Below are 72089 nucleotides of genomic sequence, written 5' to 3'. Positions count from 1 at the left end.
GAGTAACCCTTTCTTGGAATCCTGCATGCTAAAATGGGCAAGAATCATACTGACATAAGTAGCTTGTGATAAGCCCAAAATCCTTTACTTACAATCTCGCAAAAGCTTGATCCCAAGGATGTGATTATCTTCTCCCAAGTCCTTCATGTCGAACTGTCCGAATAACCATACCTTAATCGAAGATAATACCCCCCACATCGTTTCCGACGAGTAAGATATCATCCATATATAACACCAAGAATACCACCACATTTCCGACGTGCTTTTTATATACACATGACTCATTAGGCATTTATCAAAACCATAAAATTTAATGGTTTGATCAAAACGGATGTTTCAGGACCTAGATGCATGTTTAAGTCCATAAATGGACTTCTTAAGCTTGCACAATATGTGTTGTTGGCCTACTGCTGCAAAACCATCTGGTTGCACAATATAGATGCATTCATCAAGACTTCCATTAAGGAAAGCTATCTTGACATCCATTTGTCAAATTTCATAATTGAAATGAGCTACAATGGATAAAAGAATCTAGATAGACTTTAGCATGTCTATCGGTAAGAAAGTTTCCTTATAGTCGATTCCTTATTTTTGAGTAAACCCTTTAGCAACAAGCCAAGCCTTGAAGGTTTCCAGCCTCCCATCTACTCCTCTCTTCTTCTTATAGATCCACCTACATCTGATGGGTTTTAACCCTTTAGGTGGCTCTACAAGATTCTAGACTTGATTAAAGTACATGGACTCCATCTCCGATTTCATAGCCTTCTACTAGAGTTTTGCATCTTTATCTTGAAGTGCTTCATAGTAGTTACTTGGTTCGGTATCTAGTTCATCAAGGATCCTATCATAATACTCTCGTAATAACATATGTCGATCAGGCTGGTGTACAATCCTTCCACTACAATGAGGCACATTTTGTTATGTTGATTCTAATCCTTGTGCACCATTATTCTACCCTAGTTGTACAACCACCGTATTGATGGTAGCTGCACATGATGCTCGAGTTATAACTTTCCTCCCACTACGATGAGGCAATGGGATGTCAATAACTCTGTCTTGTGGTGGTTCTTCTTACACTATTGGTATAGCTAGTATATTTCCTCTCAACTCTTCTAAAACAATCCTACTTATGGGTTTGTGGTTTATTACATAGTCCTCTTCTAAGAATCAAGCATTGATGCTAACAATGACCTTTTGATCCTTAGGACAATAAAACAAGCCACCTTTCATTCCTCTAGGGTAGCCAACAAATAAACAGACATTTGTCCATGATTCCAACTTATCTGTTTTTCCTTTTAGCGCATGTGCTAGACTATCCCATATCCGAACATGCCATAGACTAGGTCTGCGCCCAGTCCACAATTCTGTGGGTGTAGTAGGTACTGACTTAGATGGGACCAAGTTCAAAATATAGGCTATTGTTTCTAGTGTGTGCCCCCAAAACAAATTAGGCAAACGGAATAACTCATCATAGATCTAACCATGTCCATAAGAGTCATATTCCTTCTTTCTGCTACACCAATATGTTGTGGCATACCAAGTGCAGACAACTGGGATTCAATTCCCTCCTGTGATAAGTAATCCAAAATTCTCCTAAGAGGTACTTGCCACCATGATCTGATCGTAGTGTCTTGATACATTTACCTTAATGTTTCTTTGTTTCTGTCTTAAATACCTTGAATTTCTCAAAGCATTCTGACTTACAGCGCATCAAATAAATATACCCATACCTTGAGTAATCATCTAATGTATTTTTTGCTCTATAGCCATTGGCCGAAAAGGGGCGCTTGGTCATCTTACCTTCTAAGTAGGATTCACAGACTAGTAGTGTCTCCACTTCTAATGAACCTAATGGTCCATTCTAAATCAGCCTTCAAAATCGTCTCAGATTTATATGACCTAGGCGTAAGTGCCAAAGATAAGTTTGGTTCAATTCAGAAGGTTTCTTTCTCTTACTTGGCAGTTTATCAGTGTTATTCAATTCATTTAGTTGCACTGTAAGAGAAACATGATTAATAATATAAAGATCATTAACCAATGTATCAGAACAATAAATGTTTATTTAACTTAATAAAAACTAACTTATTAAAATAAATGGAATATTTGTGATCAACCAACTTGGAAACTGAGATCAAATTCCTTCTACTGGAAGATACATAAAGAGAGTGTTTCAATATTAAAATCCTATCTTTACCAAAAGAAATTTGAATATCTCCTACTGCAACTACTAACACTCTTGTGCTATCTCCCAGAAATACGTAAATCTCCCCATCACTTAGCTAGCGAGTTTGTTGGAACCCGTGCAAAGAATTGTAGATATGATTAGTGGCTCCCATATCTACACACCAGGTACTGGTAGATATCACCACTAAAAACGTTTCAACTTCTAGTGAATGAGATATACCTTTGTTGTTCTGTTTGACGAGATAAATTGGATATTGTGATTTCCAGTGCCCTGACTACTTGTAGTGAAAACACTTTCCTTTAGGCTTTTTCACTCCATCCTATGGCCCACACACTACTAGAGAAGCTTCCTGTGGTTTCTAAACCTTTTTCTACTTCTTTCAGTCTTTTGGCCTAGAAGAAGAATCTTTCTCAGTCACAAAAGCAATAGTTGGCTTCCTGATGAGGCCCTCAGCTACTTTGAACTCTTTAAGTAGTTCTGGCAATGAGTAAAAGAGCTTATTCATGTTGTAGTTCAGGAAAAACTGCTTGAAAGAATCAGGTAGCGACTGGAGAACAATATCAACTTGGGTTTCGCCATCGATTTCAGCTCTAAGGATCTATAGCTCATTGAGAAGACCAATCATCTTCAGAACATGATCCTTTACTGGGGTCCCTTCTGCCATAGTAGTATTCATAAGTTCCTTCATAGTAATCTTCCTAGCAGCATGATTTTGATCCCCAAACATTTCTTTGAGGTTCTACATTACATTATAGGCAGAAGGTATAGACTGATGTTGATGTTGTAGAACATTCGATATAGATGCCAAAATGTAACATTACGTTATCTCATCAGCCTTAATCCACTTTTGGAAAGCCTGGGTTTCCTTATTGGTTGCCCCTTCACCGAGTTTCTATGGACATACCTCTACAAGCACATACTTGTACTCCTCTACAGTCGATACAATATCCAAGTTCCTTTTTCAGTCAATATAATTAGGTCCAACTAGCTTGTTTTCTTTGAGAATAACAACCAAGGGATTGAAAGCCATTTTAATCCTAAGAATCATATATTATAACAAAATATGATGAGTAATAATAAATTTTTAATTCAATTAAAAGAATATGGTTCCCTTTACCAATATTTTCTTTTAAAGAATCTGTCAGCAACCTAGCACACCGTGAGTAGTATACCTTGATGGGAGGTCGTCTACTATTCAACATTTGTGTAGATAGGTGAGGACCTATTAATTTTACTATCTAGGCAAGTAACTATGCCAAGAAAAATTAAACTTCAAACTTAGCTTTGGTCTTATAAACAATAGCAGTGACTCAAATGGTGTGGATACTATTATTCATAGCTAAGTGTATACCATCATATAATACTAGACCTATTATTCCGTAGTGAATCCCTAGATGGAGAGGTGACCCAATACTAACAATTACTAGAGTTTATACTTGGTGAGTCTATAATTAATTCCATCCAATGGGGAGGAAGATACTGATATCATCACATAAAATTAATTACTTCAACTATTAACTAGTGATGGAGACCATGGGATTTATATGTAATAAATTCTGTCACCCGCTTAGTAATTTAATTCATGAGGGATACAAACACGTGTTTAATACTCAAATAAATTTAATATTCCAATATTGGTAACAAAATTACATGCAATAAATAAAATTCCAAATTAACTTAATATTTTTTTTTTTTATAAAAACAAAATTGTATTATAACTTGGGAATTAATTTTATTCTCTAGTTGCACATGCATAAACCAACATTGAAATTTTAAATTTTACATGCTAATGACATAACACAAGAAAAAAAAAAACACGCCAAGCAAGCATATATAAACAAGAAATATGATATAATAAATATCCAGCTGTTGTGGTCAAATAGCTTGCATCATAACACCATGAATCCTTTTGCCATTGCGCAGTGTCGGGGTTTGGCGTGGCCCCAGGGGCAGCGCCCCCGGCAGGGTTTGACCTACCCATTCAAGTTGCAGGGGTCCAAGTAAATTTAAATTCAAATTCAAATTCAAATTCAAATTCAAATTCAAATTCAAAAAAGGAACAAAAAACTGCATCACTATTCTAGGGTTTTTCCTATTTTTCCCTACTGCTATGCCCACACCACAACTGTGCCTCCTTCTCTGATGAAGCTACATTAGATTACAAAATCCTATGCCTCCATAACCGGAGTTCACATGCTACAAATCTTGTAATAAACAATTGCAATCCCAAAATATACATTTGTGTGATGAAGCTACATCAGATTACAAAATCCTATGCCTCCATAACTGGAGTCCACATACTAAAAATCTTGTAATAAACAATCACAATCAAAAAACATGCATTTATGTGACCATAATTGCCAGACAGAATGCTGCAAAACAGAGGTTAGTGCATACACACATTTTACCCTAAGCATGCATTGATTCGATTTTCAAAGAACGCAGTATTATTATCTATTTACAGTATCAATCGAGGCTCTGATACTAATTGAAGCGACTTGTAGAATAGCCCTATGATCCGGTTTTGGTGCATATAGATAACAAAAAAAAAAAATCAGAACACGCAATCCCTAACTACGTGATTATGATTATACCTGCGAGATCTGTCTGGTTTGATCCCTAATCTACAAGTATGAAAACGAGCTCTTGAAGATGACCAGGAATATTCTAATGTATTCCTTGAACACGCCTTACTCCTAAGAGAGTGGGCTCCTAAGCGGCTGATAGGGTTTTCTTATTTCACAAAAATGTCTACTTCTATGAGAGTTTGCTCGTCTCCCTTAGCGGTTGAATGGAACGCGTGTATATATAGGCTATAGTAGGGACCTCTGGGCAAATATGACTAGGGCTTCCCATGTAATTAAGAATTCTTAATCTGACCTAAATTCATGCTTAATTACATTAATTATAATTCATACCACTAAAGAATTAAAATTGCACTCCCTGTCATATTTGAAATTAAATTTCAAGCTCCTATTATTAAATGATTATTTATCTCACCAAGCAAAGATTACCGATACTCATCTATTAAATTAAATTACTGACAATTTAATTAATTGACATATTAATTCCCTGAGACCTTCGACTTAACTTATTTGATGTCCAGATTCATAATCCACCTACAGGGTTTGATACAATCAAAACTTATAAGCTTCCTCAAGGGGATATCATCAACCACGATATCATGACATGAATTCCATCAATAATTAATGTTTTCCATACACATAATGTCATCACCCAACTCGTTAAGTATTTTGACCCATAAAGAATCTCACTCTTCTATGAATCAAAGTAATAAACACATATGCAAGTGTCCAATAATCATATCAGGATTAAGAGCATAAGCACTCATAGTAACCATGAGGTAGTAATTATTTTATATAGTCAGTATAAAAACAATTACCCCAAGACGGTCCTATTCAATACACACACAGTGTACTAGCACAAGGAGTTGAAACTATGCCATTCCCAATAGTCAAGACGGACCTATTAAAACCTTGTGCTATAGTCCTACCAATGGTGTGTCCAATTTCATTTAATACTATCAACAATAAAATTATATTCTATAAGAACTAATGATCTAATCTTCTGTGTATAAGTCATACTCTACACACTAGATCACCTACTATATAGAATAAAAGACACATATGCATAATCATTAAATAAATAATGTTAGGCAAACATTTCTCACGAAGATTCTCATTAAAATGGAATAACTGAGGTTATTAATAAATACTAAAACCTATTACATAAAGCATGTCTTTGAGTATAAATCCCTAATAGTCGGATTTTTAAAAAGGTGTATGTTTTGTCCAGAAAATAAGTCCCAAGAGTTACTGATCAAGGAATCAAGCTTTATGCATAAAGATGTTAATTTCAGAGTCAAGATTACAAGTTCTAAATTAACAAATTAATATTCATACAATTGATTTTAGCTAGCAAGTGACAATATTGGTTCAAATGTGCTATTCAAGTATGGAATTTCAGGCTTCAAGAAAAGGCTTACATAATATTAAGTAAGGGTTCAAACAAGTACTGCATTTACCATGAGATTTGTTGGATTACTTGATGTTGTTCAAAACGAGTTAGACCATGTCGTAAGTCCTTCGAACATGCTTTGAATCACCAAGACGAATGCATCAATGGAGTGTAGGGATGGTGGTTGTGTGGGTGTATAAGAAGAAGTGCTCATGTGGTGTTTAGATATGGATGGTCGTGCGGGTTAGAGGGAGGAGATAGTGATGGTGTTACTGGATAGAGTGGTCTCTCACCACTTGATCTCTAGAGAGAACGTTGTAGCCTCACACTACACAAACAATAGATTAGAAAAAGTTAAACAAGCTTCAGCAATGGAAATTCATTCAACATTCAAACATAAGCTGCTATAAGAGTTCTTACAATGAAAGATATATAGCTAGCATGGGGAACAAAAAATTAACTAGCTTACACTTCCCACACAAGCATGGGAGACAAACACAATAAATACTAACATTAACTACTAACACCATAAACACTCTCACAACTTACTAAGCACACATGCATCTTAATTGTCTTACATTATTACAAATTAAATATGAGATATATACCAAAAGGGAGGCCCAAAATCGTGTAGGGCCAATGGGGCTGTGTGGAGCCCACATGGGTGTGTGGGGCCCACATGGGTCTTGAAGTGGATCTTGCTTCTGTACTTCACTTGTTCTTCAAGCACCTAATAATCTTGAAATAAAATATCCAAGCAAATACAAATCCAAAATAATAACGTCTTCAACAAATATCTTCCATCAAAAGTCTATGGTCTTTAAGAAATCTCACGTGTACCTACAAAAGAGTTATAAACAATATTCGACATCAGGAGGTCGTCCATGTGTCACCATATCTGTAAAGGAGTGGACATCGGGAGGTCATCCATGTGTCATCATATCTGCAAAGGAAATAGGTAAGGCATGTTGATCCCCATCACACTAATCCTACAAGAATTTTTTTTATTTTATTTTTTCCCAAATTGTTTCTCCAAAATTTGAATTTTCAATTGGAACACACACACTTGCATAGGGTAAGTGTTGTAACCAACCTTGAAATGGGTTCTTTAAGGTGTGAAGCCTTTTAAATATCAACCTTCCCTATTTACTACGATACTCCCAAACTAGATCTTTGAAAAGAGAATGTTTTTCCTTTATTTACCTTTTTAAAAAAAATAAAATTAAGTACCAAATCCATTTTAAATAAAATAAGTAAGTAAGACAACCTAAGGATGGTTATTTTACTTACTTTGTGATGAGTCCCTAAAATACATGATTTTAGACCCTCATCCACCTTTTTTTATCCTTGCTTTATCATGTATTTACCCTTTGTTATCATTGTTTGGAGCTATGCAAGGTTTGTTGGTATTTTTAGGAAAAACAAGTTAAAACTAAGGAGTTAGACATATGATAAGCTAAAGGAGTATTTGGAGTACACAAAGCTCATATTAGACATTCAACCAAGTTCCTAAAGCCTCGGATCATCAAAGGAAAAGAAGGTTATGCTTGACCAAGTGGTGCAACTAGAAACACAAGGGGGGACCAAGTCATCATCCGCAAATTCCAAGGTTCAAACTGAGGAAGAATTGCTACAAGGATCAACCAAGTCTATGACCAAGTGATTCTCAAGGGCAACCACGTCGAGATACTGAAGCATATTAAAGCCAAAACTACTGACAGTATCGACAAAGTGTTCGACCAAGAGATTATAAGGAGCGACTATGTCAAGTTCCTGAGATTTACTGAAGTTTAAGATCCTACAAGTCTCAACTATCAACTCAACTAGAAATACCTTATGGTGCGACCTAGTCAAAGATGCTAAAGATTCAAATCCCCGATTTCATGCGAGTTTCAATTAAGGCACGATCAGGGGAAGCATTGGAGCGACTTGGTCGATAGCAACAATCTTTTGTGCAAGATTTCCTATGAGCTTTCCTTATTTTGAATTCCAACCTTGTAAACCCTAGGGTTTATAAATATTCACTATGAACATGAGCTTTGGGTTCGTCTTTGGCCAATTTTGGGTTAGTGGCAAACCTAAAATGCCATTGAAAACCAACCTTAGTGTAGATTTTACTTGCTTTCCTTTACATTCTTGTTGTGGTTCTCTTTTGTATTTCTGATCATTAGTGACAGATGAATCCGTTTGCAATAAGAAATCATTTTTCCTACTTCAATCTTTACATGCTTTCATTTAATCGCTTTCCTTTACTACTTTCTTTTACTGCTTTGATTATGATGAAGTCTTGCATGATAGGATAAGCACTACTACAGACTCAACCAGTTAGAAGTTGTTGGCTACGGATACTACGGAGGTGCTCGTGTGATCGTTGAGACATGGTATACTCTGGTTCCCAACCATGCTTCAGACGGTTGGTGCACCCTTGCTACCCTGTGCCCTTGAATGACCCTCTCTAGTTTAGCCTGATTTTCAACTTAGTACTTCTACCTATAACTGATTAAACATAGTTTGAGGCATGACGTCCTAAGTCTGATTCATGTCTAAGCACTGCTTTGTAGGAGTAGAGTTAACTTAGATTTTACATGTTTTCATTAGGACTGTTAGAAAAACCTAACTTTTACACCACAAAAATATCATCTTTACACTTCTTTTTATACAAGGCATTAATAAACTAATTTAGAAGTGGTTGATAATTGCACTCTAATCCTCGTTGATCGATACCCGACTTTCCCACTTTCTATTGAACTTGGGATTAAGTTAGGTTTATAAATATTATTTTTGGTAGTTAAAGACCCAAGCCTTGGCAAGCGTAACACTTTGATTTATACTTTTCACCAAATGATGGTAATAGAAACAAGTCCTTTATACCTAGTGTCGACATTAAGGAGTGGTGACTGGAGGATATATGAGAGAAGCATAAGTGAAAACCTATCTCCCCTGCTCAAGGTGACCACTACCATGTATAGCACTTGAGCTAGAGGCCTTCTTCTCTTCAACTTCAAGCCACCCTTGCTCATTCTCATGAACCTCTTACGATCAACATTTTGCTCTATCTCTATAGAAAGAAAAAAAAAATAAATTTCAAATTGATATGAAGATGAATTTTACATTAGTACAAATCCCACCAGTAGGGGTTAGCCTATAGGGATTCAACTCATACGGAACTAAGACGTCCTCTTGAAAAAGATCCTTGTGGTAAAATATGCCAAGCTTATGAGACATGTCAAGTTGATGTTTATAGGCAACCACCACATATGAGGATATACCAAGGAGTTCGTTCCAAAATAAGGTAAGGTCAGGATTTTTTCCATCGTGTATCACTTCGCTAGCCAAGCACCCCAAAGGCATAAAAAAAAAAAAAAAAAACTTGCTCTTTTATCCCTAGATTTAGGAGGGGCTAGTGAAGACCAAGCCTACTGCTAGACGGTATGTGAAACAACACCACCCAAGCTTATAAGAATAAGCTTTAAGCTGAAAGAAAGCCCTAACCAAGTTCAAGCTTGGTTCATGTCTTTCTAAGTTCAGTAGTGCAACAAAACTCACCCAACTCAAATTAAAGTTAAGGGCAAGCTAATCAAAGTCAACTTCATAGAACTTGAAAACCTCCATCAATAAAGGCCTCAATGGAAGCTTCAACCTATGTTTAAAATAATCCTTATATAAACTCAACCTCCAACTCAGTGTCAATGAGCTCAGTTTTAGGAGTTAAGGAGTCGGAGATGCACCGAGGCAAGTATGTGGAACATCTTCCTTATCCAATAAGTGATTCTTTTTATAGGGTGCAAACCTCCATATATGCTCCATAAGAAGATAAGGTAGGCAAGTCAATAAAACCCGAGTCACCTCAAATATCCACCTCGAAAAAGCTCAGTGCACCTCGGGGAAGCTTGGTAGAACCCTACCTAGATCAAACTTTAGCCTAGTCCTCCATTCCATTAACCAAAGCCCAACCCTCTTATACAAAGACCTCAAAAGAAAAAGAAAGAGCACCTATCAAATAAAAGGGCAACGGCAAGAAAATAGAAGAAACTAGGAACAAAGGATGACTTTAGCGAGAAAGATCTTAAGGAACTAAGAAGATCTAGCAAGTGGAAAGCAACAAATAAGGAATGGAACATAGGCAAATTTTTAAAAGGTTTTTGTCATTTTGGTGGGAAAATTGGCGACAAAATCATGCAATAAGAAGGGAACATGCATCAACTAATACGCAGCCAAAAAAAGGAGCTTTAACAACCTGAAATACATCCCATCAAAATTCACACCAATAGGAAATGAACCTTTTTTCCAAAAGAGGTCCAAGAATAAGGAAAACATTAATGACACCTCGGTTAAGGAGAGCATCTGAGGAGATTTATCATTCCTCTATTGAATTGGTTCGATTAAATAGGTAAAGGAAGAGGGAGGATCATCTGTTAGGGAGAGGACTACATAAATAAGGACAAGAACATGACGTGCATATGAGTTGACTGAACTACAGAGATGACAAGCACGTGATGTACAAGAAGTCAAACTGTGCTGCCAAGGTGATGAGCACATGATGTGTATGTAGCCAAACCAAGCTACCAAGGTGCTAAGCACATGATACTTTAGTGACATAACTAAGCTACTGAGGTGCTAAGCACGTGTGCGCATGGCATGAAAAAACTATCAAGTGTAACGACCCAAAATTCCTATCAATTATTTTTTTTATTCATTATCTGTCATGCTATAGAATATAATCTCTAATATCCTGTAAATAAACATCTATCATCATCACAGCCTGGAGTGGGTACCGTAGTAACCTGTGCATTCTATATATAATACCTATGCAGCGAGAAAACATAAATATCCAAAATACACAATACCAGAGTTCTATAGACCCACCAGTATATACATACACACGTATACCTCCCTTCCTCAAAACTCCCCAAAAATACAATGGGCGCTACTACACAGCCCAAAACTCACCCCAAAACTATGCCGACTCAGCTGCCTCTTCTATCTTTGAGCCGACCCTACATGCCCCTCTGCGTTACCTGAAATATTTATAATGCTGAGGTAAGACACCTTTCAGTAAGGAGAAACATGTTATTACTAGTGTGTGGCATATGAGTCTGAACATAAAACATAACATTTAATTAAAGTTGTAAATAGAATATTATGTAAAAAGCGTTTGTATAATAATCCACATTTATGTCGTTTAAAATGCATAATTTTCTGATTTATGTATTCAATCATAGTTCTATCTATAATAAGTTATCTCTGTTTCTCGTGAATGTTATAAATACATATATATAACTATGAAAACTTACCTGGATGGTTGTATGTCATGATTTAACCATTCATGACAGGGTTGTGCGGCTTGTAGGTGGGGTTAGACACTAGTTGCCCCTCCAATGTCAGTCTAATTATATGCATATCTGGATGCCTATAGCACGAAAGGACCGCTCCACCTGGCCTGGACACCAGGGAGCTCTCAACTCTACCTGTGGGCACAATCGGCAATACCATACTCTATCTAAGACGTATGGGTGCACTTTGTATAGCAACAGTATCGTGCTCTATATTCTATTATGTATACTGCTCTATTCTATTAGGGTCTGATACTATATAATAATATCTCTATATAACATCTATCTGTTTAACCATGATTCTATATAAAATGTATTAACCATGATTCTATAATTTTCTGTATAACCATAATGTTGTAATAACAGTATATTTGTATATTTTATAATTTTGTATGTCATGGCTCTATAGTCTGTATAATCATGGTTTTGCATAATTATGTACAATCATGGTTCTGCATAATTCTGTATAATCATGGTTATAAAAACACTATATAATCTTGTTCTGTAATACATTGTGTAATCATGATTCTGTTACAAACTGTATAAACATGATTCTGTAAAATACTGTATATTTCAATTTTGTACAACCATATAAACTGTAATTCTGTAATATTCTGCATAGTTGTAGCTCTATAAATAAAACTATATAAGCTATATATCATAATTCTGTAAAAGCTATATAACCATGTTTCTGTAAATCTGTGTAACATATTTCTGTAGAAACTATATAGACCTGATTCTGAAACTCTGTATGAATTTTCTATAATAATTCAGTATTTCTCATGCAGCACAACTATATGAAAACTCTATAAACATACTCTGTAAAACTGTATAATTTTCAAGCTTTGATATGTTCAAAAATCATATTCTAATACTCATGATCAAATACCATATTTTACTGGTAAAGTTTCTAATAAAGGTGGCATAACATGTATTCCCCTTACCTGACTATTTGAGCACTAATTATTATTTTACAATCTCGCGCATGCGACGTTCATAATTTCGACACCCTGAAATAACACACATGAATATATTCTTGTCAATCAACTGAATATCCAGAACAACTATCGTACTCACGTTTTCCCCAAACACATATATTCAAAATTTCCTAAACTATAAATTATTCATTATTCTACTTGGGTTCCTAAGAAAATACCCGCTAAAATCCTTAGCTTGTTTGTGATATTCTCACCAAACCCTGCATTTCACAAGTTCCCAATTCCTCAGTTCAACTCCAAAACTATATTTGTATTCACATTTCTCAATCTATATATCCTACAATTCAGATAAACAACCCATAAATGTTTGGATAACACCCTTACCTCAGTTTTGGGATGGTGCCCCAAAACCCCAAATCAAAATTCCGCTCCGCCTATGATGTAGAGAATCTTCCCAGGAACCCTGTGGTGGTTCTTGATCGTCAAAATAAGGCTTAACAGAGTTGGAATCAGAGGTGGAAGCTTGGAGGGTCGTAGGGTTTGGGAGAAGAGAGAGAGAGTTTAATTTTTTATATTTACAAATGATCCTCGACTTCCCTTTATACTTTCAGCTCTGCAGCCAAAAATTGTCGATGGTTTTCTTAGACTCTTAGAAAACCGTCGCCGGTTTTTAATTTAACCGGCCAGATTTTACCGTTTTACCTTTACCATCCCATAGTTAAAACCCAAATTCATCGCTAGTTTCCTACCTCCTTCAAAAACCGTCGCCGATTTTCTCCCCACTTTGCCAAAATCTATTTTTCTCATTTTCTTTTTATTATTTTATTTCCCAAGTCTCTACATTCTCCCTTCCTTATAAAATTTCATCCTCGAAATTTGTTGTATGCACTATTCACCATACTCTAAGGAAAATACTACCTATCCTATAACCTAAAATACCATTTATACATGCATCATCCTACTTTGTATAAAATAAAACCAAACTCTATCTACTTTACCTTAATTATCACTTCTGACTACTACTAATCCCCACCAAACAGCTATGGATACTTCTGTCGTATCTCCTCTTCTAACTCCCATGAGGCCTCCTCCATTGCATGATTCCTCCACAAGACTTTTACTAATGGAATTTTCTTGGTGCGCAACTCCTGTTCTTTTCTATCTAAGATCTGCACTGGCATCTCCTTATATGCTAGTGTATCTCTGAGCTCTATCTCCTTGTAACTGAATACATGGGAGGGATCTGGAACATATTTCCTCACCATGGAAACATGAAATACGTCATGTATTCTAGATGGATTTGATGGTAAAGCTAGCTTATAAGCGACTGGACCCACTCTTTCAAATATCTTGAATGGGCCAATAAACCTAAGGCTCAACTTCCCCTTCTTTCCAAATCTCATCACTTCTCTCAGTGGTGCTACTTTTAGAAATACTTGATGTAGTGACCCAAAGAAATTATAGTATTTAAATAATAAAAGAAAAGGAAAATGAAACAAGGTCTCATCGACGAACATAAGGGATTTGTCGATGAGAGCACATGAGGGTCTCGTCAATGGGGACGTGTCTCGTTGACGAGAAAATACCGAGAGGATGTTTTGGTAATTATGAATTTCATCGACGATGGGAGAGTCCATCAACAAATTGCCTTCTTGACCTCGTTGACGAGGTGACGTGGCTCATTGACGAAGACCAGTGTATTAATAGGCCTAAACTTCATTTTTGGTTGAAATTTCATGCGCAGAAACCCTTCTCTCTCTCCTCTTTGGTTTCCCATCCTTCTCTCTTAATTTCTGGGTCCGTTCTTCACCAGATCTATGATCCAAGGCCACCACAACACTCCTAGGGAAGTTCTATACATATCTGCTAGAGTGGATCATCGGTAGGACGAGCTTGAAATTCATCCCAAATTCAAGGTAAGGCTTTTTATTTGGAATTTGGCTTTACCATAGTTATAGGAAATGTTATATACGAAGAAATACTGAAGTTTAGTTTTGGGAGATGTTATTTTCAGGGTGTTGAATGGGGAACCCAGCGGGTGTTGGATTGATTGTTTAAGGGCCTTTTTCAAGAATCGAGTAAGGCAATAAACTAAGTTAGTTGTTTTTACGAAAATGTATGTATAATCTTACAACATTTAATTTCAATAAAATGAATATATATATATATATATGCATTATATTTGGGAAATATTTTTGTAAATGACGATATGTTATAAATATGTGTAATACCTTTGTGTGGCATAAGTAGTAATTATTATGAATTACTGTTTCTGGGAAAATGCTAAAATGATACAAAGAATTTTGAAATGATATAATGGTGTACGGGCCGAGGATTTTAAAAGCTATATCGGCATACGGGCCGAGAGCTTTGATATGATATACTAGTGTACGGGCCGAGGGTTTTATGTGATATGCCGGCATATAGGCCAAGCTATGAATATGATATGACGGCGTACATGCCGTGAATGGTAAAATATGAAATGCCGACGTACGAGCCAATGATTTTCATGTTATATATGCAAAATGTTATGATGTTATTAACTTGTTAATTATTATTACAAAATAGCATGAATCACTGTTTGAATATATGTTATATGTTATCAGAACCTGATTGGTTTGGTTTAGGCTTACATGTACATGATACCGTTGCTATGTGATCATAATCATCATGATATTAGTGTTATCGCTGTCGTATGGGGTAGCGTGAGGATGGATAGTCGATGTGGTTATTGAAGTGTTGGCGCCCTAAGTGTACGGACTAGGTCTGTCTGACCCATCGTACTTACAGACTATACTTTTGACTTGGCAGTGGTCGGCCAGTCATTGTCAAGTCCTGCCTTCAAGCCACACAAACCAATCATGTGAGGTAATACATGACACCAGCCAGCTAACCTTCCAGGTTATTTTCATATTATTGATACATGAGATGAATTATGTTTGTAGAAATCTAGTATGTTCTACCATGTGATGATTATGTATGTTTTCCCAGATATAATATAGACAGTTTACTAAATATGTTCATGTATGATTTATGTATAACACGAAAAAACTCATGTTGCCACACATTGGTATTAGTTTATTTTCCCTTACTGAGAGATGTCTCACCCAGAATTATATGAACATTTGAAGAGCCCCTAATAGGAGAGCAAATAAAGCTCCACTGAGGTAGTTACAACTGGTCTACCCTTTCTGAAGGGTCAATGTTTTGGTAGGGTCGGATGGATTTTGTGGGAAATGACCCTAGGACTTCTTTTGGGTTGTAAATATAAATACAATGGATGTAGTAACTCTAGTATTTTGATGAAGGGTGTTGTGTATATGGTATTATGAGATGTTTATAATTTTATGTTTCCTACTGCTTAGGCTTCCGTACTGTATTTCTGATGTATCCCTAGTACCCACAGGTCTAGGTTGATTATGATCTGCTGAGTGTGTTATATTGGTTTTTATTATATTATGGTGTGGAAAAAAATATATAAGAATTAAGTAGGTCATTACACCTAATCTCCTATATCAAACTCCAGCTGCTGGCGGCGAGTATCTGCGTAGTTTTTTTACCGACTCTAAGCTGCACTGATTCTATTTTTAATAAATCATACTTTATCGTACGCCTGCTGAACTAATTCCAATCCCAAAACTCACCTCTCACCCATATCATGCTAGTATAGTGGAGAACGGCACCTTCTCCATATAACGCCTCGTATGGTGCCATGTCAATGTTGACGTGATAGCTATTATTATACATAAACTCTACCAGTGATATATACTAGGTCCAACTACCCCCGAAATCCAACACACACGCTCGAAGCATATCCTCAAGTACCTAAATCATCCTCTCTATCTATCCATCAGTCTGAGGATGAAAAGTTGTGTTGAATGATAACTGAGACCCCAAAACCACCTATAAGCTTCTCCAAAACCGTGATGTGAAACGCGAGTCTTGGTCTGAAACTATAGATACTAGCACTCCATGAGATCAAACTATATCCTAAATGTATATCTCTACCAGTATGTTCATAGGGTAGTTAACTTTAATAGGTAGAAAGTGGGCAGTCTTCATCAATCGATCTACAATCACCTTGATAGCGTTCTAGTCATGCAGCGCTGCCAGCAAACCTATGACAAAATCCATAAATATATGATCCCACTTCCACTTAGGTATGTGGAGTGGCTATAACTATCATGTTGGCCTCTCGTGCTTAACCTTTACCTGCTAGCACGTCAAACAATGCCCTATAAATTCCGCTATCTCTCTCTTCATGCTGCTCCACCAAAAAGATTCCCAAAGATCCCGATACATTTTAGTACTGCCAGGATAAACTATGTATAGGGATCTGTGTGCTTCCTCTAAGATATCTCTTATAATCTCAGCATCTGTAGGAACGCATAGTCTGGTACGAAACCTTAGAGCTCCATCATCTGATATACTAAACTCCTCTCCTTATCCATCTTGCACCTTCTCTATCAAGTATACCAACTCTGCGTCATTTCTCTAAGCAACTTTAGTTCCTTTTTTGAAAAGTTGGTTGTAACACTAGGTTGGTAATGAATGTCTGGTGATCACCCTCTATCAACTCCACACCTAGCCTCTCCAAATCCATCTAAATCGGATGCTGAATCTCCACTGCTGATAACGTTGTACTCACTAACTTTCGGCTCAACGCATCAGCCACCACGTTTGCTTTCCCTAGATGGTAGCTGATCGTACAATCATAATCTTTAATGAGCTCCATCCATCTTCTTTTCCTCATATTCAATTCTTTCTGGGCGAAGAAATACTTCAAATTTTTATGGTCTATGAAGATTTCGTATTTCCCACCATAAAGATAGTGCCTCCAGATTTTTAGAGCATACACTGCGGCAGCTAACTCCAAATCATGTACTAGGTAGTTCTTTTCATACTCTTTAGGTTGTTGAGAAGCATAGGCAAAAACCTCTCCATGCTGCATCAACACGTGCCCAAGTCCCTTCTGGGACACATCACTATAAATAACAAGCCCATCCTCACCCGATGGTATAGATAACACCGGTGCCATGATCAACCGCCGCTTTAAATCCTATAAGCTCTACTCACAATCTTTGGCCCATTCAAACCTCACATTCTTCCTCATGAGTCATGTCAGTGGACCTGATAATATGGAAAAAGCATCTACAAAGTGTCGGTGGTACCTTACCAGACCCTAGAAAACTCCAAACCTCCTGAACATTTACCGATCTCCACCAATGCACCATTTTCTCTATTTTACCTGGATCAATTGATATACCATCCCTAGAGACCACATGCCTGAGGAAAGTAACCTGTCTCAACTAGAATTCACATTTCTTGAATTTTGCATATAATTTCTTTTCCCTTAACACCTATAAGACCAGTATCAGATGTTCCTCGTGCTCCTCAAAACTCTTCGAGTGGACCAGTATATCATCAATAAATACCATAACAAACTAGTCTAGGTACTGATCGAACACCCGATTCATTAGGTCCATAAACATTGTCGATGCATTAGTTAATCTAAACGGCATTACTAAGAACTCATAGTGCTTGTACCTAGTTTAGAAAGCTATCGTTGAGACATCCTCTGCTTAAACTTTCACTTAGTGGTATCCTGACCAAAAGTCAATCTTAGAATAGACTTGGGTCCCCTTGAGCTAATCAAATAAATCATCAATTATGGGAAGAGGATATTTTTTCTTCACTGTCACTTTATTTATTTCTCTATAATCTATACACATCCTCATAGTCTCATATTTCTTCTTTAAAAACAGTATTGACACTCACCAGGGTGATACACTAGGCCTAATAAACCCTTTGTCCAACAGGTCTTGCAACTAGTCTTTCAATTCTTTTAATTTAGCTGGCGCCAATTGATGGGGTGCTTTGGATATCGACGCCATACCTAGGAATAAATCTACAGAAAATTCAATCTCTCGATTTGGTGGTAAACCAGACAATTCCTCTAAAAAATTCCTGACTATTGGAATATCAGACTGTTTCAGTTCTTCCCTTGGCAACTCCTTTATGTAAGCAATATACCCCTAGAAACCATCCTAAAGCAGTCTCCTCGCTTGAATAGCTGACACCAACTGTGGCAGGGCGTGCACACGTGAACCCATAAATCTGAATTCTTGCTCGTCTGGGGGTCGAAAAATCACTTCTTTTCGATGAAAATCTATGCTGGCGTGATTGGCTGCCAACCAATCCATACCTAATATCACATCAAACCCTTACATGTCTAGTACCACAAGATTGGCTAGTAGTACTTTCTCCTGAATGCCTAGTGGAAAATTTTTAAGTACCCTCCCACATCTCATTACTGATCCAGTCAGCATGGCTACAATCAACATCTAACTGTTGTGCCTAAATCCTAGATAACTTAGCATACCCCAACGACACAAAAGAATGGTTAGCACCTGTATTAAACAAAACAACAACTTTATAAGCTAAAGTAGTAAGGATACCTATCAAGACGTGTGCTGTCTCCTGGCGTCAAAGCATAAACCCTCACCGGGGTTGCATTCCTCAACTGGCAGCCACCCTTAGATGCCTAATTATGTCTCTAGATCTGTCTAGGGGTTGGTGCCCTGTTTGGTGGCCAGTGACACTTCCATGCTACGTGTCCGGGTCTACCACAATTGTATCAAATAGTGCTCTCCAACTGGTATGCTCCTATATGTCTCCTACCACAGATAGGGAAAATAAGGTATGCCCGCTCACCCCGATACCCATGATCTCCTCTCTCTCCTAACTCTAAGCTCTACCAAATCTATCTCCGCTCCAATGGCCTCGTCTAGAACTCGCCTAAAAGCCTGGAGGCGCAGGCCTCTTTCTCTAACTCAGGGTCCCCACATCCCTCTGACTTAGTGCTCCTACATCTTTCTGCTCGCTCTCCTCCGCCACTATGGCCCTGTCAAAAAGTTCAAAGAAGTACTTCAGCTTCAGAACTGCAACTTGTTTATGAATTTCCTCCCTCAAACCCCTATCAAACATCCTTGCCTTCTTATTCTCATTTGGGACAACACAGGGGGCGAAGCACGACAATTTAATGAACTTTACTGCATATTGTTGTACTGTGAGATTTCCCTGGGTTTAATTCAGAAATTCTACAACTTTAGCCTTTCTAACGGTGGCAGAAAAATATCTGTCAAAGAATACTTTCTCTGAACCAGCTCCAGGTCATAGCCACCAGCACACATCTCTTTTCCTCTAATAATTTAGTAGCCATCCACCACCTCTTAGTCTCGCCTCTTAACTTGTACATGGCATTGAGGACTTTCTGCTTGTCGGTATAGTGGAGTACCATCAGAATTTTCTCAATCTCCTATATCTAGTTTTCAGCCACTGCAGGATCTACTCCTCCTAAGAATGTCAGAGGATTCATTTTTGTGAACTTCTCTAGCGTATACTCTTGAACTGCAAATGAGTCTCCCTGCTCCCTGGAGCTCCATGCAATCTCAACCATAACCTGCTAAGCCATACTACACAAAATTGCGTATGAATCCCCACCATCTACACTAGAAGGGCCTGCTCCATCATCCCCACTGGCATGAGTGCTACTTCCTCCAGGGTCCATTCTAAGAAGGAAAATAAACATAACCTGAGGACCTTGTCTGTATAACATAACTAACATATTTATCTAATTGAAATCTCATATCACCAATTAATCTATCGTTCTTACTCTCAATTTAAGGTTCAGTCCAGCAATTGAGAAACACAACCCAACAATAGTTTACTATGACTTTTCTACAATCATCACCCCAGAAAAAATACAGAAACTACTACGAAAATCCTGCTTCCTAATCAACGAACAAAACCCTAAATATTCATCTTAATTTCCCTAACATTGACTCACTAAATCCCTGATCCATTCCTATACTCTGGTATTGTTTCTACTGCACACTATAGTCTACAGAATCTAGCAACTTGGGTTCTGATACCAAATGGTAACGACCCAAAATTCCTAGCCATCTTTTTTATTCATTATCTGTCATGCTATAAAACATAATCTCTGATATCCTGTAAATAAACATTTATCATCATCATGGCCCAGAGTGGGTACCGTGGTAACCTGTGCATTCTATATATAATACCTATGTAGCGAGAAAACATAAATATCCAAAATACACAATACTAGAGTTCTACATACCCACCTATATATACATACACACATATAAATCCCTTCCTCAAAATTCCCCAAAAATACAGTGGGCTATACTACACAGCCCAAAACTCACCCCGAAACTATGCCAACTTAGCTGCCTCTTCTATCTCTAAGTCGGCCCTGCACGCCCCTTCGGGTTACCTGAAATATTTATAATGCTGGGGTGAGACACCTCTCAGTAAGGAGAAACATGTTATTACCAGTGTGTGGCATATGGTTCGGTACATAAAACATAACCTTTAATTAAAGTTAAAAACAAAATATTATGTAAAAAGTGTCTGTATAATAATCCACATTTATGTTGTTTAAAATGCATAATTTTCTGAGTTATGTATTCAATCATAGTTCTTTCTATAATAAGTTATCTTTGTTTCCTATGAATGCTATAAATACATATATAACTCTAAAAATTTCCTTGGATGCCTGTACGTTATGATTTAACCCCTTATGATAGGGTTGTGCGGCCCATAGGCGGGCTAGACACTGGTTGACCCTCCAATGTCAGCCTAACTGTTTGCATATCTGGATGCCTATAGCACGAAAGGCCCATTCCACCTAGTCCGAACGCCAGGGAGCTCTCAACTCTACCTGTGGGCACAATCGGCAATACCATACTCTATCTAAGACGTATAAGTGCACTTTGTATAGCAATGGTACCGTGCTCTATATTCTATTATGTATACTGCTCTATTCCATCAGGGTTTGATACTATATAATAATATCTCTATATAACATCTATCTGTTTAACCATGATTCTATATGAACTGTATTAACCATGATTTTGTAATTTTCTGTATAGCCATGACGCTGTAATAACTGTATATTCTATAATTTTGTAATTCTATAATTTTGTATGTCATGGCTCTATATTCTACATAATCATGGTTCTACATAATTCTGTATAATCATGGTTCTGCATAATGCTGTATAATCATGGTTATGAAAACACTATATAATCATGTTCTGTAATACATTGTGTAATCATGATTCTGTAACATACTGTATAAACCTGATTCTGTAAAATATTGTATATCTGAATCCTATATAACCATATAAACTATAATTCTGTAATATTTTGTATAGTTGTAGCTCTGTAAATAAAACTATATAAATTATATATCATAATTTTGTAAAGCTATATAACCATGTTTCTACAAATCTGTATAACGTATTTCTATAGAAACTATATAAACATGATTCTGAAACTCTGTATGAATTTCTTATGTCGCACAACTAAATGAAAACTCTATAAACATACTTTGTAAAACTGTATAATTTTCAAGCTCTGATATGTTCAAAAATCATATTCTATGTCACACCCCGAACCCCGAAATGGGATCCATGAGTGAAAATCTAATCTAACCTGTCTCTGTATCCGATAAAAACATCCACAGATATAGTACCAAGGATGAAGGTCCGACCCCATGGGGTTCCCACACACCCTAAACACATCCAAACACAATTATATACGCAGCGAAAAAAGGTCATTCTATATATACATATGCAGTACCATACCAAAGTATATACAAGAGTAGAAACAAGCTCTATCAAAACGTACAAATGGGTACCCAAATACATCTCAAAATGGCAACCCACCAAAATACAGTCCTAGCACTTACCCAAGCGTTAACTGCAGTACACCGTCCACTACGCTCCCTACACCAAGATGCTAGTTCCGGTTACTCGAAGGACCTATAAAAATGTACGTATAGCAGGGGTGAGACACCTCTCAGTAAGGAAGAACATAGGTTATGTCGATGTGTGGCATTTGAGTGTTATCATGATGTAACATACACGTAGTTAAATGCAGTCCAGTACTAGTTTACACAGTACATACACGCACACATACACATGATCAGCAATCCTGGTGTCGTCACACCCTTCAGCCCGAAGCCGATCCACGACATACGACGTTGGCCCGTAGCCAACCCGCGAACATGGCGCCACCGGCACATGGCTAGTCCCCGACTCCCATGGCATCGTACCGGTGCTAACTGGTGGATCCACACCCTTTGGCCTAATATGCCAGTGTAAGCTCATGCCCTCGGATATAGAGCTGAACAATCTTGCCTACGTGGTAGGCGATAAACACATGCCCTTGGATATAGAGCCGGACACTCTTAGTACCTGAAACAATTCGGAACCCCATTCCTACTAGCATTTCAACAATCACACACACATGCATGCTTATAAAACCAAACAAACCACACCCATTTGGTAATCTAAATCATGGTTTTCCAAACAAATATAGTTTAAACAACTCAAGGCATGGTCATCCCCATAACACGGTATAAATCAACATATACGCTCAATTTTCAACAAAACCAAGGATCCAGCCCGTCGCCCCCTTTTTCCCAAAATTGTAATAATGAAAAAACCCATAGTTTTCCCCATTATATCCCCCCAAATGAGTAGCCAAAACACACATAGGACCATGAACCACAATTCCACCGAGTCCGATTTCAAAAATAACTAATATAAACACAGTTCCCCTTACCTTTTCCTCGAATAGCCAATCTACAACTCTAGGGTCCCTAAACAGCGAACCGAATTCCAAAACCTACAAATTACAGTACAAAATATACTCACAACACAGTTTCCTACAAAACTACTAGATCATAATTGAAAATTGAGTCTTACCTCAATTTTACGCCAAAAATCCAAAATTGCCAAAATGGGATTCCAATCTGTAGAACTTGTAGAGAATCCTTCCACGATCCTTGTGGTAACTTTGGATTCACGATTCCGGTGACGAATCGTGAAGAAATCTAGAGAGAGGAAGAGTAGGGAGAGAGAGAGAGAGAGAGAGAGAGAGAGAGAGAGAGAGAGAGAATTTGAGTTTCTTAATGAAGAAGTAATGAAATTTGATATTTATAGCCCTTTGACCCGGGCAAACTCGTCGATGAAATGGTGCCCTCGTCGATAAGGCCCTATAGTCTTCTCGTCGACGCGATGATGGATTCGTCAATGAATCTTGATATTCCCGATTTTTGAAACTCCTCGACTTCTCCTCATCGACGAGTCTCTGAATTTCGTCAATGAGAAGGACAAAGACTTCGTCAATGAAACCTGGCTTCGTCGATGAAATATGGCTTCGTCGACGAGGCCTACTCTTTTACCAAAATGCCCCTCTCTTTAAATATTTAAACCCACTTATCATGGTTTGGGTTCTTACAATCTCCCCTCCTTACAAATATTTCGTCCTCGAAATTTGTCATCTCTCATTCACAAACTCATACATACAATTAAACACATATATACCAATCTAGAGAAAAACTGGCGACCACTACAGTGTAGCCCCATCATACACATATACATACATACCCTCACTTATGGCGGAGGAATACCATGGATACATATACAACTATCTCAGGAGTTCACAATATACACACTCCCGATGACTACCACCTATCCCAACCCATAGTAGGATCATGTACAAATGCTTAAAACAACTGTGGATACTTCCGGCGTATTTCCGTTTCCAGTTCCCAAGAAGCTTCCTCAACCTCGTGGTTTCGCCACAATACCTTCACTAACGGTATCTCTTTGGTACAAATCTTCTTAACTTTATGATCCAGAACCTAAACAGGTATCTCCTCAAACGCTAAAGTATCCCCAATTTCCAACTCATCATAACTAATAACATGTGAAGGATCCAACACGTACCTCCTCAACATAGATACGTGAAACACATCATGGATCCTCGAAAGTGTTGGAGGTAATGTAATCCTGTAGGGTACCGAACCCACTCGCTCACAACATATCTTCCAATATCTGTATCCTCCTTTTCGACTGTCCATCAGTCTGAAGGTGGAACACTGTACTAAAAGTAAGCTTCATCCCCAATGTCTTCTACAAACTCGTCCAGAATCGAGAAGTAAACCTCGGATCTCGATTTGACACAATGGACATCGGTACCCCGTGCATTCTCACAATCTCATGCACATACAACTCTGCCAGCGTACTTAAAGGATTGCTAACTTTCATCGATATAAAATAGGCATTTCGTCAATCTATCCACGATCACCCAAATAGTATTCTACCCGTGAAGTACTAGCGGAAATTCGGTCACAAAATCCATGGAAATATGCTCCCATTTCCACACCGGAATAGGCAAAGGCTGCAACGGCCCTTCTGCCTCTGATGTTAAGCTGTCACTTGCTGACACGTCAGACACTGCTCCATGAACTAAGCAATCTGCCTCTTCATACCAGACCACCAGAAGGTCTTGCGCAGGTCCCGATACATCTTTGTACTACGAGGATTTACCGTATACAAAGAACAATGCACCTCCTCTAGAATCATCCTTCTAATCTCTTCATCGTTTGGAACACATAGTCTGGTTCCAAACCTCAACACAACTCCCTCAGAGATGTTAAACTTCATAGCCAGTCCCTGCTGTACCTTTTCCATAACCTCTACCAACTCTGCATCACTAGTCTGCGCGGCTTTTATACACTCAAATAAGGTCGGTTGGATCACCAAGCTAACAATGAAACCCTGATGATCACCACACACCAACTCCACACCAAGGCTTTCTAGAGCCCGCCTAACATGATGCTGACCTACAACTGCAGTTATTGCTGCATGCTCTGACTTCCGACTCAACGCATCTGCTACCACATTAGCCTTTCCTGGGTGATAACTGATCATGCAATCGTAGTCCTTGATCAACTCTAGCCACCGCCTCTGCCTCATATTCAACTCCTTCTGCGTGAAGAAATACCAAAGGCTCTTATGGTCTGTGAAGATCTCACACTGCACACCATACAAATAGTGTCGCCAACTCTTCAGTGCATACACAATAGCAGCTAACTCTAAATTATGCGTAGGGCAGTTCTTCTCATATTCCTTCAGTTGCTGAGAGGTATAAGCTACTACCTTACCCTGCTGCATGAGCACACATCGCAGGCCTTTTAGAGACACGTCGCTATAAATCACAAACCCACCATCCCTCGAAGGAATGGTCAACATTGAAGCAGTAACCAGCCGATACTTCAACTCCTGAAAGTACTACTCGCAATCACTGGTCCACTCAAACTGCACTCCTGTCCTAGTCAATCGTGTCAAAGGTCCAGATAGTTTAAAGAAACCCTCTATGAACCGATGATAGTAAGCCGCTAGTCCTAGAAAACTCTGAACCTCCTGCACATTCTTCAGCCTTACCCAGACAACCACAGCTTCAATCTTGCTAGGATCAACTGATATACCATCCCCAGTAACCACATGGCCTAAGAACGCAATCTGACTCAACCAAAATACATACTTCTTCATTTTAGCATACAGCTTCTTCTCCCGCAAAATCTGTAACACTAACCTCAAATGTTCCACGTGCTCTTCTGTACTCTTCGAGTAAACCAAAATGTCGTCAATAAATACCACTACGAATCGATCTAGGTACTCATGGAAAACCCTGTTCATCAGATCCATGAACACCGCCAGAGCATTCGTCAACCCAAATGGCATGACCAAGAACTCGTAATGGCCGTATCTGGTTCGGAAAGCCGTCTTCGCTACATCCTCCACTTTAACCCTTAGTTGATGATATCCTGACTGCAAGTCGATCTTCGAAAAGACCCGCGTGCCCTGCAATTGGTCAAAGAGATCATCTATACGCGGTAAAGGGTAGCGATTCTTCACAGTTAATTTGTTAATCTCATTGTAATCAATGCACATCCGCATCGACCCGTCCTTCTTCTTCACAAACAATACTAGAACTCCCCAGGGCGAAACACTAGGTCGAATGAATCCCCTATCCAGTAATTCCTGTAACTGCTTCTTCAACTCTCAAAGTTCTACTGGAGTCATCCAGTATGGAGCTTTAGAGATCAGTGCCTTACCAAGCAGCAACTCTATCACAAACTCCACCTTACGATTCGGAGGTAAACCGGGTAAATCATATGGAAACACATCCAGAAACTCGCTGACTACCCGAATATCTTGGAGCCTCAACTCATCCCGCATCAATTCCTTCATACAAGCTAGGTACCCCTGACATCCATCCAAGAGTAGCCTCCTCGCCTATAGTGCCGACAGAATCTGTGGCATTGGACGCACAAACGATCCCGCGAATTCGTACTCCTGCTCCCCAAGAGGTCTGAAAACTACCACCTTCCTACGACAGTTGATCATCGTATAACTGGAGAACAACCAATCCATCCCTAGTATGACATCAAACCCTGACATGTCATATTCAACAAGATTTACTAGTAGCAGCTTTCCCTGAATTTCCACTGGGTAGTCTACCAACATCTTCCTACAGAAAGATACACTCCCAGATGATGTAGTAACAAATAACACCTCATTCATGTCTTGGGTTTCAGTCCCCCACCATCCAATAAAACTCACAGATGCAAAAGAGTGGGTTGCACTCGAATCAAATAAAATAGAAGCCTTATTCGAAAGCAGTAATAAGGTACCTGTCACCACATTCCCTACATGCTCAGCATCCGCTAGAGTAAGAGAATATACTCTGGCTGGAGCTGTATTCGTCTGAACGGTTCCTTGAGGCATCTGATTACTCCCTTGGTCCCCACTGAATGTAGGCACATCTCGTTTCGATGCACGACAATCACGAGCCATGTGACCAGGCTGACCACAGTTATAGCAGTTACCTTCAAAAAACCGACACTCACCCTTGTGTCGTCTGAGGCACCTAGTACAACAACCACTAGTCTGGCTCCCCTGAGAATCCTAGCGCTTGGTATTTTGATGGTAACCCGAGCCCTTGCTCCTCTTCTTCCACCATCCCTGATGAGATCCTGTCTGAGAACTAGAAGGTAATGTCCTCTTCCTCGATTCCTGATCCACCTCGTCCTCTCAGATACCGGTCTCAATCACCGTGGCTTTATCCACAAACACTGAGAACTCACGGATCTAAAGCATACCCACCAGTCTACAGACATCCTTCCTCAGGCCCTTCTCGAACCTCCGAGTCTTCTCATACTCACTCAAGATCAAAGATGGTGCAAAGCGGGACAGCTCTATGTACCGAGCCGCATACCCCTACACCGTCAAACTCCCTTGAATCAAAGAAGAAAACTCATCCACCTTCGCATCACTTACTAAAGCCAGGAAGTATCTATCAAAGAACACCTCCTTAAAACAGCTCCATGCCATCTCCTCAGGACCACCTCTCTGCTTCTCCAACAGATTCACTACAATCCACCATCGACCCGCCTCCTCAGATAGCTGGAAGGTGGCATAAAGGACTCGCTGCCTATCCGTGCAGTGCACCTCCAAGATCCTCTCAGTCTTCTCCACCCAATCCTCTGCTATCGTCGGGTCAGGTCCTTTAGAGAACGTCGGAGGATGCATGCGTGTGAACCTCTCAATGGTGCATCCTGCAGCAACAGGAGAGCACTCACATCTCCTCACACTCTGCTCGATTTCCTGTAATTCCTGCCTCGTCAAACCTCGAGGCTCAGAAGGAGACTCATCACTCGTAGTCTCCTCAGAGCCACTTCCCAGGTCATTATCCTTAGGCTCCATTCTGCAGCACAATAGGAATCTATAAGTATCCCTACAACACATATAGTTAACACAATGATCTACACTAATCGTGTTAACTACTCTCTGCCAGGTCTAGGTCTATCCTATCACACTGACACGAAAGTCATCAATGATCTGCCCAGCTTTTACTGGAATCGTCATCCCAGGAAAAGCAAGGAATACCGTCAACAAATCCCGATCTAACAACCGAACAACCCTCAACCAACTCTACCCATATCCACATCCTATACTCTGGTATGTGAGACAACTAAGTCTAACCAAGTCTACAAGATCTAGCAACCTGGTTAGCTCTGATACCAAGCTGTCACGCCCCGAACCCCGAAATGGGACCCAGGGGTGAAAATCTAATCTAACATGTCCCTGTATCCAATAAAAACATCCATAGATACAGTACCAAGGATGAGGGTCCGACCCCTTGGGGTTCTCAGGCACCCTAAACACATCCAAACACAATCATATACGCTGTGAAAAAAGGTTATTCTATATATACATATGCAGTACCATACCAAAGTCTATATAGTAGTAGAAACAGGCTCTATCAAAATGTACAAACGGGTGCCCAAATGCATCTCAAAATGGCAACCCACCAAAATACAATCCTAGCACTTACCTAAGCGCTAACCACAATACACCGGCCACTATGCTCCCTACACCAGGACGCTAGTTCTGGTTACTTGAAGGACCTATAAAAATGTACGTTCAACGGGGTTGAGACACCTCTCAGTAAGGAAAAACACAGGTTATATCGGTGCGTGGCATTTGAGTGTTATCATGATGCAACATACACGCAATTAAATGCAGTCCAGTACTAGTTTACACAATGCATACATGCACATATACACATGATCAACAATCCTGATTTTGTCACATCCTTCGGCCCAAAGCCGGCCCATAACATACAGCGTTGGCCTATAGCCAACCCGTGAACACGGCGCCACTGGCACATGGCTAGTCCCCGACTCCCATGGCATTGTACTAGCGCTAATTGGTGGATCCACAACCTTTGGTCTGATCTGCCGGTATAGGCTCATGCCCTCGGATATAGAGCCGAACACTATCAGTACCTGGAACAATTCGGAACCCCATTCTTACTACCATTTCAACAGTCACATATGCATGCTCATATAACCAAACAAATCATACCCATTTGGTAATCTAAATCATGGTTTTCCAAACAAATAAATTTTAAACAAGTCAAGGCACGGTCATCCCTATAACACAGTATAAATCAACATATACGCTCGGTTTTCAACAAAACTAGGGATGCAGCCTATCGCCCCCTTTTTCCCAAAAACTGTAATAATGAAAAACCCATAGTTTTCCCCGTTAGATCCCCCCAAATGAGTAGCCAAAACACACACAAGACCGTGAACCACAGTTCCACCGAGTCCAATTTCAAAAATAACCAATATAAACACAGTTCCCCTTACTTTTTCCCCGAATAGCCAATCCTGAACTCTAAGGTTCCTAAACAGCGAACCGAGTTTCAAAACCTACAAATCACAGTACATAATATACTCACAACACATTTTCTTACAAAACTACCGAATTAGAATTGAAAATCGAGCCTTACCTCGATTTTACGCCAAAACCCAAAAATCTCTGAAACGGGATTCCAATTCGTAGAACTTGTAGAGAATCCTTCCACAATCCTCATGGTAACTTCATATTCATAATTCCAGCGACGAACCATGAAGAAATCTAGAGAGAGGAAGAGTAGGGAGTGTTCTAGAGAGAGAGAGAGATAGAATTTGAGTTTCTTAATGAAGAAGTAATAAAGTTTGATAATTATAGCCCTTTGACTCAAGCAAAATCGTCAATGAAATGGGGCCCTTGTCGACGAGGCCCTATAGTCTTCTCGTCGGTGAGACGATGGATTCGTCGACGAATCTTGATATTCTTGATTTTCGAAACTCCTCGGCTTCTCCTCGTCAACAAGTCTATGAATTTCATCGACGAGAAGGACAAAGACTTCGTCGATGAAATCTGGCTTCGTCGACGAGGCCTGCTCTTTTACCAAAATGCCCCTCTCTTTAAATATTTAAACCCACTTATCACGGTTTGGGTTCTTACATTCTAATACTCATGATCAAATACCATATTTTACTGGTAAAGTTTCTAATAAAGCTAGCATAACATGTATTCCCCTTACTTGACTATCTGAGCAGTAATTATTATTTTACAATCTCACACATACGGCGTTCATAATTTCGACACCTTGAAATAACACATATGAATATATTCCTATCACTCAACTGAATATCCAGAACAACTATCGTATTCATGTTTCCCCCAAATACATATATTCAAACTTTCCTAAACTATAAATTATTCATTATTCTACCTGAGTTCCTGAGAAAATACTCGCTAAAATCCTTAGCCTGTCTGTGGTATTCTCACCAAACCCTGCATTTCACAAGTTCCCAATTCCTCAATTCAACTCCAAAACTATATTTATATTCACATTTCTAAATCTATATATCCCATAACTCAGATAAACAACCCATAAATACTTAGATAACACCCTTACCTTAGTTTTGGGATGGTACCCCAAAACCCCAAATCGAAATTTCGCTGCTTCGCCTATGATGTAGAGAATCTTCTCAGGAACCCTATGGTGGTTCCTAATCATCAAAATAAGGATTAACGGAGCTACAATCAAAGGTGGAAGCTTGGAGGGTTCTAGGGTTTGGGAGAAGAAAGAGAGAGAGTTTAATTTTTTATATTTACAAATGATCCTCGACTTTACTTTATACTTTCAACTCTGCAGCCAAAAACCATCAATGGTTTTCATGGACTCTTAGAAAACCGTCACCGGTTTTCTCTTTAACTGGACATATTTTACTATTTTACCTTTACCGTCCCACGGTTAAAACCCAAATCTATAGCCGGTTTCCTACCTCCTTTAGAAATCATCGCCGGTTTTCTCCCCACTTTACAAAAATCTATTTTTCTCATTTTCTTTTTATTATTTTATTTCCCGGGTCTCTACACGAGGAACCAAGCATGTGAAGTGTGCATTAGCTAATTGAGTTGTTGAGGTAACAAGCATGTGCAGCTCACAGGGCATGACAAAGATGCTGAGGAGATAAGCACGTGTAACTTGCATGGCATAACCTAGCTGCCAAGGAGAATTGCACCTAATACAGCACGTGCTATGCACGTGACTTGGCTAACAAGCTCCGAGTTGTTTCCCTATGTTTAAAGAACTTGGAGAAGGTTACATTAAAATCATAATAAAAGGATAGCCCTGCCTTAGTAAGGTAGTTGCCAAGAAGGTGAGTTAAGTGGGAACCATCTATCAAAACTACCAAAGTAGTTGAGTACAAACTCACCCACATAGGTAAACACTAGCCCATTAATAACCACCCATGCCTTAAGTGGAAAGCCCACATCCAAAAAGCAGTTAAGCCGTGAGAAGCCATGCTATAAAAGGGATCACACATAAAAGAAAGGTATGTCCACACAATCAAACTCAAAACTCTATTTTTCATTCCTCTAGACCAATTCACTATCATAAGCATCAGAGAGTTCCTTTGAAGGATACTTTGGGACCTCCCAAGGACGGCGAGTTCTCATCAATCTTTCATTCCATCAAGATCTAAAGTGGCAATCTATTTTTTATCATTAACAATATATAGACACACGCATAAGCTACACAATGAGTAGCCAATTCCCATTTTTATTCAGTTTATGCATGAGTGAATATGAATTACATTGTTTCTCTCTCCATTATTATCATGATAAAGGCAGCCATAATAATGCCCCCATGGGCATAGAGCAGTGGAAAGGCATCTGCACGTAAGAAGGAGCATCGGGGGTTTAATTTCAGGTAAATACACTACGGAGCTAGCGGTACCTGTGGATGGTGAGAATTTACTCTGTGAGCCAGCGGAGACTGTGGATGATAAGAGTTCGCTCTATGAGCCAGCAAGTATAGTGGATAGTGAGAGTTCTCTATGAGCCAACGGAGACCATGGATGGTAATGGAGATGTGTCCTGGGGGTCGAGTTGGCCGAACGTCCAACTGATGCACAGAAGCTGTGTCCGTATTCCGACCTTTACCTGATCAGCAAGACCTAGGGGGAGAACGCTGATCCATAGGTTTGGTGGCGCACTAAGGGGTCCAAAGGGCTTGTTGGTGGCTGGAGTTTCTATGTAATAAAAAAAAAGTCAAGACATAATAATTTGTTTCTACAAATAAAATTTTTTTACTATTACTGTGATAAAGACGACGTTACTAGTTTGTTTCTACAAATAAAAGATTGATAAATATAAAATAAGAATAAATAATTGGTGAAATTTTGCACACATAATATTTCTAATTTTTTTTTTTTAAATGCATCTCACCAAATAAAAATAGCAATGCATAATTTACATAAATATCTGTTAGAATTGGTGTATTCCTAAGAGGGGTGTGAATTGGAAATTTTAAACTTTTTTTCCAAAGTGAATCTATCCAATAGCGATATATGCACGACCTAACGTCTGTTTATGCAATTTCCAAATGTGTAGATAAAAATGATGTGGAAATTAAATCAAACGCATCATTCACACCATAACATACATGTGCGGTAAATATAAAGTACAGAAATATAAATAAGGCACACGATATGTTATCGGGGTTCAGCCAACTGTGCCTACGTCCCCGCCTCTACCTCGCAAGCCCGAGGATTCCACTAATAGCTCACTTAAGGGTGGAGCGACACCGATTATAACCAGGTCAAATTAACACAAGGCTAACCTCAACCTACACGCCTTAAACAGGACGACGCACCTAACTTTCCTAACCGGGTCTAAGCCAATCCAGGACTATTCCAAGACTAGTCTCCCTCTTCAGGCCTGTGCCTGAAAATACAATAGACGTGTATTACAATCAAATGGTACAGTGATTGTGCTTTCGTGTAAGGCAGATATGTACCCAAATACACGCAATTACATACACCACAATATGATTCAATATGCAAGCTCAGTGTGGTCTAGATAGTTCAACTCTCAAAGATGTTTTCTATCTGTGTAATACTTACGTGAGAGTGTTAAACAAGCAATCTTTGTATCATAAGATATTTTCAATCTAATAGTTCACTCAATGAGCAGGTTTTCTCAATCATATGATGCTCTAGTAATATATATGTTCGGTTTGCAAAAGATATTCAATCTTTGTATTCAGCAGAGGATGTGTGAGTTGATGAATGTTGCAACAAAGATTTTATCACACAAACAAATATCTCTTCAAATGTTTTTCAAGATAAAAGCATAATAGATATTTGAAAATGTTTGAGAAGTTTTTGTAATCCAAAACAAATACAAACTTCTCGAGATATTGCAATGAGTGTGCAATACTCAGAAGTTTTATAAAAGCCTTCTTAGGAGAGACTTATCAACAAAGTCTCCTAAGAATACTAAGGTTTAGCTCTCAATAAAATCATATCAATCAAACAAGGTAAGAAGAGCAAACCTATGAAAACAAACACTCAATCCACTTACATATAATGTAGGCACTAATAAACAATAAGCAAGAGTGAATGAGGTTCAAAAATGAGTAGTATAGGCTTTTGAGTTTTCAAAGAATTCTCCCCTAATCAAAGTAGTTTATTCATTGTTATTTTCACAAAATGATCTCATATATATAGGCATAGGAGAAAATATGACCGTTGGGGACCTATTGGGCATTATTAGAGAAGTTTAATGATGTTTAAAGCATTTTAACCCTATTTAAAAAATATTTAACTGCAGTAAAAAATCAAGGCAACCCGAGAGGTCCGGTCGACCAGAAATGTTTCGGTCGATCAAGTCTCATATGGTTCAATCGACTAGGGGAATTTTGAACTAAGGGCTCGGTTGATCAGGAGAAGGCGATTTCTCAATTTTTCGAGGTTCGGTCGACTAGGCCATTTTGAACTAGCTGGTTCGGTCGATCAGACCGCTGGGATTTCTCCCGAGGACCCTCAGTCGACCAGGTAGTTGGAGTTTATTTTTGTCTCGGTCGACCAGATGGTCAAATATTTGACCCCAGGGGGCTTTGGTCGACCAGGGCTTTTTGAACTACCTGGTTCGGTCAACTAAGGCAGAAAGAATTGCCTAGTTTGGTTGACCGAAAGTGCACCAAGTGTGCATTTCAGTCCCGTTTTGAGACATTCAAACCCTATTCAAGTCTCTAACAAACATATATGCAAATGCATGTGTCCTAGGGTCACTTTGGGTCCAATTTGAAGACATCGAAAAATTCCAGAATCAGTCGACCGGAGGGAAAACCCTAAGGTCTTTCTAAGGTCATTTCTCACTCACGGTTTGTTTGAGCTTACGTATTATCATACATGTGATGTGTGTGAACTTATTACAAACCAGAGCTCTAGTTACTATTATAGACCAATTAAATGAAATATATTACAATGCTGAATAAAAATTGGTCTTCAAACTTTGTTTGCTTTGTACACATCTTGATCTTAACAATCTTAGTTCTTACATAAAATCTCAAACACCCATTAGTTACAATGAGTATTTGTCATAATCAAAACCGGACATGACCAATAAGGTCAACAATATCTAAGTAGCTTTCATTAAAATACATATGTTTTAAAAAATGTGATATTTATTTGGTATTGTCATTTCTCAATTATTTTTTAAATTCATAATTTCTAAAAATTATGTTTAGGTTTTGAAGGCCAAACAAGGAACATAATACTTTTGTATGTATATATGTTTGTATGTATGTGTGTGTGTGTGTGTGTGTGTGTGTATGTACTTATGTATGTATTTATAATAACTAGCAATGTTTTGCATTATGCATTAGCATAAATGTGTATTATATTGTTTTTCTATTTATTGTTTTTTTAAAGAGGTATAAAAAAAAATGGTTTAAAATGTTTCGCTAGAGTTTTAGTTATATATAAATCCTTCTAACTATCTTTCTTGTTATGAAGAACAAGATTTAAAATTTGTATCGTAACCAACTAAGTATGTTGGTGAAGCCATTGAGTTGACCAAGCTAGTCGGCATCAGGGTTACAAATTGGTGATGCCAATATGATATGGTAATATATATTACGATGCTATTTGTGTATATATATTATATGCATTAATATTTTTTTTCCATAAACATTTTACAAATATGTTTGGCTCAAATCACATATATCAGCCCATAAAAGCCAAAAAAATAAAAATTAAGCCAAAAATTTTAACAAAAAATATTAGTTTTGGTCAAAAATATATATATTTAAAGTTATGGACTCTTTAAAGTTGTGTTTGGTTTCCACTTAAATAAGTATTTATTTCAAAAAGTACTTTTCCAAGCTCAGTTTTTTTCAGAAAAAGGTACTCATCAAAACCAATATTCACAATAAGTTATTTCAAATATTTTTAGGCAAATACTTTTTTAGATAAATATTTTTTTTATAAAAAGTATTTCTCTGATTCTCCCTCCATGTTGCCTTATTATTACACATAACGGTGTAGTGTACCTGCTGGGTATACTGACCTTAATGCTTGGATTCAATTTCGAGGGTGGTTGACACGTTTTTAATGCCCATTGGAATTGGGTCAACTGAATAAAGCCATATTCACACATTAATACATAAAATGCATTAAAGATAATATATATATATATATATATATATATGTCATTTAGTAAGTGAAATTATTTCTTTAATTAAATTTTTTTGTGTAGTACAATGCAGCTCATAATGTATATATTATATAATATATGCAAATCTCTTGGTGTATATAATCCTACTCATATTATACAGATGATGAGTATTTTTATTTTACAGAATTAATTATTTAATTCCTAAAATATTTTTATTCTTATTATTTAATTAAGTTTTCTATATTTTTACTTTTAATATGTTAAATATTATAATATTTAAAATTAGTTATTTTAACAAAAATAAAAAATAAAAAATAAAAATATTTTTCACGAGTAATTAAACAATTCTAAAGGAAGTAAGGGACGAATATAGAATGAAAAAATGGCTACGTCGGACCTCAAATGAAGGAGAAAAGGGCAGCCACGTCTTGCTCAACTGGCAATGAGTTGCGCATGGTTAAAAGCGGTATTTCAATATGTGGTCACGGTTGGAGACAAGCCTGACCATTAAATAATACGCGGAACACAGCAATGAGAAAACGCATTAGAAAAGACTTCTCACCAGCAACGAAATTTCAGTTGAGAAAACAAAATCAAATCATCCACAAAATTTGATTCGCTGCACCTCCTCTACGATATTCTTGCCATTTATTTGCTCCCAAAAAAGATCTTCTCTTTTATCGTTCTTCTTTTGGTAGAGCATTACAAAAAAAGATGAAAAAAAAAAAAAATTTAACGGCGGAGCCTTGGAGATCAATCTCATCGATGAGCAGTGATCAGAGTCTCAATAAATCTCAAGCCATCGAACCTCGGAGCAAATTTATCCGTCGAAGCTGGTTTTTGCGATGGCGAATTCTCTTCGTTTGTGCGCGATGCAGCCTCCTACAAATTCAAAGGAGAAACGATATTAATAGTTGTTGCTGGGAGATGAAAATTAATTTGCATCCGGATAGATGACATCGAATTGGTAATCTACGGAGAGTATTTGATTTAAGATAAATTTTCGCATAGCAAAGTCAGTTTACTCGGGGGAAATTTTAAAACAAAAACTTAAAACAGAAGAATTCTCAAAAAAATACAAACAAAAAATTTCAATTCCGAAACTTGCGAGAACAGGCCGCCAGAGGACAAAAACTAGCTACCGCAGAGAGAGAGAGAGAGAGAGAGAGAGAGAGAGAGAGAAGCTCATTGAAAGTCAAAAGGGTTAGGGATTGATACGCGAAAGGTCAAAAACGTATGACGATAGCTTGATTTGCCCAACAAAAATTTCTGATTGGTTGCAGAGGACCTCACAGCTGCTAAATAGCCGGTAGTCTCTTCATCGACAATTCCAAGACAACCAAACGGGCGACGATTCAACCAAAGAATAAAAAAAAAAAACAAACACACAGGCTAACAATCCACGAGGAAGAGAGAGAGAGAGAGAGAGAGGATAAGTAAAAGAAAAAACATATTCGACCTCATGATTCTGAATCTGAGAGTTGCAGATGTCAACGCTGGAGGAAGGGGAAGCAGAGATGGCAGTAGCAGAAGCTGCAGCCACAGAGGCCGCCAAGAGTCCCGATTTCTTCATTCTTCAAGAACTCTGATTTTCTCGAAGGCGGTGAGGAAGTACCTGGAGAATATTTAGGAGAGAGAGAGGGCGAGAAAACTTTTACGATGGCGAATGGGAGGCGCTGGACGCCATATAAATACGAGGCGCGCTCAGGATCAACCGCGAATATAACTACGCGGCAACAATTCTACCCCGCTTTTTTTTTCAACCTCAATGCCGATTTTACCCTTTACATGTTCCTACAATTCAGTCTATTTTTCTTGTGGGAAATAGCTAGCTTGCAATTGACCAAGATGCCCTCAACTGTAGATAGGATGCGGTGTATTGTGCCGCTTAGGTAATAAAAACCTACACAATCGTTTTCAAGTGCATTGACTCTTGCACAAAGTAATGAGTGAGACTTTGAAAAATGATGGAAGAATTAATCAAAATATAACTATTGCACTTCTTAAGTTTCCATATCTCAATTTTTTTTTTTTTTTTTTTTTTTTTTTTTTGGTACGACCCGGGTATCCGCCTACCGTCAACAGTGTCAGTTTTACTGTCCACTGCAGAGAGAGAGAGAGAGAGAGAGAGAGAGAGAGAGATTTAAAAAAAAGGCATGGGAAGCTAAGCACATAATTTTGAGAAAATGAGTCTAACAAAATTCTAGCCAATGCCTACCAGTGGTAAAACAGGTTAAAACCCGACGGATGACCCATGATTCGTGTATTTATATCAAGTTTGGATTTAATAGAAGTTAACATGTTTATAAATGGGTTAGGCAGGTTCAGGTCGGGTCACCCACATAATTTTGAGAAAATAAACCTAGTAAAGTTCCAGTCAATGCCTACGAGTGGTAAAACGAGTCAAAACCCGACGAGTGACCCATATTCCGCTCATTTAAATCAGGTTTGGTTTTAATATAAATTGACTCATTTATAGACAGGTTCGAGTAGGGTCACCTTATATATATATATATATATATATATATATATATATATATATATATTTATATATATATAACTTAACCAACTCATTTCTATTCCATTGGCCATTCGCAGATTGTAGATCGCAAAGCTACGGAGCTACAAAAGTTATATAGCTACGAAGTTATGGAAGATTGTAGATCCATTCGTAGATCTTCTTTCTTGTCAGAGCTATGAATGTTCCGTTTTGCTAGTTTGCAATCTTCTTCTTCACAAATCACAGATTCACAATTTTGTCAGTTTTCTTCTTCCATTATGATGGTTAGGGTTCTTCAACAATCAATGACAATAACTTCGTTCCTCTCTCTCTCTCTCTCTCTCTCTCTCTCTCTCTAAGGCTTCCCATGGCACTAAAGGCGGAGAAGAAGTCAACCGAGAAGATTTCGGTGTCAAAAAACTTAGTAGAGGAGAAGAAACGTTGCAATAGAGAAATCTCCAGCAGAGAAGAAGCCAAAAGATGAGAAGCTATAGAAGGAGGGTGCCTCTAGTGATCAATAGGAAGATGCAAAAGAGCGTGGAGACCTACAAGATCTACATCTTCAAGGCGCTAAAACAGGTTCACCCGGACAATGGGATCTCTAGCAAGGCTATAGGGATCATGAACAGTTTCTAAATCTTAAATTTTAATTAAGATTTAGAAGTATCGAAAACAAAGATTGGCCTCTCGAGTCTAGGCCGAAGTGCGATCTACCTAAATCCTTGATTCTTTTTCGATCTTCGAAGGAGCAGAGGTCCAATTCATCTGAAGACCAGCAAGGGCTGAAGAAGTGTTTAAAAAAAAAAAATTATGTCATTTTCTATGAATTGTTTAAAAAATTTCTAAATAAATATATTATTTGTTAAACGGGTTACCCATAGATGACCCACTTATTAAACAAACGGATTTGAATTTATATATTAGTCACCCGTTAATAAATGAATCAATCGAACCTGTTTAACTCCTACCCATTTTACCACTCACTCAAACTCAACCCGTTAACCCGTTTTGTCACCCCTACTAATGCCCAACTTGTCGTTTAGACATTTGAGTCCTTTAATTCAGGCAAAGAAAATTTGTAATGGAAAGTAAATTATTTCTTATTTTTTTATTTTTTTATTTGTTTTACACTAAACTACTTAATGCATCTTGCATGGAATTTGTAAATTTTAACCTTTGAAATGTACCCTTAATAGTATTTGGAAGGCGGAAATTTAAATTTTGGATTTGCATTTATGTGAGTTGGATCAAAATATAGTGCAAAATTATATTAAATCCTACCTAAATTCATATAAATTTAAATTCAACACCTTAAATTCATGCTCATAATCATAACCCTAGAGTCTAGAAACACAATAGATTTTATACAACACAACAACATTAATGTTCATATTTTTTTATATTGCATTTAACTTAAAGAATTTTTCATTTAAAAATTTATGTGCAAAAATATGCAATCCTTTTTATAGAAATTTAAATTATTAAAAAAATTATTTTGCAAGATTAATGTTTTTTTCTAAAAAAAAAAAAATTTGTAAAATACATCAAATATAGGAGTCAAAGAATCTCCAATTCACATTTTTAAGAGGCCTTAGGTAATATTTCATTTTTGAAAAGTCTACTCTTCGCATAAATTGGCATAAAGGATTCATAAAGCTGACCCCATCTAGTAGGACTTAAGGGTTGATTTTATTGTTGTTGTTGGAGAGTTTACTCTTAGTACAATAACATTATAATGATTTGATAGCTCATATATTAAAAAAAAAAAAAAAAAAAAACACACACACACACACACACACACATTGTAATTATAAAGAAAATGAAAATGTTTAAAAAAAAAATATGAATCCATAACATGGACAAGTAATAATTATTTGTAAATTTTATCACAAAAATATCTATTTTGATCTTATTTTATATAAGATGAAATAGCACAAACTTAGTAGGAATGACTTTTTTTTTTTCTAAAATATTATTTCTTATATAAATTTTATTATATTTTCATCTTATTTTATTTTATTATTAGGAATATACAATTTATAGATCAAATGTAATCTTGATATTATATTTGAAAACATGAATTTAGTTTTTTGGATTTAAATTCATAAGAGTTTTAAGAAATTAATATAATTTTATAATATATTTTACCCAAAACTCCGCCTATAATGCACTTAATATCCTAATTTTTTCACATACGGTCAGTCCCAAGCCCGGGTAAAGGAGGGTTGCATTAGGTAAGCTAACAACTAGCATAAAATTTATCTGATCACTATGATATGAATCTTTACCGAATATTTGTTCGAGTGTCTCCTACAAGTGACACGTTGCACTTATACTGGGTGTAGCGAAAAGTGGGCGATGGTGGGTTAATTTGTCACCCCGAAGCCACGCGTCGTGTCGATGCCGAGTATGGTGTCAAATATGCGAGAATTCATGTATCATTCTGGACGTGGGCAGGTAAAAAAATTAGTTCAGGAAACTAAGATTAGATTAGCAACTTGGAATATATGGACTCTTATAGGTAAAAGCATGAAAATTGTGGACACAATGATTAGAAAAAGAATTAATATCATTTGCCTTTAAGAAACTAAGTGGGTGGGGGAGAATGCTAGAGAAATTGACAAATCAGGATTTAAACATTGGTACACTAGAAACAGAAAAACATAAGAATGGAGTAGGAATTATTATAGACAAAAACTTAAAAGATAGCGATGTTGTTGTAAACAGAGTAGGAGATAAAATTATAAAAATCAAGATGGTATTAGGACAAGCGATAATAAATATAATTAGTTTTTATGCTCCTCAAGCCAGTTTAGTAAAAAACCTTTAGAAACAATTTTGGGAAGATATGGGTAGCATTATATAAGTCATACCAAGGACTGAGAAAATATTTATAGGAGGAGATTTGAATGGACACATTGGACAGGATAATAAAGTTATGAAAGGATACATAGAAGACATAGATTTGGAGATAAAAATGAGTCTGGGGAGATGATCTTTGATTTTGCTATGTTATATGATTTTAGTATAATGAATACTTGCTTTAAGAAGAGAAAAGAACACTTAATAACTTTTAAAAGTGGACAAAATAGAAGTCAAATAGATTTTTGTTTTTTTTTTTAACTAGGAGGGTAGATCATTTGTCATGCAAAAACTATAAAGTCATTCTAGGTGAAAGTCTAATCACATAACATAGAGTCTTGGTGTAAGATATATGTATTAAAAAATAAAAAAAAATGATAAAATTAATCAGTGTAAAAGAACTAGGTGGTGGAACCTAAAGGGAGAAAATATAATAAAATTTAAAGATAAAATCATCAAAGATGGGGGATTGGACTTAAAAGATGGATAGATACAAATACTCTTTGAAGTAGACTAGCTACCTCTATTAAAAAATAGCAAAAGATATTTTAAGTGAATCAAGGGGAAGATTCTCGAATAGTAAAGAAAGTTTGTGGTGGGATAAAGATGTCAAAAAAGTCGTAAAGACAAAAAGAATTTGATATGAAATGTGGTAAAAATGTTGAAACAAGGTTAACTTTGAAAAGTATAAGGAGGCGAGAAAAGATACAAAAAATGTCATTAGTGGAACTAAACACAAATCATTTAATAGTTTGTATGATAGATTAGATACAAAAGAAGGGGAAAGAGATATATTTAAAGTCACTAAAGTTAGAGAAAGGAAGAGTAAGAACTTAGGAAATGTAAAATGTATATAAAGTGAGAATGATATTGTCTTGGTAAAGGACGACCATCAAAGACAGATGGCGAAATTACTTTAGTAAGTTGTTTAATGAATACCAAATAGAAGACTTAAACTTAGATTTGACAAATGAGGAAAAGACTAAAAATATGAGATTTATTCACAAAATTAGAGTTAAGGAAGTTAAGTTTGCACTAAAAAAGATGAAAAATGGGAAAGCTATAGGACTGGATAACATCTCAATTGAAGTTTGGAAATGCTTAGGTAATAATAGAATTATATTTAACTAATATATTTAATACAATTATAAAAAATTAAGAAAATGTCTAATGAATTCAGGAAAATCAATTTAATACCTATGTACAAAAATAGAGATATTCAAAATTGTAATAACTATCATGGAATTAAACTTATGAGTCATTCGATGAAACTATGGGAAATAGTAGTTGAACAAATATTAACGTTAGAAACCAAGGTCTTCGAAAATCAATTTGGTTTTATGCCTGGGAGATCTACCATAGAAGTTATACATCTTTTAAGAAGTTTAATGAAAAAGTTTAGAGAAAAGAAAATGGACTCGCATATGGTATTTATTGACTTAGAGAAAGCATAAGATAGGATACTTAGGGAAATTCTATGTTGGGTTTTAGAAAAAAAAAGTGTATGTAGTGGGTATATTGATGTCATTAAGGATATGTAAGATGGTGTAATGACTAGTGTGAGGACTATAAATGGAGAAATTAGAGAATTCCCAATCACCATAGATGTACATCAAAGATCTGTTTTGAGCTCTTATCTAACGACCCTAAATTTCTGCTATATATATTCCACATACTATTAATACTCCAATACCATAAAACGAAGTCAAAGTCAACCTAGACCCATAGATACCGGAAAATTACCTGTTTATACATACATGTCATCTAAGCAGTGGAAACTATAATATACTTAACTTATATACAATACTAGAGTTTCACTATTTCTACATATACACATATATCTCAAAAATCCACTCAACCACGACCTCTAGTACTTACGCTGCAACTAAGGTAATACCAACGAACTCCTATATCACAGAGCTCGGTCCACTTGTCTATCGGGGTTTCCTAAAATATTTGTAATACTGGGATGAGACACCTCTCAGTATAGGAAATAGACTAATATCAGTGTGTGACAACATGAGTTTTATCATATTATAAACATATAATGCAAATTATATAACTATAATATATTTTTAAGTTGTAACTGATAATGCATGAAAATCTGTACTTTTTAAACATAAAATTACTATAACATAATGAATTTTCATATCATTTAAATCATCTATTAAATTTGTATATTACTAAAATCTTATCTTGGATGTACAACTGCATATCATGAATTAACCCCGCATGACTCGGGTTGTGTGGCCCGTAGGCTGGACTTAAAGCTAGCTGGCCTACTAGGTTAAGTCAAACATGACATAACTACGCACGATTGCCCACCCATCCTGGCCTGCCCATCTTATTCTCCATCAAACCTCTAACAGGTCAGTACACAGAGGGTATCTTGCACACCGCCTACATTTCGAGGCTAATCGGCCTCCGACCCAAACCTCCTGAATAGTGTGGTTGCACTATCGGCTATACACTAATTTGGCCCGCTCATCCTACTCTCTATCAAACCTCTAATAGGTCGGCACACAGTGGGTATCCTTCTCTCCGATCTGGCTAGCTAGCAATGGTACTGTGCTCATAACATACGTAACCATCCAGGTTCTGTTACTATATAATACATTTCACATAATATATTTCTGTTCATAACTTACATTTTTATATTTTTGAAATAAAATCTGTCTTTTACATATTTCTGAATAAAAGTTGTCATTTCATAATTTATGAATAAACTATCATATTAAAACTGATCTCGGCACCTGCGCCGGCTATCATTACATGACATCTACGCCAGTTATCATTACACGGCATCTGCGCCGGCTATCATTACACGACATCTGCGCCGGCTCTCATATCAAATATACTATAAATATCTTAACTTCTATACTATTTATGATCTTTCTAAAAATTATTGTAAAATCATACTTGTTAATGAGATAATAACATATTCTGACATATTGTATTTACATTAAACTTATACTCATGCCACACGAGTGAGTTATACTCCATATTATACTATAACATGCTATAAAATATGTTTTCTCTATTCAATACTAGTATTCCCAAAAACTATATTAATTCATAAATAAAATTTCTGAAAATACCTAACTTAATCTATTTCCTTACCTGTTTCCTAATAAGCCTGTAGAAAAACCCTAAATCATGTCTGCAGCGTTCAGAACTCCAAATCCTGAAATTACATTAATGCCAATTTAAGCAACTCAAACCCCGATATGTTACCATCTAAACCCTTTCCTGAATTCACGTATTCCAAATATCTGCATAAACCTTAAAATAACTTACTTACCCTGATTTTAGGATGGTGCCAAAGCACCCCAAATTAGCAATCCGCTCCGGCTAAGTTGTAGAGATTCTCCTCGGGATCATCGTGGTAACTTTCGATCGTTGAAACGGGGAAAAACGGTGCTAGATCTAAAGAGAGAAGGAGGGAGAGCCGAATTAGAGAGAGAGAGAGAGAGAGAGAGAGAGAGAGAGAGAGAGAGAGAGAGAGAGAGATTGAAGAGAGAAATGAAATCTTTGCTGAAAATTTGATTCTTAACATATACATAGACTGCTGCCACGTGGCTTCATCGATGAGACACGTGTACTCGTCGATGAGTCATAGAAAGGTGTTTGTCAACAAAGATAATGAGTTCGTCGATGACCCCTTAATGGCTTGAATTTTAGGCTCTCAGTATCTTCTCATCGACAAAGATAATGGGCATGACATGCACATGGGCTCATGCTTTCTTGAATAAATCCCTTACTCTTAACTCATCAACTTGCCTCTTCAGTTCCTCATGTTCTTTAGGATTCATCTTATAGTGAGGCAAATTAGGTAAAGATGATCCTGGAACAAGATCTATAGCATGCTGAAGATCTCTCATTGGAGGTATCATTTGGAGGTTCAGAGATAACATCATCAAATTTAGCAAGTATAGGTGACACTTCAGGTGGCGTTTCATGTTTAAGAGTAAAGGAGTCATTTTCCTTGGTTACCACGACACAGACAACCTGTGTCTCCTTACTCTCTTGCTCAAATTGCTTCTTGCTTAGAACATGCAAAGAAGTTCCAACCTTCTCTCTTATTTTCATGTTTTTTTTTTTTTTCTTGTCTTGTTTGTCCTTCTTACGCTCTAGAAGACTTAAGACAATCTTCTTTCCATTGCACCTAAAAGTATAGGTGTTGGCTCAACCATTGTATGATACATCAATATCATATAGCCAAGGTTTTCTTAATAAAATATGGGCAACATCCATGGGAAGGATGTCACACCAAATTTCGTCTTCATAGTCCACAAACTTGATAGGGACTAAGCACATGTGACTTACGGGCATGGTTGTGGAATTTACCCAAGCAACTTTGTATGGAGTGGGATAGGCTTCAATTTTTAAACCCAATTTTTCTGAAGCTAATTTTGAAATCACATTCATACAATTTCCTCCATCGATGATCATCTTGCAGCTTTTATTTCCGCACTTGATATAAGTATGAAAAATAGAAGTGCGGTGTCAATCCTCTTGTTCTTAAGGGGTCACCATGATACATTGCATGACATTTAAAGTAGAATTTTCATTTTCTTCAATGGACAATTCATCCTCACTTGCTACTTCCTTGGGAATATAGGGGAGTTTCTCTCTCGATTCTTCTTTTTTGTCCTCTCTTTCAATCTCTAAATTCCTAGTGGGACATTGCTTAGCAAAGTGGCCCTTTTTATGACACGTTTAGCATACATCATTCTTAGAAATTTGTTTAGAGGTCCCATTCATGGGTGCTTTTCCTTTGTCCGATGGCTGTTGGACGGTGGGATTGCTACCTCTTGAAGTGACTTGACATGTATTGGTAGGCCTAGTCTTCTCATAAAATGTGGCTTTTCTTTGGTAAGTTTCATTGGATGTGTTTCCAAATTTCCTACCCATTTGAGCTTTACTCATCTATTCATAGTCATGTGCTAGGTTAAAGGCATGCTCAAGGGAGTCAATGTGATGGGGGAAACAACTCTTTCCTAAGTTGAGGTTTCAAGCCAATCTTAAAGCGAGAAATTTGTAGGCAAATGCTTTCTTCTACCCCACATCTAATAGAAAGTTCATCAAAGTTGCTCATATACTCGGTCACACTCATACTACCTTGTCTAAGGCTATAAAGCTGATCCATGCGATGTTTCTTATAAGAAATTAGGACATATTTTTCTATCAGCCTTTCTTTCATCAATTCCCAATGTTCTATGGGTCTATGACCTAGGCGACCTTTTTGGCTTTCGACATTTACCCAATGAAGCTTAGCTTGCCCAGTTAATCTCATCTTTACAAACCTCACTCGGTGTGGTTTATGCATCTTATACCAATCAAAGTATGAATCCATTTCTGCTAACCAATCTTGAAAAAAATTTAGATCCATTTGACCATCATATGTAGGGGCTTAAATTTTTACTCTCTTCATTACATCCGTTTCTGGATCATGATTCTCCTTACGATATGGTCTCCTTGGTTGGAATTCCTCTTCATCATAATCCTCTTTATTCCTATATGGAACATAAGGTTCATGACGCTAGAATCTTTTGGGAGCATTTGGTCTTAGTGGGGGATGAACGAGAAGTCGTTCTAGAGGTGGTATCCTTTCTCTTAGATGAATGTTTGTTTCCCTAGGGTAGTGGGAAGCAATTTCATTACCAACCTCACAAGGTTGTCCTGAATTTTCTGGAGGCGGGTCAGGAACTAAAACAACTTCCAGCCTCTCTATTCTGGCAATGGCATGAGTTAAGTCTTGAGTTAAGACTTGAACTTAGGCTTGAAGGTCATCTAAAAGGGTATCACGGTTTATATCAGCCTTACGACCATGATAAAGGTTCCTAGCTCGAGTTGCCATTAAAACATAACAACACAAAGGGCAAGACACTTACGACTAAGGAAGGGAATTTTTAGGGAGGCTAATTCGGCTAAGGGCAGTGGACTTTGAGGGTTTGCCTAACTAAACCTAGACTCTGATACCAAGATGATGTAGGATGGGATTGGGTGGCCTAGTCCTACTGATAACCCTCAAATCAACACATACATCAAGAATTATATCAACTCAAACGTAAACAATATAAAGTAGGCTATGTTTCACATGTTTACAGGCTTTTGAAAAGGTGTATAATTTGTTCGGAAATTCAATTTCAATTGTTTTTTCACAAAGGAATCAAGTTATATGTTGTAAAGATGCTATTTGAAATAGTTAAGAACATAAAGACTATGTTAGCATAGCAATATTCCCATTATTGACAAAAGTAAGTGTAAAACTATTGAGTTGTAAAGGTTCTGGGCAACTTCAGTCGCCTAAAGAATTTAAAAGCAGAATTTATTGGTGGCAGTAGCGGGTTCGGTTGACTAAGCCAAGGACCTCAGTCGGCTAAAGAATTTTTTAAACAGTATTCTTGGGAGGCAATAGCAGTTTAGCTGACTGAACCAACGACTTTAGTCGCTTGAACTCCTACGGGTTTTGAAGAAAATGCAAGAATTCAAAGGCTATTTTTAAGCTAGGACTATAGGGATTCAAATAAGAGTTTTCAACCAATTAAGGGTTAAGAAAAGAACAATATCATTGGATGACTTGGTTTGATGCACCACAAACTCATATCACATCGTAAATATCCTTGGAACAAGCTTTGAACACAATGAAGAAGGGAGTTGTTCTACGTATATAAAAGTGATGTGGATGAGAGAGAAAATATGGTGATGATGTTGTTGGGTAGACAGTGGTCTCTCACCACCTAATCTTTGGAAAAAGTGCGTAGCCTCTCACTACTCAATCACAATGATCAGACAAACTTTAACAAGCTTCAAAGGAAATTCCTTTCAATATATTCAATATTCATACTTAGCTTCTAATTTAGTTCTTACAATGGAATATATAAAGCTAGCATGGGATAAGACATTAACTAGATTAGCTAGCATGGGGGGACATAGCATGGGAAAACGCACATGGGAAAATACAAAAGTAGTTCTCACAACTTACTAATAAAATAAATCCTACACAACTTACTAACACTCTCACATGTAAGCAAGTTGTTAGCAATATTACACATTAAATACAAAACAAAAGAGTCAAAAGGAGGCCCAAGCCGTGTGGGGCCCAATGGAGTCGTATGAGGCCCATATGGCGACGTGGGGCTCACATGGGTCTTGAACTCAGATTTGCTACAACATATCAACTGAGGTCTTCTCGTACCGAAAGTCTTCAAGATAATTTGTGTGTACCTAACAGAAAAGTTACAAATTGAAGTAGATATCTAGAGGTCGTCCACGTGTCACCATGTCGACGAAGGAATGGGATAAGGGCTGTTGATCCCCATCACCTTGTTGGCCCACAACCTAATGTCATAAGCTTTTTAGGTAAATTGGTAATCTAACAACATGTTTGTAAATCAACAAAGGACAATCCAAGTTATGTTTTCTTTTTTTTTTGTTAGAAGAGAGAGAAATGATATAACTCATTTCTTAGCTCAAGTTCCAAAGCAAAGTAAGGAAGATTTCCATATTCTTCCCCCTTTAATCTTTGTCCTTCGTAAAAATACTCTCTTTTCCATTCTTGGGATGGATTATTTGGTGCATGAATGAAAATGCTATTATCTTTCTTTAAAAAGATAAAATAAAATAAACACTAACATAACTTTTTTTTTTCTAAGGAGACGACTAGCTAGAGCAAGGAATAAGTGTGCTGGCATCCTAGTGCAAGAAGAAGTCAAAACTTTTTTCTAATTTGTTTATTAAAGATGCATGTTTAAGTAACTACAAAACAAAAGAAGAAGGAATCTTGTTTCCTTGTTTCATTATTGTAAGTGTTTTTATTTTTTCAAATATAATAATGACTTTCTTTTGGCTAAAAGAGGAAAACAATATTGTCGTCTTAGGCCACGGGTGCCTTAATTATGTCCGAAATAGGTCATCTTTACGGAGGCAAGTGTGTAACATTTAGCATACTATTATTTTTTATGAGACCTCCATTTAATGCCAGTTAAAATCACTTTTAAAAAATTAAAAAATTATTAAAATAATAAATAATGAATTGGAAAAAAATGGTAAAAGTTATAAGCACTATTTAATTAATTATATTTAGAAATAAATGAAGAGGTTTTTAGATATTAACTTTTATAAAAGTAATATATAAACTTATTATAATCATATATAATTACATATCAACATGTAATTAATATATTAAATTCATAACAAAAAAATAATACATGATTGTTAAATTACTTTGATAATTTCTACTATTAATTAAAAAACTTCATAAACAATTTTCGATCATTTTCCTAATTCAATCATCCTTCTTAATATTTTTTTGAATTTACAAGTTATTTTTATATTAAAAATATTTATATATCATAAGTGTATAAGTAATTTGGCAATTTAATTTTTTTTTTTTTAAAGTTCAAAAAACCACCTTCCCAATTTTTGAAATCCTACCATCGTTCAAATTCAAAACTTATCACGACCCTTCATATGTTTTGTAATTAATATTTAAATATTTAAATAATTTAGTTAACATTTATGTCAATCAATGTTTTAAATAAATATTTAATATTTTTTAATTAATAAATTAATTTGAAGTGCACCCTTTGAAGCCACTACTGTTGCTCGTCACCAGTGTCATCACCTATCATCGCTACCATCTCCTTTAGTGCTTTTTGTGTAACGGTAGAGGATGCCGAGTTTGTTGTTAGTAGTTAACGCATGATCTCGGCGATACAATATGGGACAAACTTTATGTGTCTTGATTGCTAGTTTCCTTACAAGTTAATTAATTTGATCTTATCCCAACAAAAATGAGTGGAAGGAAAAAAATGAAGGGTAGTTTAGTAAATAGAGATTTTCTTCTAGATTTGAGGGTGGAGACTGAGAGACAGTGATAGGGGTATTTTGGCAATTAAATAGGGTAAATGAGGTCCTCTCAGTTTTACGTGCGGATCTTTGCTTCACGAGGCAATCATAGTCTTACGCGTGTATGGTTTTGAAATAGCCACGTCAACGAGAGTAGGGGAAGAGGGGACCGGTTGGATTTGCAAGTGAAAAAATTGAATTTCCAATATTACCCCCTCCCGCTTCTTATTGACCATTCACTGCTAGATATTTGCCTCCCTACATGATTTGGAGTCTTCTCTATTTGTTTTTTTTTTCTGGGCATAGGGCCAAATGGGAATTGACTTCTCCTTTCCTATGTGAAAGAAATTTAATCTGTCCAAAAATGGTTTTTGGTGCATTTCTAGGCACATAAATTCCTTCATTTATTGGAGGTAAATTTTAATTTTAAGACTATGTTTGGCTGTGAATAAGATGTTAGGGAGATTTTTTTTTTTTGGATTATATTTAGAAAGAGAGATAAAATTTCTTCCTTTAAAGGTAAATTCTAATTTTAATGTTCTATATTTGTCTATAATTAAGAACTATGCATTTATTATGTCATATTTAGAAAGAAAAAAAAGAGATAATTTTATTGCCACTAATGCAAAATTATCCAACAAGTCGAACAATTTTGAAATCTTGCTTACAAATTTAAGGCATTGGGTTTAATCCTCCTCTTTTGTTTTATGATTTGTCTTTATTATGAGAAGTTAAACTCTTAATTTACATAGTTAATGAACATTTTGTTTGTATAATTAGAGTACGTATAGAATTGCATGATGAAGTAAGACACATTTTTTTAGAAAAATATTCGACTACCCAACTCCTCCGTATATCACAGTTGGTTGCATAAAATAGTGCGGACGCTTGTACTATTTAGCATTTCTCATTCTTTTTTCTAGTAAATAAGTATGCAAAACATGTGATAATTTAACTATTTAGGTTTAGAAGACGATTTTGACACTAAAAAAACATTTAATATATTAACTCTACTATTTAGCTTCTATACTTCCCTTACGGTCTGTTTAAATTAAGGATTTTATATGGAGAAAGGAAAGGAGATAAAGAGTAAACTTATTTTCCTTTATATTTTTTTATCTCTATTAGATATTATTAAAAATAAAAGTTTGTTTTAATATGATTAAAAATTATGAAAAAATTAACTTTAGCGATGTGTAAAATCAAAATTTTGTTTATAAATTTGATGTGTTTTTCATTTTCTTTCTTATTTTTCTTGATAACCAAACATGAAAATGAGGATGACTTAATAATTTTTTTTCTTTTTCCTAATATTTTTTAAGTTCCAAATAGGACCTTAATGTCTTAAGAAAATTGAGTCATTTTTAACTGAGGCTGAATTTTAGTAATGTGTGTTCTAATCTTTTGAATTTTCAATGGCAAGTTGTTAATAAATACCTTAATATTTTGTAATCTCTCTCTCTCTCTCTCTCTCTCTCTCTCTCTCTCTCTCTCTCTCTCTCTCTCTCTCTCTCTCTCCCAAGATGGCTGTGTATATGTCAATGCGCGTGTATGTGTTTCAAATTTAGCCAGCGAGGTGGAAGGAAGAAAATGAATTGTGTTTTCCCTCTCCTATACTTATTTTTTTTAACATCATTTATTATTTATTATGTTTTATTGTGATTTTTATTTCGTTATTGTTATGTTTGTTTTTATCAATAAAAACTAACAAAAGAAAATAAATAAATTAAGAAATCAGTTTTTTTTTTTATAAAAGAAATAGAGCTTTTTGTACCTTATTAATATTATTTCTATGTTTATTATTATTATTATTATTATTATTATTATTATTAATTTATTCATTTACATTTATTTTCATTATTAAAATATGAGAAATATTTGTAACTTTTTAATTACTAAATTTTATTTTTATTTCTATCATTAGGCAAATTTTGTTATGTTAGCATATCTCCCTAATTAAATTGTTTGACCAATCTCCATGATTTGTGTAATTAGAGTATGATTTGTGTAATTAACATTAATGTCATTAATGACTTACCTTTGTGAGCTTGTCTCCTTAACTTATAAAAGGACGACCCTTGTACAGTTTTATATATACAAGAATACAGAAGTTATTTACAACTCTTTCTTTCTTCTCTTAGTTTTAACATGGTATCAGAGCCAAGTTTGGTTCTTGACCGCTAGTTGGTGTCTTTCTTTTGGTTTTGCCACTCTCTCGTTACTAGTATTCCAATACCATAATTCGATTTTGTTGCTCCAGAGTTTTTCCCTTGGTGCAAAAATCATTCTGATCCGACATCGCACGCCTCACGAGCTCAATCACCAGCGGCCAGACACCACCGCATCCGCCACCGCTCGCTGTCATCTCCAGCGACCTTCCAACAATTTTCTCGCCACTGTCCGCCGCCACTTCCAGTGGAGTTCCGGCAAAGTTGGTTTTCTTTGACTAGTTTTTCGTGCTCATTCCATCGATGCCCTCCTTTTGCTCTAAATCGGTTGGCATTATCATTTTTTTTTTTTTTTGTTATGACTTCTTTAAATGATGTTGCTCACCCTATAGAAATTGCTTTGAATGATTCCAACTACAATGTTTGGGCCCATCAAATGTCAATTTTTTTAATTGGTCGGAGATTATAACGTTTTTTCATTGGAACAAAACAAAAGCCCACAAAAACTGACAAGCAATCCATAGAGGAGTTTGATGAGGCTCTTGATGAATGGGAAAGTACTCATTGTAAGATTTTTTCCTGGTATATTAATACATCAGTTCCTTCCTATTGACTTTAGAGCAATCCTAATAGAGGGGTGAATTGGAGATTTAAAAATTCTTCTCCCCTAGGTCAATTATCCAGCAGCAATATTATACAACCTAGGGTCAATCTAAAGTAGATAATGAAATGAACTAATAAACGTAGCTGAAATTTAAATTTCGCAATTAAAATATTCCAGCATGCACAACAAAGCAAGTAAAGAGAGATAACACTAGATATGTTATCGAGGTTCGGCAACTGTGCCTATGTCCTCGCCTTGACTCACAAGCATAAGGATTCCACTACAGCTCATTTAACAAGTGGAGTGGTACCGTTTACAACACCTTACTAGGATGGTACACCTAACTTTTCTAACCGGGTCAAAGTCAATTTGGGACTTTTCACAAGGCAAGTCTCCCTCTTCAGGCCCACGCCTGGAATACAATCAATCAACTCAAATTTAGTGTACAATTTAAGCACTTCTACACAAGCATATATGTACCACAATACAGTACAAATAAATGTGCACTCATAGATGATATGGATTTAATGCTCAGGTGAGATCTTGAAAAAATTAGTTCAAGATAGTGTATTCAACAAATATCCAAGAGTACAAAAAAACCCTAATCAAGCATCAAATAGATAATTTATCAAATACAATCACACCAGATACTTTAGGGTTTAAGCTTACAATAGATTTATCAAATGGTGTATGCAAGCTTTCAATTCTTGCAATATGAATGCCAAGACTAGCAAGCTAAAATCAGGATCTTCTCAATCAAATATTTATCTATTAAATACTATGGGAAAGATCAAATAAGAAAGAACTCTCAAAATGGTTTTTCAAAATGTATGCGTATGAGAGAGTATTTTCCAAAGGAAGGATTTGTAAAAATGTATGCAATAACCACAATCACTTCCCTTCTATCTTGCAACTGATTTACAAGAGATGGGAACAAATAAAACCAACACTCAATCTCAAAAGATGTTTATAAGAGTGTATGAATGAGTGTTTTCACAAATATGAGCTTGGAATGAAAATAGTATAGCAAAAGAGTATGAAAAATTTGAGAGGAAAAATTATAATCACTTTTGCTAATCAAGTTGCTAATTAGGTCAAATGAAATGCTATATATATAGGAACCCTTAAAATTTTGACCGTTGGAGACTTATTTGGAATTTTATAAAATATTTAATGACTTTTTAACCCCATTTACTCCTTAATTACCACAGTTAAAAAGTATGCAACCTGAGAGTTTCGGTCGACCGAGCTATAGGTTCAGTTGCTCGAACACTCACATATAGAAAAGCTACTTTTGAAGTTCAGGTGCCTGGGGTTAAGTTCGGGCGGATGAGGTCAAGGCGATTTTCAAAATGTCCGAGGTTCGGTCGCTTGAACCTAAGTTCAGTCTGTTGAACCTCTTAGTTCGGCTGCCTGAGGTCAAAATGACAGTGGAGTTCGGGCGCCCGAGGATGTTGGAAAAAGTCAGGATTTAAGTTAAGTCGACCAAAGATACTTTGTTCAAATCGATTCGGTCACCCGAAAACAGGTCAACACTGTTGAGTTTTCCATGTTCGGTCGACCGAGGCATTTTCAACGTGCAAGTTCAATCGCCCGAAACCCTTACACTTTTAAGATTAGGTCCTATTTATTATTTAAAGTTCACCCCCGATTACATAGTTGATAGTGGGGATTATTTTAAGTGTTTTGTGTAAGGACCTAGGGTCTATCTAAGGTCTTTGTACTTAGTCTCAAAAATCTTGTGTCGGTCGACTGAAGGGTGATCCCTAAGGTCAATCTATGGTCTTGAGCATTTAGTCCTATCATGCATATGATGCAGTTATTATAGACCATATTATATTACAGACCAAGTAAAAAATGAATGAAAATACAATATCAAATAGGTTTTTGTTCTTTCGCTTCTTCAGATGCCATATATATGAAGCATGATCTTTGCCGTTCGTATGACCTCCTTGAGTTCCTACATACAAATATTTTCTGTCACCACGTCTCCTATGTTCTCTGTGTCGCCAGGAGTTAGGGATTACACCCGCGCCTGGGTTGTACCCCTCTGATATCCATCACGTGGCGCCTGAGCACTTCCTCGAGATGGCTACTGTAGGGGTACATTGCTCCTCGGTGTGCCGCACTCACGTTCCATATGCCTTGGTCTGCCACACCGGTAGCAAACACCTAAACCCATCATGCACTTCCCTATATTTTGTGTGCCACAAGTAGGGCAAGCAAAGGAAAATGTGGTACCCTGAGATGTACCACCACTAGTCTCTCGCCGCTAGCCTCCGCCACCAGCATATTTCTTCCAAGTGGCTTGCTTTTCACCCCTGGAAGGTGCGGGCCTCTTCTTCAGAATCTAAACCTCTGAATCCCCCTACAGACTCTCCTCTGCCACGGTGGCCTTATCCACTGGCATAGCAAGGTCCTAAATCTGTAGTATTACTGTCTGCTTCTGGATCTCCTTCCTCATACCCCTATCAAACTTCCAAGCTTTCCTCGCCTCATTCGATACCATAAATAGAGCAAAGCGAGACAACTCCATGAATTTGGCAGCATACTGCTGAACTTTCTACTGCCTTTGAGTCAGGACCATGAACTCCTCCATCTTTGCATTCCTGACAATGGCTGGAAAGTGCCACTCAAAGAACACCTCTCTGAAATGGCCCCATGTCATCGCCACCTGTACTGGCCTCTACTCCTCTAGCATCTTCACTGATTCTCACCATCTCTTCGCTTCACCTATCAACTTGAACGTCGCATAGAGCACCTTCTGCTCATCCGTGCAATGCAAAATAGCCAATATCTTCTCGATCTCTCGAATCTAATTCTCTGCTCGTATCGGGTCTGTACTCCCTGCAAAGGTAGGAGGCTTCAGTCTGGTAAACAGATCAATAGAGCCTCCCAGCTCAGTCGTGGGATGGTCCTGCCTCCTAGCATTCCGTGTAACCTCTGCCATAAACTGTTGGTCGAAGTCTCGAAACACTACTATAGAGTCACTACCAACCTCATGGGCAGCTCCCTCCCTACTACTGCCCCCAGCATTCGTAGTATTATCCCTGGACTCCATCCTGAAGAGACAATTGAGAAAATTGTTTAGAATCTTAGTACCTAACATATCTGCTACAACTACAATATTATAAGACTCATTTCAATGAATTAACATCCCTAATAACGACATACTCTGCTAACTTGATACTCTCATTCTAGCTCAAATTCTGCCTCTCCACTTGTAAACAAAATCGTTAATGGATTGCCATGATTTTATGAACCCGTCGACTGATCCAGAAAAAACACAGAAGTTCGCCAATGGATTTTTGTCTCCAAGCTTACGAAGGAAACTAGAAATTCCTATCATACCCATTCCTATCTTTGTCTTACTTTGACACCTATACTTTGGTAAGATCTCTTAATCTCGTCTAACCAAGTCTACAAGACCTAACAACCTAGTTAGCTCTGATACCAACTATAATGCCCCGACCCACTTGGTGGGCCTAGAGTGCTACTAAACATACATAACATATATCTCTTTGATACCATACATATACAACCCGCCCAAATAAGGGAAAACAAGTGTTTCATATTAATCTACATAAACATGCATGGAGGAAATACATACATTATCTAATACTTACCAGAGTCTCTAACTATTTCCCATATACATCCATACATAATTGAAAACATAATATGCTATATATACAATCCCCAAAAGAGATAGATACTGCACAAAATCTCACCAGCTCTGACAAGGACTGTAATAACCCGAGGAATTTTTCAGCACCTCGTCGACGAACACAGGGGTTTCGTCGACAAGGATTCTTAAGTGTCTCGTCGACGAAGGCACGTATCATTGATGAGAAGATACTGAGAGGGGGTTTTGGATGTCTGAAATTCGTCGAAGAGAAGAGAAGGTTTGTTGACGAACTTTCTTCAGGACTCGTCGACGAGGTGACGTGTCTCGTCGACAAATTCAACTCTATAAATAGTGAACACTCGGATTTTTAACAGAATTCCAGAGTAAATTACTCTCTCTCTCTCTCTCTCTCTCTCTCTAAAATGCACCCCTCCTTTTCTCTCTTCGATCCCAGCTTCGTTTCTTACTGGATCGATGATCTGAAGCCACCACGATGCTCCTGGAGAAGTTATCTGCAAGTCTGCTAGAGCAAATCGTCAGTGGAGGTGGTTTGAAATTCATTCAAAATTCAGACTAAGGTGTTTTATTTAGAATATGTTTTCCCTGTAGTTATAGGAAATGTTGTATGCAGGAAAATACTGATGTTTTGTTATGGGGGATGTCGTTTTCAGGGTGTTGAGTGGATAACCCTGTGGGTGTAGGGCCAGAGTTCAGTGAGGGCTTTTTCAGAAACTAGGTAATGGAAATATGCTATGCTAGGAGATTTGATTATATTAATAGAAATTTTAAAAATGTGCATGTATACCAGTTATTATGTAGTTTTTACAAAATAAGAGTTTTCAACACTTGTGTGGTCTGAGTAGATATTTCTTTGATATAAAACTTATATAACTTTTTACAACATATCATACTATAGAATATTTACTGATAAAGATTGATGTATATCACACTATATTTCAGAACAATTTATTATAAATGTTTGTTCAGAATCAGTACATTATAGTTTTTATACAAATCAGTTTATGCAGTATTTACAGTATGCCATGTTTTCCTAAATGCCATAACACTCAGAGTATACAGATAGATTATATAGATAAAGTATACATATAGATTATACAGACAGATTATATAGTATAGCATCAAGAAGCTACAGATTCAGATATACAATATTTACAGTACAGAGTTATAGTGTTATAATTATTTGGGAAACATGATAAAAATAGTAAAAGAGTATATATGTATATATATAGTATCAGATCCCTGTGAAAAAATTGTAGACAGATACAGATATAGATACAGAATACAGAGTACGGTACCGTTGCTAATAAAGATAGAGTGCAATCACATATTTTAGATAGTGTGTGGGCACCGTCAACTGTGCTTGGAGAGTATGCACCTCCCCAGTTCGCTAAGTTTAGGGGGCCAGTTTGACGAGGTAGTAGCCAGTCCGGCGCCTAGGAGAGTATACAGTTTGGCCGGGCTGAGGTAGTGTAGAGTATAGTGACTTATCTGGAGGGCCGACCAGATTAAGTCCCACCTAACCGCACAATCCTATCATGAGGGGTCAAATCATGACATACATATTTCCAGGGATAAAGCACAGTTATGTATATCTATATAATTTTACAGTATTTGATGAATATAGTATGATATTGGTAGTATGAAAAGTAGAAAAACATAGATGATACAGTTATGTTTTAAACTGCGAAAAATGTAAGATATGCTTTACATATTTATCATTTTATTATAGCTCAGATGTTATTTAAAGTATATATATAACTTAGTCGCCACACACTAGTAATAGCATATTTCCACTTACTGAGCGTCGACTCACCTTATTATTCTAACATTTTTCAGGTGAGCCAGTTAGGCGAGCATATCAGGCTCACGGATAGAGATTTCTTGGTTACCCTAGTAAAATTGTGTAGAATTTTGTATTTTTGAGATAGATTTTACTGGGGAGAGATGTATTTTATGACTATGTGATGGAAATACTGAGTTTTGATATTGTATGGTATATATGGCTGTGTGATTTATGTTTCCGCTGCATAGGTATGATATTGTAAACAGTAATACCCCAGCGCTCTTGAGGCCTGAGTTTCCATAGCAGGGATATTAGAGAAATTTATATATATATATATATATATATATATATATATATTTTAAAATGATATAATTTTGAAATCGTTACAAGGAATGTCTACTATCTAACTTTACCTGGCAACATGCTAGGCTCAATCCCTTGAAGGACCTAAAACAACATTTGTATACTAAGGTGAGACACCTCTCAATAAGATGGATTATATTATTATCAGTGTGTGGCTAGCATGAGATTTCTTCTTTACATATACTGCTAATATTTAAATACATTTAATTGACATTTTAAAATCTATACTGCTCTGTAAATATGAAAATACATACTGCTTGCTTAATATACCCCTTTCTATAGTAAATATGCCCATATATGTATAGAAGATACGACATGGTCTGTAGGACTAGCGTTGTCATGCCATCACATACACATGCGACATGCTTCCCCCTATGCGGGTTGTGTGGCCCAGAGGCTCGACCTAGCAAATAGCTGGCCGATTAATGTTAAGTCAAACATAAAGTAGTACGATGGTGCCTACTTAATTTGTACCCGAGGGCTGCCTGGTGGCTAAGTCATCCAGAATACGTCGTCGAATGGGGCCCCAGAATCTCTCCTTTTGGGGAGTACTTTACCTAGGCCACTAGTCACCTTTCCCATCCACACTCTATCTGAGACGTGTGGTTGCACCCCTATATACATGTAGCTATGGTACCGTGCTTTAACCATAAGAACACCATAATAGGGCTCTACTATTATATATGGAAATTTACATCATATAAAACTATAATCATCATTCATTTAATAAAACTGTAATATATCATAATCTGCACATACTTCTGTGAACTCATCTGCTAGATACTAATTGGGTAAAAATTGGTGTATCATATCTGTCATAACTGGCTCGATAAAATAACTCGGCCTTTCATAAACTCGGCATTTAGCTTTCACATCTCATCTCATCTCTTCGTATATAGCCATCATATCTCAAATCTCGGCTTATAGCCGTTACAGTTCAGTATTACACAAAATATGCTCATTTAATGTCAATTAAAAATATACTCATGCTACACAAGTTTTCATCTGATAACTCATACATAACTCATTTGCTTGAAAACATAAATACTATTGCTAAAACTGGGGTATGAATATCTCCAAGTTGTTATTTTACTAAATATAGATATATAGTTAAATACGCAAAAAATGGAGATAATCAACTCTACCGTCTTTGGTTGGTTTTTAAAATAGTCTATGGTTTGAAAAAACAACTTTCCAACCGGTGAAAACGTTCAGAAAGTCCAATACTATATTTTAAAAATATCATATTTAGATATAAACGGTTGGTTTTGAAAATAAAGTCGGTTAAACGAACCCTAAGCCCGAAAATCCTAGAAAACATTGTAACTATTTATCTAAAAACCGTTTTAACATTTCAATCTATTAGAACTCATAAACATAGTTGACATAATATAATCCCATCACCTATTTCCTGAAAAACACCTGAGATGCTCGAAAATTGAACCCTAGCTTTTCCCAAAATCAAGAATCCACTCCACTCAACTCTTAGATATTCACTCCCTGATCCCCATGGTAATTTTCGATCGTTAAAACAGGCAATGAATGGAGAAATATCGAAGAGAAAGAGAGTGTGGGTGCAGGTTCTAGAGAGAGAGAGAGATATTTTGATTTCTTAACCATGAAGCAATTGAAAATCTATTTATAGACCCATTGACTTGGTCAAATTCGTCGAAAAAATGATGCCTTCATCGACGAACCGCATAAGGTCATTCATCAACAAAAGAAGGGTCTCGTCGACGAACCCTAAGCCTGATATTTTTTGCTCGTTCTGGATCTCTTCGTCAACGAAGCTTTGAATTTCAGCGACAAACCTCAGAAGGGCCTTCATCGATGAGAACATGAACTTCGTTGACGAATCCTGTTGAAATCCCCTTTTCCATTTCTTATTTAATTTCCTTATTTTACCGGTTCGGGTCTTTACAACAAACCTAAACCGTCTGATGATCATGCCATCGCATCCACTCCGCCTGAGTCCTCTGATTTGGATGTCCGCTGTATTAGTAGGACAAGGGCACCTCCTACCTATCTTAGTGACTACCACTGTTTTTCTACTCTTGACTCTCTTCACGAGTGTCGTAATTATTGTGAAGTTTGTTCTATTTTTGTTTGGTAGTAAGTAATGTCTGAAGAACTTGACGCACTTCGCAAAACGCATACTTATGACCTATTTGACCTGCCTCCTAGAAAGACTGTAGTTGGGAACAAATGGGTGTATAAAAGCAAAATGAACTCCAACGGTTCTGAAGTAAGACATAAAGCTTGTTTAGTGGCAAAGGGCTTTACTCAGGAGTATGACATTGATTATGAGGAGACATTTGCCCCTATTGCTTGATTACCTCCGTTCGCTCCCTTTTGGCTGTTGCCTCTGCCCAACGATGACCTTTATTTCATATAGTTGTCAAGAATGCCTTCTTACATGGTGATTTGGCTAAGGAGGTATAAATGCAACCCCCTCCAGGCTATCCTCATCCTCCTGGTAAGGTCTATCATCTCCGACGTGCATTATATGGGCTTAAGCAAGCTCCCTGTGCTTGGTTTGCCAAGTTCAGCTCCACTGTTGCACAACTTGAGTTTGCTTCTAGCACCTATGATTCAACTCTTTTTACTCATGACATTGATACTGGAATCACTATTCTACTACTTTATGTTGATGATATGATCATTACTAGTGATGATACTTTTGGTATTCATGAGCTCAAACAGTTTCTGTGTCAGCAGTTTGAGATGAAAGACCTCGGTTCTCTTAGCTACTTCTTCGACTTAGAGGTGTCCCCTACTTTTGATGGCTTCTCTTTGACCCAAGCCAAGTATGCTTCTGATCTTCTCACACGTGTTGGTCTCATATATTGTAAGATAGCTGATAGTCTGCCGGAGCTCAACATCAAACTCCGTCCTACTGATGGGGAGCTCCTTCCCGATGCCACTCATTACCGACAGCTTGTTGGAAGCTTGATTTATCTCACTGTCGCTAGACCAGACATTGCCTATGCAGTGCACCTTGTTAGCCAGTTTAGGTCGGCTCCTCGTTCCGTTTACTATGCAGTTGTTCTTTGCATCTTGGGCAGGGGACCCTACTATTCGCTGGTCTACCACTGGTTTCCTTTTTCTACTTGGTGACTCTCTTATCTCTTGGCAGAGTAAAAAGTAGACTGTTGTTGCCAATAAAACAAATTGAAAACTTTATTTTTAGGGATTCTATGATGGATTATCTCACATTTGAGTGATTATGTATCTATATATTCACTAGCCCTGCATGTTTATATAAATTTAAAATCACTAAAAAAATCACAAAATAAAAAATAAAATTGTTTTTTTTTATACATAAAATATTATTTCTTGAAATAGTTTCAATTTATTTGCCTTGAATCATTCAATTTGATTTATGATTTAGGTTTTTCTTTCATGGTAGCTTATTGAAATTTCCAATTATAAAAAAAAAAAAAAAAAAAAGGTGGTTTGAATGGGTATTTAATACTCACTCGTCTTGCTTAGGATAGCATTTGAACTATGAACTTAGTTTCCTTGTTTCATTTTGTTAACAAATAATCTAATGATGGATTCTCCAAAGAAGCGCACTAGTGCTTAGGCACCGCTGGGCACATTGATCCTCACCGCCCAACCAGATTACTAGGTGTGTATGAGAGGAGAGGTAAAATCTGAAGTTTAATCGTTTTTCTTGCCTACAATAACATTTTGATCTTAATTTTTCTCTATCAATTATTTATAATTTAATCAATGTGACAATGCATTCCCCAAATTAGCATACCAGTGCTCTACTAGGTTTTTTTTTAAGGTGAGATGGTGATCGCTATTTAACCAGACTTTTGCGAGCAAATCGAATAATAAAAGGAAAGGTAAGATTAAATAGCAATAATAGCTAACCCGATAAATGATTATCCATGATTCAGTAGAGTTATTTTTGAGTGGAAGAGATGGGGGCACTAGTATATTTCTGGTGTTTAAACATAGCCCTAGATTTGACATGTTTAACGTAAATCAAATCCTATTAATTTATGATGTAACGTAGTTAATTAGATGACTTAACAACACATATTTTAAATCAAATCCTATTTCTATCACTCTCTCACCACCTGTTGAGGCATCCAGTCCCTTGGGCCTGTACATGTTGACATCTACTATCAACCATAGTTTGTCTTGGTTCTCACCTCACAGTGAAAAGAAGTGTAAGTAGTGCATTTGCATATGTGTAGTGTTGGAAAGCTCTTCTTGACAAGAACTTTGGGGAATGGCTATTATTGATGTTCCTTTCTTGAATTAGGGGAACTCCTTCGTTTCACACTGCTTTAGAGTGACTGCAACTTTTGTTCAACGGTTCCTCTAGACTATGCCAACTAATATTGTAAAAAACTAGTAAATCAGCAGTGCAAAACTTTAAGATTAGTTATGACCTTTAAAAATTATCCCATAAAATAAAAGTAGTTGGATCCAAGAATTAGGAAAACAAGGAATGCAGTTCCTTGTTCCATAATTGTGTGTAAGCTTGTTCTCGTACACTTAAGTGTGTGCTCCTTGAGTTTCCTTTTTGGGTAGGAGGTTTGACTCGGGACAGACTGTTCCTCTTATCCGGGCATTGATTTGCTTGCAAGAGATGACTCCTCCACATAAGATTTGAAACTTACAAATTACAAAATATTATATTAATTATTGGACCCACAAAAGTGATGTAAGACTCATATTATTGGGACTCATACTACCTTTACCTCTCACTTACATCACTTCAAATATTAACATGACTTCTTACAATTGGCATATCCAAATCCTATGTAAGAGACCGTTTCTCATAAGTCTTTCTCTTTGTTGGCAATTGATTTATTAAAGCTCTTGTTGATCTTTTAGCCATCAAAATGGTTGTAATTATTTTGTGGAGGAATAGTGATTATATCTAGTTGGTATTTTCTCAATTTTAAATTGATTCATAGATCATATTTGGAACTTGAAAAATATTGAATAAATGAAGGGGAAAAAAAAAAAAAACTTCATTTTTCATGTTTAGCTGTTAAAAAAAGTGAGAAAGAAATTAAAAAATAAACCAAATCAAAGAATAAAATTTTGATTTCACACATCATTAAAATTGAAATAATTATTTTAATTTAAATAATATAACACAAAATAAATTTCTTTTTTTTTTTTATAAATAAAATCCTTAATCCCAATGAACCAATATAGTTTTGACCAACCACAATTTACTCATGTATTCTTTATTTTCTCTATTCAACTTGTTATGTGTTAAAGGTGCGACTGCTCTAAAGTGCTTTTGGAAACGACCAAGGAAACTCAGACTGTCCGTGTAAGCTCGTCACTGTCCGCAGCTTTAGTTTCCTTTTCAGACGGTGCAGTGCAGAGCAGTGCGGTAGGAACCCAAGCAGGGCGGAGAGTTTTCTTGGAACCCCAAAAGGTTAAATGGCCACACAAACCACTCTGCACAAATGAGATACTGCCTTGCCTTACCTTGCCAGTATTCATGCTTCCACATTTCATTCCTACAATGCCCCAACCAGATTGAGCTAATTTTTGAGCTGAACAACTTTGAGCCGACATGGAGAACATTAAATCCTAAAGTGTTTGGATGGAAAAATTGTACATTTTTGGAAAAATGATTGAAAGAAAAATTATAATAAATTAATAATGAAAAAACATATATATACTTATTATAAGTTGAGGCGAAGTCTGATTATTGTTCTTAAAGTCGATTTTGTATCTATAGAAAAATAATATCAGTGTAAATAGTCATATAGAGCACGATCTCCAAGTTTTGCCCGTAAGCTTAGTTTGTGTGCATTACACGTGTTAAATGGGTTGGTATGAGTCATCGTAGCATCATTATTTATGACCCATATATATAAATATATGACCCATTTATGACCCATTTGGAGGAGAGGTTCACGACTCAAGGAGTTACAATCTGAACAGTGGAGATGGGATTTGGAGGTCAAGAATTGGGGTTTTTGCCCATGAACAGTAACCGCGAATTTGGTATATTCTCTCTAATTCTCTTTGTATTTGCCAAGATTGTAGATATCTTGATGAGAGATTTTTGTATCCTCTAATTACAATTAAAGAAGACTTTGTGTACCCATTATTTGATTGATAGTGGAGATTTTAACTGGATTAGGTCCCGTGATTTTTCTTCCTCACATTGGAGAAGTTTTCCACGTAAAAAACTACTTGTGTTCTTGTGGCTTGGTGTAATTGATTATTTTTCTTATTATTTCCAGCACAAATAAAAGTAGAGATACACTATATTTGCTTGCATATTGGGAGAAGAATTATTCCGCTGTGGTTGTTTAGTGATATCTCTCCCAACAAAGTGGTATTAGAGCCCGGTTTCCAGATTGTCAGGTTGGTAGTTTGAGTTATGGAAGCAAATATTAGTAGAATGATTAATCTCAATGGTTTAAATTATCACATATGGAAAGGAAAAATTGAGGATCTTCTTTATGTAAAAGATTATTACCTACCGGTATTTAGTGCTGAAAAACCAGAAAAAAAGTCTGATGTGGAATGGACTTTGTTACATCGACAGGTGTGTGGGTATATCAGGCAATGGGTAGATGATAATGTTTTGAACCATATTAGTGGAGAAACAAATGCATGTTCTCTATGGAATAAGCTTGAACAGTTATATGCTAGAAAGACTGGAAATAATAAGTTGTTTCTGAGTAAACAAATGATGGCTTTGAGGTACCAAGATGGGACTCCTTTATCTGATCACCTGAATACATTCCAAGGAATTATTAATCAGTTGGCTGGAATGGGTATTAAGTTTGATGATGAGATACAAGGGTTGTGGTTGCTTGGTTCATTACCGGACTCGTGGGAGACGCACAGAACTTCATTGTCTAACTTCGCTCTAGAAGGTGTAATCACAATGGATATGGCCAAGAGCTGTTTGCTAAATGAAGAGACGAGAAGAAAAACACAAGGGTCCTCTTCACAGTCAGAGATCTTGGTTACAGAAAAGAGGGGGAGAAGTAAGAGCAAAGGTTCGAAGAACAGAGATAACAGCAGAAGCAAGTCCAACAAGTTTGCAAATGTTGAGTGTCATCATTGCGGGAAAAAGGGACACATCAAGAAATATCACAGGCAATTAAAGAGAAAAAACAAGAATGAGAAAGGGAAGGGAATGAAGAATGGAGATGACAAAGATGGTAATGATAGAGTTGCTACTACCACTCCTGCAGAATTCCTCATTGTTTATGATGATGAGATGATAAATGTTGCACATCATGAGACCAGTTGGGTGATTGACAGTGGTGCCTCCATTCATGCTACATCTCGGAAGGATTTCTTTACATCCTATAGATTTGGTGACTTTGGAACAGTAAAGATGGGAAACGATGGCTTGGTTAAAGTCATTGGAATTGGGGATGTGTATCTGAAGACAAAATAATGGCACGATTTTAGTTCTTAGAGATATGAAGCATATTCCTGACATTCGTTTGAATTTGATTTCTGCGGGTAAACTTGATGACGAAGGGTACTGCAGCACTTTCAGTGATGGCCAGTGGAAGCTCACCAAGGGTACTATGGTTGTGGCTCGAGGCATGAAGCACTATGCATTGTACATTCTGCAAGCAAAGATCTCCAACGACATTATTAATGCGATGGAGGATAATGGTATAACAGAGTTGTGGCACAAAAGACTGGCTCAGATGAGTGAGAAAGGATTAGCTCTACTGGGGAAGAAAAGTCTACTATGTGGACAGAAAAGTACATTTCTGAAAAGGTGTACTCATTGTTTGTCAGGGAAGCAAAGCAGAGTTTCCTTCAAGAATTCCCCTCATTTGAGAAAGTCAGAGATATTGGATTTAGTACATTCGGATGTGTGTGGCCCTATGAAGATGAGAACACTTGGTGGCTCCAGATACTTTGTGACCTTCATAGATGATCATTCAAGGAAGTTGGGGGTATATATCTTGAAGTCAAAAGACCAAGTGTTGGCTGAGTTCAAGAAATTTCAAGCCCTAGTTGAGAGACAGACTGGGAAGAAACTGAGGTGCATCCAGACTGACAACGGTGGAGAGTATTCTGGTCCATTTGATGAGTATTGCAGACAACAAGGTATTCGGCATCAAAAGACTCCTCCAAAAACTCCTCAATTGAATGGCATAGTAGAAAGGACGAACAGAACACTGCTTGAGAGAGTGAGATGTTTGCTTTCACAAGCCCGGTTGCCAAAATCCTTTTGGGGGGAGGCATTGAGCACTGTAGTTTATGTGTTGAATCTTACACCCCGTGTTCCTCTACAATTTGATGTGCCAAACCGAGTTGGGACAGGTAATGATGTTTCCTATAATCATTTGCGTGTTTTTGGGTGCAAAGCATTTGTGCATATTCCAAAAGTTGAAAGGTCCAAACTTGATGAGAAAATGCGACAGTGTATATTCCTTGGCTACGGTCAAGATGAATTTGGATACAAGCTTTATGATCCAGTTGAGAAGAAAATTGTGAGAAGAAGAGATGTCGTGTTTGTAGAAGATCAGATGATTCAGGATATTGAGAAGGCAGAGAAACCTATGTCTCAGCAGGGTGACAGTTTAACTGATGTGGATCCATTTCCTTTGAAGAATTTTTCTTCTCAAGTTAAGGATGATGTTCAAGATGACCACCAGGGTAGAGGTGATGTGGATGTTCCCTTACAGGTTTAGGGAGGTGTTGAGACTGATGAGCAATTGATAGTGCCAGAGACTCCACCAGAGATTCCATCCAGGAGGTCAGTCAGAGACCGACATCCTTCCACTCGGAATTCAACAGAACAATATGTGTTATTGATTGACGGGGGAGAGCCCCAGTGTTTTGCCGAAGCCATGGAAGATGAACACAAGACAGAGTGGGTTGAGGCCATGCAAGATGAGATACAGTCATTGTATGATAACCAAACCTTTGAGTTAGTGAAGTTTCCTAAAGGAAAAAGAGCTCTGGAGAACAAGTAGATTTACAAGAAGAAGCCAAATGAGTTCTCTTTGCGACCACGGTACAAAGCTAGATTGGTTGTCAAAGGGTTCGGTCAGAGAAAAGGTATTGATTTTGATGAGATCTTCTCTCCAATGGTAAAGATGTCATCGATCCGTACAGTACTCGGCTTAGCAGCTAGTCTTGACTTGGAAGTTGAGCAGATGGATGTGAAAACCGCCTTTCGTCATGGTGATTTGGTGGAAGAGACTTATATGAAGCAGTCAGAGGGTTTCAGAGTGAAAGGGAAAGAGGATTATGTGTGCAAACTAAAGAAAAGTCTATATGGTTTGAAACAAGCACCGAGACAGTGGTATAAGAAGTTTGAGTCTATTATGGGGGAGCAAGGCTACAAGAAGACAACTTCAGATCACTATGTATTTGTTCAGAAATTCTCTGATGATGATTTTATTTTCTTACTGCTTTATGTGGATGACTTGCTAATTGTTGGCAGGAATGCTTCAAGGATTGGCTAGTTGAAGAAGCAATTGAGTAAGTCATTTGCTATAAAGGACTTGGGGCCAGCAAAGAAAATTCTTGGCATAAGAATTAGTCGTGACAGGAGTGCCAAGAAATTATATTTGTCACAGGAGGAGTACATTGAGAAAGTGCTTCAGAGGTTCAATATGGAAAAAGCTAAAGTGGTTAGCTCTCCTCTTGCTACCCACTTCAAACTAAGTACAAAGGAATGTCCTTCTAAAGATAAGGAAAAGGAAGACATGGAAAGAGTTCCTTATGCCTCAGTAGTAGGAAGTTTGATGTATGCAATGATTTGCACAAGACCAAATATAGCCTATGCAGTTGGTGTAGTTAGCCGATTCTTGTCAAATCTGGGAAGAGAGCATTGGAATGCAGTGAAGTGGATCATGAGGTATCTTCGAGGCACTTCCAATTTGAGACTTGGTTTGAGAAATAGACAACCATTGTTAGTTGGCTACACAGATGCAGATATGGCTGGGGATGTGGACACTCGTAAGTCTACTTCGGGCTATTTGATAACTTTTGCAAGTGGGGCTATAGCTTGGCAATCGAGACTTCAAAAGTGCATTGCTCTTTCTACGACAGAGACAGAGTTCATTGCAGCAACGGAAGCGACTAAAGAGTTGTTATGGGCAAAAAAGTTCTTGAGAGAACTTGGTTTTGAGTAGTAGAGGTATGTGTTGTTTTGTGATAGTCAGAGTGCTATTCATCTTGTTAAGAATTCCAGTTTCCATGCAAGATCGAAGCACATTGATATACTATACCATTGGATCAAAGATGCGTCGAACGATAAGTTATTGGAACTTGAAAAAGTTCACACTGATGATAATGGTTCTGATATGTTGACAAAGACACTACCAAGGGAGAAGCTTGAAGTTTGTTGTTCGATCGCCGAGATGGCGATTCCCTCCACATAGTCGGAAAGGGGGAGATTTGTTGGGTTATTTCCTTCCATGTGGAGGAAAGCCCAAGTAGGCTTTATTAAAATACCAAAGCCCAGCCCTTTTAGTATGGAAAACCTAAAGGAAGTTGTAAAAAGAGAGAGGAGAAGAAAGGAGCCGTCACTTCTCAAAAGAAAGAGAGAAAAACGTGGTTTTTTCTCATGCTGCTCAGATTTCATCAAGACTCCGATCCCGCTTCGTCTGTGATCCGATCGAGCTGAAATTTGGAGGAGAGGTTCATGACTCAAGGAGCTACAATCTGAGCAGTGGAGATCAGATTTGGAGCTCGGGAATTGGGGTTTTTTCCCATGAACAGTAATTGCGAATTTGGTATATTCTTTCTAATTCTCTTTGTATTTGCCAAGATTGTAGATATCTTGATGAGAGATTTTTGTATCCTCTAATTACGATTAAAGAAGACTTTGTGTACCCATTATTTGATTGATAGTGGAGATTTTAACTGGATTAGGTCCCATGATTTTTCTTCCTCACACCGGGGAAGTTTTTCACGTAAAAAACTGCTTGTGTTCTTGTGGCTTGGTGTGATTGATTATTTCTCTTATTATTTCCAGCACGTATAAAAGTAGAGATACACTATATTTGCTTGCATATAGGGAGAAGAATTATTCCGCTGTGGTTGTTTATTGATATCTCTCCCAACACCATACCCATTTAGATATGGGTCAACCTATTTACCCATTTAATTTTAAAGTATACGAAATCAATTGTTAAATACACACTAAAACTTATAACTATTTTCACACATTATCATTATCACAATTTACAGTCATCTTTGAAGGTTATTCGATCTATTACTTGATTGAAAAATATGTGCATAATTATGTAATTATGTACATATATGCATTCATATTAATTGATTTGCATAACCAAATCAAACCAATTGAGCATGCTAATAATTGTGTAATAACCTATACTTTGAATTGCCATGCCAATAATTACAAATTATATAAAAATTTATGAATTATACTATTAATTACGTAATAAACTATACAATTTAATTTCAAATGATAATTAAAGAAAATACTATAATTATATGTTAATATAATTATAAATATATTTAAACCAATGAGTTACGTAATTGCGTACATGCATGTATGCATATTAATTGATTTGCATAACCAAACTCAACTAATTATGTATAATCATAATTACATAATATATGTACATCTCTCTCTCTCTCTCTCTCTCTCTCTCTGTATATATATATATATATATATATATATATATATATATATATATATGATGTATCTATAATTACGAAATTATGTATATAGATTTTCAAATTATAATATTGATTTTGTAATCAATTATATAGTTTAATTTTAAAAGGTAGTTGTAATTACATATATGCATGCATGCCTATTAATTGATTTGCATAAATGAATCCAACCAATTATGTACACTCATAATTGTATAACGTAGTTAATTAGATGACTTAACAACACATATTTTAAATCAAATCCTATTTCTATCACTCTCTCACCACCTGTTGAGGCATCCAGCCCCTTGGGCCTGTACATGTTGACATCTACTATCAACCATAGTTTGTCTTGGTTCTCACCTCACAGTGAAAAGAAGTGTAAGTAGTGCATTTGCATATGTGTAGTGTTGGAAAGCTCTTCTTGACAAGAACTTTGGGGAATGGCTATTATTGATGTTCCTTTCTTGAATTAGGGGAACTCCTTCGTTTCACACTGCTTTAGAGTGACTGCAACTTTTGTTCAACGGTTCCTCTAGACTATGCCAACTAATATTGTAAAAAACTAGTAAATCAGCAGTGCAAAACTTTAAGATTAGTTATGACCTTTAAAAATTATCCCATAAAATAAAAGTAGTTGGATCCAAGAATTAGGAAAACAAGGAATGCAGTTCCTTGTTCCATAATTGTGTGTAAGCTTGTTCTCGTACACTTAAGTGTGTGCTCCTTGAGTTTCCTTTTTGGGTAGGAGGTTTGACTCGGGACAGACTGTTCCTCTTATCCGGGCATTGATTTGCTTGCAAGAGATGACTCCTCCACATAAGATTTGAAACTTACAAATTACAAAATATTATATTAATTATTGGACCCACAAAAGTGATGTAAGACTCATATTATTGGGACTCATACTACCTTTACCTCTCACTTACATCACTTCAAATATTAACATGACTTCTTACAATTGGCATATCCAAATCCTATGTAAGAGACCGTTTCTCATAAGTCTTTCTCTTTGTTGGCAATTGATTTATTAAAGCTCTTGTTGATCTTTTAGCCATCAAAATGGTTGTAATTATTTTGTGGAGGAATAGTGATTATATCTAGTTGGTATTTTCTCAATTTTAAATTGATTCATAGATCATATTTGGAACTTGAAAAATATTGAATAAATGAAGGGGAAAAAAAAAAAAAACTTCATTTTTCATGTTTAGCTGTTAAAAAAAGTGAGAAAGAAATTAAAAAATAAACCAAATCAAAGAATAAAATTTTGATTTCACACATCATTAAAATTGAAATAATTATTTTAATTTAAATAATATAACACAAAATAAATTTCTTTTTTTTTTTTATAAATAAAATCCTTAATCCCAATGAACCAATATAGTTTTGACCAACCACAATTTACTCATGTATTCTTTATTTTCTCTATTCAACTTGTTATGTGTTAAAGGTGCGACTGCTCTAAAGTGCTTTTGGAAACGACCAAGGAAACTCAGACTGTCCGTGTAAGCTCGTCACTGTCCGCAGCTTTAGTTTCCTTTTCAGACGGTGCAGTGCAGAGCAGTGCGGTAGGAACCCAAGCAGGGCGGAGAGTTTTCTTGGAACCCCAAAAGGTTAAATGGCCACACAAACCACTCTGCACAAATGAGATACTGCCTTGCCTTACCTTGCCAGTATTCATGCTTCCACATTTCATTCCTACAATGCCCCAACCAGATTGAGCTAATTTTTGAGCTGAACAACTTTGAGCCGACATGGAGAACATTAAATCCTAAAGTGTTTGGATGGAAAAATTGTACATTTTTGGAAAAATGATTGAAAGAAAAATTATAATAAATTAATAATGAAAAAACATATATATACTTATTATAAGTTGAGGCGAAGTCTGATTATTGTTCTTAAAGTCGATTTTGTATCTATAGAAAAATAATATCAGTGTAAATAGTCATATAGAGCACGATCTCCAAGTTTTGCCCGTAAGCTTAGTTTGTGTGCATTACACGTGTTAA

At 36.8% G+C, this 72089-nt stretch overlaps 2 protein-coding genes across 2 annotated transcripts; one reads left to right on the top strand and one right to left on the bottom strand.

Moving 5' to 3' along the window:
• Positions 1-36220: 36220 nt before the first annotated feature.
• Positions 36221-37383, bottom strand: LOC131148549 (uncharacterized). Its single transcript, XM_058098320.1, has 2 exons — positions 37148-37383; positions 36221-36570 (listed from the first exon to the last, which is right to left on the bottom strand). The coding sequence occupies exons 1-2, from the start codon at positions 37259-37261 to the stop codon at positions 36448-36450; spliced, it is 237 nt and encodes a 78-aa protein (XP_057954303.1). The 5' UTR covers positions 37262-37383; the 3' UTR covers positions 36221-36447.
• A 23488-nt stretch (positions 37384-60871) lies between these two features.
• LOC131148238 (uncharacterized mitochondrial protein AtMg00810-like) lies at positions 60872-63991 on the top strand. Its single transcript, XM_058097964.1, has 4 exons — positions 60872-60903; positions 61017-61407; positions 62747-62799; positions 63721-63991. Exons 1-4 carry the CDS (start codon positions 60872-60874, stop codon positions 63989-63991), a joined length of 747 nt encoding a protein of 248 aa, XP_057953947.1.
• The last annotated feature ends 8098 nt before the right edge of the window (positions 63992-72089 follow it).

The sequence above is a fragment of the Malania oleifera genome, chromosome 2 (assembly GCF_029873635.1).
Source record: "Malania oleifera isolate guangnan ecotype guangnan chromosome 2, ASM2987363v1, whole genome shotgun sequence".
Taxonomy (NCBI): Eukaryota; Viridiplantae; Streptophyta; class Magnoliopsida; order Santalales; family Ximeniaceae; genus Malania; species Malania oleifera.
This window is presented reverse-complemented; position numbering and strand designations above follow the sequence as displayed.

Coding starts and splice junctions, on each gene's coding strand:
- LOC131148549 (XM_058098320.1), bottom strand. CDS start 37,261: ATGAAGAAATCGGGACTCTTGGCGGCCTCTGTGGCTGCAGCTTCTGCT. Junction 36,571..37,147: donor CTCAGATTCAGAATCATGAG/GTCGAATATGTT, acceptor TTGAATTTGTAG/GAGGCTGCATCGCGCACAAA.
- LOC131148238 (XM_058097964.1), top strand. CDS start 60,872: ATGCCTTCTTACATGGTGATTTGGCTAAGGAG. Junction 60,904..61,016: donor ATGGTGATTTGGCTAAGGAG/GTATAAATGCAA, acceptor TGCCAAGTTCAG/CTCCACTGTTGCACAACTTG. Junction 62,800..63,720: donor ACTGCAACTTTTGTTCAACG/GTTCCTCTAGAC, acceptor TATGTGTTAAAG/GTGCGACTGCTCTAAAGTGC.